At 57.9% G+C, this 69,259-nt stretch overlaps 1 protein-coding gene across 10 annotated transcripts; it reads right to left on the bottom strand.

Annotated features, from left to right (window-relative positions):
- Positions 1 to 31,889: 31,889 nt before the first annotated feature.
- On the bottom strand, positions 31,890 to 41,694 carry IRX4 (iroquois homeobox 4). Of its 10 annotated transcripts, none has more exons than XM_057496678.1 (6): positions 41,033 to 41,138; positions 36,846 to 36,990; positions 36,199 to 36,450; positions 35,512 to 35,621; positions 34,319 to 34,647; positions 32,633 to 34,017 (listed from the first exon to the last, which is right to left on the bottom strand). In XM_057496678.1, exons 2-6 carry the CDS (start codon positions 36,888 to 36,890, stop codon positions 33,218 to 33,220), a joined length of 1,536 nt encoding a protein of 511 aa, XP_057352661.1. In that variant the 5' UTR covers positions 36,891 to 36,990; positions 41,033 to 41,138; the 3' UTR covers positions 32,633 to 33,217. The 10 variants fall into 10 exon arrangements, 8 of the variants coding, with proteins under 8 accessions (XP_057352651.1, XP_057352661.1, XP_036775795.2 ...); XM_036919900.2 differs by lacking the exon at positions 41,033 to 41,138 and adding an exon at positions 40,835 to 40,993; XM_057496683.1 differs by lacking the exon at positions 41,033 to 41,138 and adding an exon at positions 37,199 to 37,825.
- Between the last annotated feature and the right edge of the window lie 27,565 nt (positions 41,695 to 69,259).

Below are 69,259 nucleotides of genomic sequence, written 5' to 3'. Positions count from 1 at the left end.
TAAGTGAAAAGGGAACATAGGTAATTGGTTCTGGAGCCCGTTAACGCCTCTGCAGGCCCTCCGAGGTGATCTGATGGACTGGAAACCTTTTTGCTCAGGTAATTAAAAGTGAGGCTTCATTATATCATTAAAAACACAGGCCAGAGAGCTGTTTCTTCACACATTGTATGTTATCAAAAGAGGAAAGCAGTCCAGCCAGGCATGGCCCTGGGTTTGTGAATAAAAGGAACACAGGCAAATGGGGGGTTCCCCAAAGCCTCCTGGCCCAGAGGGAGGCTGGTCAGAGCACCAGGTCTGGAGGCAGAGTCAGGCCCCACATGAGCTCTGGGAGAGACTGGCGACTGAACCCTAGAGCCGCAAGCTGCTGCTTTTCCAGCAAGAGACTGTCCCCAGGCCCGAAGACAAGCCGAACTGAAGGGAGGTAAGGAAGACGGCCCCCTGCTGCCTCATCCCTCCTTCCCCAGACCAAGGTGCCCAGGGCCACGGCATCCAGGATGAGCCCTGGCGGCTCTGGGAGGGGACGGGCTTGGCGCCTGGACAGGGCTTAAGGATGATGTCACAGGTGCTCTGTCTTCAGGACATGTCCCCCAGAAAATTAAGATGAAAACCTTGCATCATGAAATCTTACTTCTATATAAACCGGGGTGAAATGTCACATCTGAAATAAAATCCAGGCATTTGTATGACTTGTGTTTATTTGTGCAACTTTCTTTTCTATTTTCAATCCCAACGATGAAATATTTACAGGCACTTCTTCGGGCCCTCATGGGGCAGCTTTGTGGAAGACAGGCAGAATCTCTGTTGTGTGTGAGTTGGGGTCAGAGAGTAGTGCTGTGATAATACCCAGTCACCGCAGTAAGATCCGCATGCTGGTTGGCAGCCGCGAAGGACCACGGGCCCTGCCTGTGCGCGGCAGCCCCTTCCCCTTCAAGGGCCTCTGTCCCGTGTGAGCCTTGGTCACCGGGTCTCACCTGCGTCCTGAAGGCCAGGGTCAGGTCTCCTGCACAACCCCCTGCAAAGGATCAGGAGCCTGCACACCCAACTGTCATCTTGTGTGTGAAATAGTCTATTGTTACCAGGTTTTTTTGGCTTAAAAGAAAAAAAATCATGATGTTCCAGATCTTTAATTTTTAAGGCACATTTTCTTGGTAAACATACTTCTTTACAAGATCCATTTACCTTGTATATAGAACAATTGGTTTACACATGGGTTTTGGGATTAAAAAAAGAAATGCTGAAATAGGTGTTTTTTGTTTTTAACAAAAATTCTTATCAACCAAATCCCAATTTTATCTAAAAATAAAATACTGTGTCAGAGAAACTAGTGTATTTCCTATGTATTTCTCTTCGTAATTTGAATTTCCAGCATTTCACCTTATTTTTAACTGAAAAAAAAAATCTATTTAAAGTTTTCTCCTTTGTTTGCAAACTGTTGTCTCAACCTGTGGGTGAAACTAGTGGCCAAAGTGGAAGAAGACAGCAAGCTCTGCAAAGAGATGGGTTTTGTCATTAAGTAGCCCACACAAGTGAGTCATAGTTTTCCATTTATTTCCATCGCCTTTGCACGCGGGGACCGATTTCACTGACCCATGGCTTGACGCTAACAACACGAGCCTGCCCGGGGTGAAAGGCTGTCTCGTGAGCTTCCATAACTGTGCTGAATGTGGCAACTGACTGGCGGTGTGGCCTGATGCCCCACTTTTCCTACCCGACAGTCAGGCAAAGCCTCACCCCCTGCCCCTGCACCTCCTGTTTGAGGGTTTTGCATTCTTTCCTCGGGACAGCAGGCGACAGTGACGTCCTGCGATGCCCCATGAAAAGCTCTGCTGTCTGCGCAGGGCCTGCTGGGCTTCACTAGGGACAGCCTGCAGGAGCCGCACCTGGGCGCTCCTGCCACCTAGGCTTCTGCGTCCCAAATGCCAGGCCCACTGCCACCCTCTCCCGTCCTGGGCCTTGGTGTGCGTCTCCCATTGGGGCACGCTGTCCCTCCTCTGTCCCCTGCTGTTCTCCTCCAGGGTCCTCTGTCAACCCCACTGTGCCCCGGGCCTGTGGGGTCTCAGGGGAGCTGTGCATCTTCGTGGGGGTCCCTGGGTGTGGGGCCGGGTCTTCCTCCCCAGCTGGTCGCCATCCACTCTGGACCCCAGACGTATGGCATCAAGGATGTGCCAGGGGACCCGGAGGACAGCTGCTCTGTGCCATGACTTGGCCGGCTGCCACCCTGTCTGCAGCTGAAGGGCTTAGGGCTCAGCTGCCATGCCCTGTCCTGGAGAAGCCTGAGTGGAGCCCGCCACAGCGCGGCATGATCCCCAGGAGCCTGCTCCCTGCGACCGGTCCACCCTCAGCCCTAGACCTGGTTTCGTCACACCCGGCTTAATCATACATGGCTAATTTGCCCTACAATGATCCCCGCAAGGAAGGGAAAGCATAAAAGTCCTTAAACACCAAACTCCACGCGGCTAATGCCTAGGGACCCTCCTTCAGAGTCCAAACACTAGTTCCTCCCACACTTTAGTAAGAAATGGTAAGGGGTCTGTGCTTCTTACCAAGCTGGGAGTGGCCAGCCCTGTGCAAAAAGCTGGCCTGGGACATGGTCTGGCCACCAAGACTCCCTTCTCACTGTGCCTGGCAGCACAGCATTCCCACTGTTCAAACCCCACCCACGCGCCCTTCCCACCTCGACACCTGACCAAAGCCACAGCTCACAGAGGGCTCTTGCTGGGATGGGGCCACTCCGGCCATCCACACCCAGGCCTCAGGCTCTGAGCCCTAGAAGGGGTGCCTCCCAGATGCGCCCATGGGAGCCAAGTGGGTGGGCGGCTGCCATGGGCCAGCACAGAGGGCAGGAGGCCTGCTGCTCTTGACCCAGACATCCCAGGCAAGCCAGGAGTAGGAGGAGGGTGGGAGGGTGCCTGAGCCAGCTGGGGCCCTAGGGTCTTCAGCCTCTGTGTTCGGCTCCAGCCCGACCTTCTCCTCAGCCCCACTGCGCCCTCCCGTGGTCGGGGTTCTGGCCAGGACTGACCCAATGCCGAGCCCCCCACCCCCTGAATCCCCAGACTCCGCCGGAGGCTTTCCTGTGGCCCCAACAGCTGCAAATGGGCTGCACAGCCACTCAGGTTTCTGCAGCACCATGTGTGGCCTTGGGCTCGGCCAGTTGTAAGGGTCTCCACAGTGAACACACTCACCCATGTAGTAGGAAAATGGCCCTTTTAACCCAATCTCGAATCTTAAAGTGCAAATAAAAGAAAAGCAACTTCTATGAGTGGCTGCATCTGCTCAGCAAGTTATGGCCACATGCACCTGTTTTAACAAATCATTCAGGGTCCACCACCACTCCATCAGTTTTAGGAGAATGAAATGAGTAGAGTGTGACATAAAAAATTAATCTGCCTTCCTTAAAAATATTACATTGATCATTTCAGTGGGGAATAGTTGCTGTGTTAATAAGGCTCAGATTTTAATATATGAGAGTCAAGTTAATTTGCTGCTTATATGAGAATAATACTGAGTATTAACAGAAGGTCTTTAATGTTCCCAACACAGTCTCCCATGTGCATCATATTTCCCAGTCTCCAGCAGCCTGATGTGAAGCATGGGTCGTGCTAAGAACCCCCACTTCTGGGCGACCCCCAGCCTGTGCTGAGTTCCCTTCACCTGCTGTGCTGTGCTGGGGAACACAGGATTTCTGTGCTGCTTCCCGGTAAGCCAGTGGAGCTTGCCAGGGCCCCAAAAGCACACAGACCCCCATGCCTCTATCAGCGCCACCTGTGTGTGCTGTGGGGGTTCAAGTCGCCTCCTCTGAGACTGCACAGGAGCGCTCCCCGGAGGTGGTGGCTTTCCCCCAGAAGGCCACAGCAGGTTTTCCTCCCTGCATGGGCCCTTCCTCTCCAGCTCGTAAGAAATATTTTGGACAGTGACCTAGAAAATGACTCTGACAGGAAAGGCGTGATGGAATCAGTGGTGACAAATGCTGCGTGGGCTCCTGACCCCTGCCCACACAGACATCTGCCTTGCATGTGGTGTGTGGGTCTGGGTGGGGGCACTGGGCTCACGGAGCTACCCAGTCAGTTCGCAGGGGTACACACCACACCCCTGGGCCCACTGGCAATGACACCCGGGCCAGTTTTCAGATGGGCCATTTGTCTTGGAAGTGAGGATGTCCTCTGGTGTCTAATTAGCAGAGAAACTCATTCTTCCTGTTTTCAAACGAAATAGATAGTGCTGAAGATTTCAGCTCACCTGGGAGTTTGGGGCGGGAACTCCTGTGGCTTATAAAGTCATTTGTCACTTTGCTGTGATTGTGCAGGCCATGCAAGGGTTGGGGAAAGGCCAGTGATGACTCTGCTGCCGCATCTCAGCCTAGGAAAAGACGCGCTATCGATCGATAAGGAAATGGGAAAGCACAGCCGTTGGACCTCCCTGGGCTGTCGGAGACCTTTGCCCCGCCAGCTTGGGTCATTCTTAAATGCTATGTTTCCAATAAAGGGTTTGCCTGTTCAGCTGCCTATTTAATTAATACATGATCTGCTTCCTTCTCTCTAATGTTGCAGCAAGACGCTTCCTTGATATTTTTTTTTAACCACTTTCCTAACTCTGTATTTTCTCTGCTGTCAAAACTGGTTCCTACAGCAATGGGTTTGTTTGGAGCCACTGGAGAATCAGATAACGACACTTAGTGCCTCTGTCTTCTTGCAGGTTGTTGGAATAAATCTCTGCTTAAGGTGAGGAAGTCCTGTGCCGGCGAGGGTCCCATGGGAGGCTGGCCCGCATGCGCAGGGGATCGAGCTCACAGGAAAGCCAGGTGATCCTCTGAGGACACACAGGGGCACATCACCTGGTAGGGAGCTGGCGAGCAGGGCCTGTCCAGCAGGATGTGTGCTCCCCCGTGTTGGGACACCCCAGCTCATGGCCGCCAAGGGTGGTCCATGTGCCCCAGCGGCTTTCCAAACCCTGAGAGCACCCCTGGGCTCAGGCACCATCATGCGGAGCTTCTGGACTGTGTCCACTTGGACGCCTGAGGACGACTCGAGTCAAGCCCACTGCCCCACGTGTCAGTGTGCCCCCCAGCCTGCTGAAGCCACGGATGGGGGTGGGCACAGTGGGCAGTGGGGAACGGGGCCCTGAGACCTGAACGTGGCTGAGCTCAGGGTCCTGGGGCTTCTCAGGGCTTCATACACGTTGGTCGGGACTGGTGCTGGGTGAGTGTCCCCCAAAAGTCATGTCCGCCTGGAGCCTGCAGTGTGACCTTATTTGGAAATGGGGTTGGAGCAGCTGTGAGCAAATTAGGATGAGGTCATAACAGATTAGGGTCAGCTTCAAATCCAGTATGACTGGTGTCGAGGGAAATCTGGACACAGGGAGAAGGCTGTGTGGGTTCAGAGGCAGGCACTGGATGGATACGCCAGCAGTCCCAGGTTACGGGGAGCCCCCCACTGCTGCAGAGGTTCTGGGCCTGATCCTGCCCCGGGCCTCCAGAAGGGGCCTGCTGTGCTGACCCCTTGATCTTGGGGGTCTGGGCAGCTGGTGCCCAGAGCTGTGAGACAGCACATCCCTGTGTCAGGCTGGCTGTTTGTGGAAGCTGTGCTGGGCCCGGGGTGGCCAGGGCTACGTCTGTGGTGACTTGGGTGGGAAGGAAGCCCCTGTCCCCAGAGGCACAGTACTGTGAACTCTCTGAGAGGCTGTAGGTCACACACGGTAGCTGAGGCTCTGGCCGGCTACCAGGTGACCAGTCGCCTGGCTGGGCATGGGCCCCAGGCCCCTGGGTGTGAAGGTCGTGGAGAGTACCTGCTGCTGCTGGTGTTGCCCATGCAGACAGGCAAGTGGCACCCCGTGGGACCCCAGGTGGTATCAGGAGCCACACGGCCCTGGAGAGCCGTGTGTGTCCCCGCACCACTCAGACGATGCCAGCCTGCAGAGGCTGGGGCCCTTTAGCAGGTGGCTGGCCATTTGCAGGGAGATCATCGCTGTGTGCATGTCATCCTGTAAGATCGGGAACAGTGGGACATGTGAATCAGTGGAGCAAATTCCCTGTTTGGACAGGAGGAGGTCAGCCTCTGGGCCCCTCCACAGGGAGGAGGATCCCAGGGATCCTGGCCTGAGGCCCGCCCCACCCCGCTATCTTGCTCTGCTTTGGGGGCCTCTTCACATTCTGTCCCTTCTCAGGGGATGGTGGGGCAGGAAGCAGGAAGATAAGGCCTCTAGGCTGGGTTATCTGGCTGACCCTTGGAGAGGCTGAGAGGGGAGTGTTGTCATCCCGGGGCACCGAGGGGTCACACAGGGAGCAGCCATGGCCGTCCAGCCCGCTGTCAGCACGTCAGTGCCACCGGCTCCCAGACACCCAGACATGCCTGCAGGGCCACACGCCTGAGCGCTCTCATGAATTTGCCTCTGAAAAGAGCAGAGGGGCCTGCAGGTGGCCTGCAGACACAACCGGGAGCAGGCCTCACCTGCCCTGGGGGAGAAGAAAATAAGCTTTTCATTTGGATGTGGTGTTCAAAATAATGATGGAAACAGGAAGCCGAGACGCAGGGTGATCTGCAAAGAGTCTGCTCCCCTGGTCTGGTTAAAACATGTCCTTTCACCTTCCGACACCAGAGTATTGGGAGAACAAAGGAAGCTTCTTCGTTAAAAAAACAAAACAAAACAGGCCTTTAACCTTAAGGTTGGTTCTGCATTCATTTGTAAATAGACAGGCTCCTGCATATGAACCACTTGAAAATAATCTCCATTTATTCATACTGAACCAAGTCCCAGAAACACGGTGTGACAGCTTCATCTGACCGGTAGGGGAGAATCAGAAAAACATTTTTTCCAACCATCACTTTCTAATTCCCGTGATCGATTAAAAAGTAGAGAACGTGATTCGATACTATCGTATTTCATTAAAGCCATGCTTTGGAAAGTGACGTCAGTGCACGAGTTTGCACATAGTAATGCTTACACTAAATAAACGTTTTAGACGCTGGTGCGTGAGAAAGACTATTCCCATCTAGAATTCAAGGCAGTTTTGAAGCATTCTGCAGTGCTCATTTGATTAAGCAGCCAGCATCTATGTGGTCTAATTAATTCTTGGATGCCACTTAACAAGAAAAATGACTTAATGTTATTCATTGGAATTATAACTGGTTTTTATGTCATTACGAAGGTACCTTGACAATATTTTATAAGGTACATTTTATTATCCATATACTACACATGTGTTGCCAAAGTAAAAATCATTTTTCAGGGTAGAAGAAGTGCGATTTACAATCCTTTAAAGAGAAGCTTTCTAGATGATAAATTCCACTCTAGCTTAACAACTTAACAAAATAATAAAAAACCTGATATCCTGATATGGAACTGAGGGCAAATGTACTTTTAACTAATATAAATCTTTAAATTACATTCTGTAAACCCTGCCCTAAAAATGACTGAATTTCAGTGAACCAAGAAATGTGTTTGCTATTTGCACACGACAGTCAAGTCCACCAACCCCTGTAATGATGTGGAAACTGATGTGTAAATACTTTATTACAGAACTGAGAGGTTTTGAAAGTGAAAACTGTAGCTGCTGTTATGATGTGGGTGGGTGGGTGGGTGGGGACGCAGACACGTGACAGACGGGGCAGAAGGTGCGGCCACGTGCCGGCTGGGTGATGGCCGGCCTGGCACCACCTATGGACACAGATTCCCAAGTTTCAGCCTGAAATACTTGGGTTCTTTTCTCTGAAGGTGACATGTGACAATTCAGGGCTGCATGCTCTTAAAGTGGTGTTTTGGTTTGCCTCTTTCTCTGAGAAGCCTTGCTTTAAAAATTCTCAGTAGTAAAATAAAATGTCCAGGGAGCTGGGCGAGACTGTTAGCTCCTGGGGACTGTCCCTATCTTCCAGCGGACCCTTGTCGCCTGCTTCCGCTGCCCCAGAGTGACGCATGGGCTCTGTCTCGCAGAAGCTCTAAGGCTGCCATGCTTCCTGGGGCAGCCAGGGCACATGTGGGGTGGAATTTTGGATCTTACGGTATGAACGTGAAGGAACGACACGAGATGCACTGACTCCACTCCACAGTGGCTCGTACAGATGCAGACGCTCAGTGTCTTGTGCTGGATCGCACACGGACCCCTGGCAGGATCCCGGAAGCCTTCAGAACCCACGGCCTACGCTGCCCACCCAGTGCCACACAGGGAGCCTCAGTGCCCGGGAGATGGGCCGGTTCCCTCTGAACGAGCCCCGGGACAAGCTGCAGAGGCAGCTGCTCCCCCTACCTGGAGCTGCCTGCTTACCATCTGTGTTCCCTGAAAAGCCCCTGGAAGGTTTTCTCAGTTGAGAAAAGACCGCAACCACGGGAACTGGTTCCTCGGCGAGGCACAGCGTGACTCTTGCTTGTAAATACTTGCTGCATAAAATCAACTGGCCTGCACTTGCCACTGTCTGTAGGTGGGGAGCCTTGCCTTTCCAACCCAGCTTCCTGCAGTCCTCCAGTGGCACGGAGCTGCAGGTTCCTTAGCTGAGAGACCCATTTCCACTGAGATCTGAGGTGCTCTGAGACTCAGACCCCGGCTGCCCCAAACTGTGGCAATGCAGCCTCTCCATCAGTGTCCAGGGCGCTAATTCCAGCAGCTATTTTCTGATGAGGAGCCGGGTGTTGGCGTTAAGGCTGGGCATTTGAAGGCTGTGCCAGACTTAACATTCAGGAGTCGCTTGCTCTGGGGCACTGTCTGTGAAACACGTGGATGGTCAGGCCCTCCGGAGTTCCCTGGGCCTCTCAGGCCCCAGATGGGCACCAATCTGGCCCTTGGTGGCCCACACCTGACTGGTCAGTGCACCAGCATCCTCAGCAAGGCCTTTTCTGATAATTTGGCCGGAGGTGGGATGCTGTGTGTGACTCGGGGTCCCAGCTCTGGACGCCCTGAGTAAGGGGGCCTGGGAGATGTCCACAAGCGTGCGGTGTCACAGCAGGGGCCGCGGGCACTCGGGGCTGGGCAATCCCGCCTTCGGGCCAGTGGGTCAGACGCTGGGGCCCACGGGAGCGTTTTCTTCTCAGTGATTCCAGATGAGGAATAGCTCTGCCACGCAGTGCAGCCACGTGCCTGAGCGAGTCAGCTCCCTGAAGGAGACCGAGGAAAGGCCTCTGCCCTTGTCCCCCAAAGGCAGGTGCTTCTCATTTGCCAACATTTCTTTTTGAATAAACTCTATAGACTTAACTGAGTCTGTTCGAACCCGCATGATGAACTGGTGCTGTGGAGATGTGGAGAAGGCTTGGGTCACAGAGGGGCCTGTCTGCTTGAAATGCCCTGAGCGAGGGCCCAGGCATGGCAGCGAGGCGCCAATGATTTGGAGGGGCCACCACGGCAGGTGAGATGCAGACATACAAACATGTATTGCTGTGCCTATGAGCCAGGCAGCGACTCTGTGAGGCCGCCTTGGGGACACTGGGCAGCTGCCAGGGCTCCGTTAGGTGTGTACTGGGGAGAGGTGGCTGTTTCTCATTCCTGCCCTGGGTGTGCTGACTGGATGCTCACAGCAGGGTCTTGGCTGCCGTGCCCATGGCTGTGCCTTGTGTTACACCTTTGTGTGAATCCCCTCAGCGTGGGTGGGAGCTGGGACGTGGGTGTAACCCACAGATCATGGCTAAGGTACAGTGCATGCAAGTGATTCTGTGTGTGTTTGCACGTGTCAATGCTTGTGCGTTACATGTGCATGGCCGACAATTACACTGTGTGTTGTCTGCACGTAATGACATGCATGTGTACGGCCACATGTGCACACCTATACGTGATTACAAGGTACAGTTATGTGCACATGATTATATTGTGATTATTGGCACCTGGTCACACCCACAACATTACAGATGCATGATTGCACAGATGTAATCACACCTGCACGACCACACACATATGATTGCACGGTGTGATTATGCCTGTGGTGGCATGCAGCTGTGACAGCATCTTGAGCGGAGACTCCCCCTTGTCGGCTGGCTATGAGGAAGCACAGGGCTGTGCCTGGGAGTTCCAAGCACCAGGAGCCCAGGGCTGGTGTTCAGCTCTCATGGTACGAGCATACATGCGTGCACACCCCAGCCTGTCCAGCTCCAAGGACAGCCGCTGCCGACTGTTGCCTGCAGGAATCTGGGTGTCTGTTCTTCTGCTCCTGCGTCGGGTTGGGGGGTCGGCTCTGAGCCAGTTCCAGAAGGTGGTGCTTAGGAGCAAGGGGGATGGTCAGCCAAAAGCCAACGAAGCTCCTCGCTTATGATCAAACATGATCAACACAATTATTTTCCACAAATGGTTTTCTCAGGGTGGGCCTGGGGCGCGAGCTGTGATATGTGATCTGATGGGTGTTTGCTAGTACCAACCCTCCCATGGTGTCTGGACACAGACAGTCTGACACTTGAGCCACCGGCCCTCACTATTCAGCTGGACTGTCGGGTTAGTGTGAGAGCAGGTAGGCAGGTCATCTATGACCATGTGCATGCGGTGAGCACATGGGTGTGCACGTGTGTGCATGCATGAGTGTGAGTGGTTGTGTCAGCATGTGTACGTGCACATGGGGGTGCGCTGTGTTCTTGTGGACATGTATGTGTGTGCATGTACTCTGTATGTTGCTGGCTCATTAGACATTTCATTCTTGGGTTCATTGAGAGGCTAACACTTTGGGGCCTTGGGCCAAAGGTCAGAGAGAGTTTGAGATGTGGATGCAATGGATGACCTAGAATATTCTGCCGCTGGCCTCCGCACCAGCTTACAGGCCCACATCTGTGCTGGGAGGCTCTGGTCTGGAGCCAGCAGGCCTCTTTGTGTGAGAGGCTGGGGTTGGGGAGTGTGTGTGGGGGACGTGGAGCTGAGCTGGAAGGCCTGAGACCCTGTCCTGGACCTGAGGCTGATATGACTATCCTGACTAAGCTTCCTTTTAAGGGGAAGAAGGGTGTGGCTCCCCCAAACTGCTGTGCTGAGTGGTCCTCATCCTGCACAGAGCAAGGGCACTTTATGACTTATGCGCACCGGGCCATTGTCTGCGGAGGATCTGGACAGCCATGCTGTGAGCCAGGACATCACACCTGCTCTGTGGAGTGAGCGGGTAGGGTGGGGCTGCCCTCAGCACGGGAGTCTTCATGTTTTGGAGATGCGCCACACGGGTCCTTGGGCAGCTGCCTCCCACCATGCGCTCACACTATACACACATGCACACACCAGCATGCACACGGCACATGCCTGCCCACACACCACCCACATTTCCTGGGGTCTTGGGTTTTCAACACCTCGGTTCTCCTGGGACTTTCTGGGGCCCCCTGGAGGGTGTGACGCGACGGTCCCCGGAAACCCAGATCTGAGCAGGGACCGTCTGTCTGGACCTGCACCTCTTCCCTGTGGCTGATGTGCTGGCAGTGACAGCTGGGAGGCCGGGAAGTGTCGGTGAGGTAGCCTTTCCTCACCTCCCCCTGTCACGTCTGACCCTCTGCCACTGTGGTATGGGGAGGCCCTCCCCGCTGCCGCCGACCCTGCTGCGGATGGGAACCAGCGGCTGCCAGATGACATGCACCAGCCGGCCGGAGAGGCGCTTGACCTTGCTGGCATGTGCTGTGGAGAATCCACAAGTTGGGGGGCCTCAGCAGCCATCTGGCACATTGCAGAGGCTCTGGCGACCCGGGGTGACGGAGCCTCCCTCCCTCTGGGAGCGGGAGGAGCAGGCCCGACTTCAGCCAGCCCGGCGGGGCCGTGGCCAAGCCTCCACGTCCCCCCTGCCTCTCCCGGCTCCTGACACCAGGATGGGAATGTCAGTCTGCCCGCGGTGGATGGGGCCTGTCCGGGCCTGCTGGCCTCCCGCCTCCTGTGCACCTGGCTCAGCTGCCTCGGGGCCTCCTTAGGGTCCCTTGGGACACACTGCAGCCTGCCAGTGCCGAGGCCCCGAGACCTGCCTTGAGCCTTAACCCTTTTCAGCCTGGCCCGGCCAGGCCCTCCAGCCCTGCGGAGTGGCCGGCGACAGCTGGGGCCCATGTGGAAGAGCCCTGCCTGGAGGTCACCCACCGCCGGCAGCTCCCTGAACCAGCCGTCTAGAGCGCCCACTGCTTAAGCCCCACACCTCAGCTTCTCATGCCACAGACCTATTTCTTACTGATGTTAACTGAACACTAGAAAGTCTAAAAAACAATGAAAAATAATTTTAAAGTAGCTTCATTACAGGAAGACTGAAATGTGTTTCATTGGGTGACTTTATTACCTCTTTCCTGCTGTCTTTTTATTTTTAAAAATTAATAGATTTCATTTTTTGGAGCAGTTTTTGGTTTACAGAAGAACTGAGCTGAGGGCAGAGCTCCCAGCCTTCCTTCCTTGGTCCCCATGGGGACGCCTGGCTTCGGCGTGAGACCCCTGTTCCCACCTGTGAGCTGACACCGACGCATTGACTAGGGTGCGTGGCTCCATGAGGCTTGCCCTCCACACGGTGCGTTCTACGGGTATGGACTGATGTAATGGCTCGTACCCACCATTACAGGGCCACCTAGAATACTCCCACTGCCCGAAAATTCTCTCAGCTTGGCCCTTCCATCTCTCTCTCCTCCGAGCCCTTGATGACCCCTGGCCTTTCACTGTCTGCAGTTTTGCCTTTTCTAGAAGGTCATTTTCCAGCTGGCATCATGCAGTGTAGCCCTTCAGCCTGGTTTATTTCACTTAGAAACACGCACTGAAGTTTCTACCACACCTTTTATTTTTCTGTCCTGGCCCGGTGGGCTTCTCACGGGTGATGCGGGCCTGTCCACAGGGCTCTGGGCTTCTCTGCATGACAAGTGCCCACAGCGAGCCCCAGGAGTCCTCTGCCTGGTGGCCCAGGTGCCCTCTGCTGCTGTGTTCAGGTGCAGGTGTTCTTTGGACAGAAAATCTGTTCCCCTCATTTCCATCTAGAGCCCCCGGGGATTCATGGCATGGGATGCACACTTATTTTGTCTTTAACTCAGTTATGAATAAGCTATGACCGATAGCTTGACCAACCACACTGAGACCAGTGGACTCCAGCATGGCACATGTGCACACACACAAACACACACAGAGGCGACCATATGCCCACACATTCTTGAGCACACACACACACACCTGTATGTACGAGCACACACATGCATGAGTACATGCCCCCCACATGCACAAGCACATATGCACACATGCACATAAACATGCATGAGCACACGCACACACATGTGAGCACATGCCCACACACTGATGCCACTGATGTCCCCAGTGGAATTGGGTTCTTTGGGAGGTAAGGACTGGCCCGCTGCCTGGGCAGCCCGGACAGGGCACATCTAGGAAGGGCCAGCAGATCAGCTGAGGGTTATTCGTCCACTGCCCCCCCTCCCTGCCCCTCCACACAGGTGGGTGCCCCTTTCTCCTTCCTGAGATCCCTGTGCCTGGGGTCTCTGGGGAGCCATGTCAACGAGCCAGGCACTGAGGGACGGGCACGGGTGGGGGCCCAGCGCTGGCCGGGGCCTGCCCTCTGCACCCATTTCCACGTCTCCCTTTCCCTCCCTCCTGCCCCTGCCAGGCAGGAGAGGCAGGAGGCGCAGGAGCAGATCCTCGGCCACCACTGAGCCAGGTGCCTTCCAGAGTCAGTTGCTCCACTCAGCTGGCAGGTAAACGGGTATCCCCAGAGCCCAGCTGCCACACGCTGTGCTGAGGGGGTGCTGAGCCACAGGGTTCCCGCTCTGTCTTCTTAGCCTGGGTGCCCTGGTGCTCACGGGGTCATCTGTCCTCCACACCACGGTGGGCTGCAGGCCTGGCCCAGCCGGGAGGTGGGATCCAGCTTTGTCTCCCTGACTCCCCTGCTCTCCTCCCCTCGGTGCAGGGCCCTGATGGATGGGCACTCAGGGACCAGCGCCCTGAGGAGGAAAGCCAGCCTGGAGGGGCCACGCGGGCTGGTGGGGGTGTGCCACTGGAGTCACTAGGAAACCACCTCGCAGCTGGGCAGGCTGGCAGGTGAAGGGCCAAGGACTGGGGACGGTCTTCAGAGGGAGGGGTCTGCACGGGACTCTGGTGGGGAGAAGCTGCTCATCCCCAGCCCTGCCTGCAGAGGGGCTCCCCAGCCTCACTGTGGCCAGAGGAAGGGGAGGCTTCCACCCTCTCAGCACTGGCTATGATTTGCAGACCCCACCTCCGCACCCTCTGCCTCCGGGCCAGAGGCAGAGCAAGAGGCACCAGTGGCTGGGGAGGGCGGCCCGTCCAGTTGTGGGGACCCTGGGGAGGGTGCCTGTCCAGGACAGGCCAGCAGAGAAATGGAGCAGGTCTTACCAGGCTTTGCCCACCACACGCCTTGTCAGATACACCTTTGATTGTACTGGATGTGAGTGACCCCAAACTTCTCCTTTGAAAGCGAGCAGCTGCACAGACGGAGGCTCACGGGACTTCTTCCTCTGGAAAGTGAACCCCAGTGGTGACAGGTGGCATGTGGTTGTCCTCCCATGTGAGGCTGAGGCTTTCTAGACTGACAGGAAGCCTGGGCCTCTAGTTCCACTCAGTGGGATCTGGAGACATCTGCGGGGGCCCCGCTAGGCTTCCCTTCTAGAAGCTCCTAGTTGTCATCCTTTGTCCTTGTGGAAGGCGATACCAAGCCTTGGGAATGGGCAGACCAGACTGTCGAGCATCCTTCCAGGGGATTGCTGGGATCTGCCCTGCTGATGTGACCCCGCGGGGCACGCCTCTGCCCTTCAGGACTCTGCAGAGCAGGATGCCGGCCTGAGAGGAGCTGGCAGCCATGTGTGCACTTCTTGCCCATCCTCAGGAATGGCGCCAGGTGGGGCTGGCAGAATTCACCTGACTGTGGCCTGTGGACAGAATGCCTCTTTCACATTCGCTCCCGTTCCCAGGCTCCTACGAACCCATGGCCCTCTGATGTCCTGCCCCATGTGTCTTTTCCAGCAACTTCATCACTAATCAGTCAGCGTTGTGACTCGTGTGCATTCCATTATCTGTGAGGTTGTGCGTCCCGAGTGAGCCTTGCTGGGACGCTGTCCCTGAACGCTGCTGCCTCTCCCTTCTCCTGGCATTTTCCTGCCCTGTTTCCTTTGCCTCTTTTCATCCTCACAGGTACCACCCCTGTGGGGTCCCTCAGGGAGAGGAGGCTGCCTGTGAAGGGGCCATCGAGGCGTCCCAGGGGCATGAAGTAGAGGAACCTTCGCTAAGCCGAGGACACACACACCCTCTGCGCCCAGGAGGCAAAGAGGCTGGAGACGGGGTGCCCTTCAGCTGTGTGCACCCCCACTGCTCCAGGGCACCCTGGAGACCGTCCTCTGATGCGCTGTGAGTTGAGGTCACGGCCAGGGCTCTCATGCTGTTGGAGGGGCAGGGCGTTTCCCAGAAAGTGAAGCCAGCTGCTCAAATAGCCATTTGTTGGGGACCATGACTTAGGATCTCTCTGGAGTGAGGAAAGCACATGCCCAGCCCTGCAAAGCTCTCCCACCTGGGGGGCTCCATGGGGCAGCTTCTCAGGTCCCCAGCCAGTGTGGCCACATGCAGGGCATGCCCAGCCCCCAGGCTCCCAGGCAATGTGCTGCCAGCCTCCTTCCCTGGAGCCCACGAGCTGCCTTGCACAGCCTAGCTGCCAGCACTCCCTGCACGGTGCAGCCATGCAGCCGAGTGGCACCGCCTGTCATTGCAAAGCAAATAACGGGTTCCTTCCCTCTTTGCAGATGGCCTGTAATTGTGCTCGGACTGTGTCAACCACAGGTTTAATTGGTGTGGAGGCTGTGAGGCATGAATCATGGCACATGTAATTTATGCAATAAATTTCACCATTAACGGAGAGGAAAAATAAAGAGCAAACTAACATGTTTCATACTATGACCACATAATAAAGTCTGAACTGGAAGTACTGCATGGCCCACAGGCTTCCCCTGGACTGGGAACCACGTCAGCTTCTCCCCAGACGCTCGGGGCAGGGTTCTGGTGCTGAGCACCCGTGGGCAGGTAGGTTGGTTTTCAAATGGAACCATCTGGAAGGAGGGGACCACTGAGAACCGGACTGCACAAGTCAGGCAGGCGGGCGTGAGGTGGCAACTGGGATGAACGACAAGGATGAAGTTTACATTCTTGTGTGAGAAAGAATAGTGGCGACAGCCCCTTGGGGAGCCGCGTCCAGCTCCAGAAGTGAGGGAGGCGAGCCTCACCAGCTGCGCCCATACCCGCTCGCGTGCCAGAGCCAACAACCATCCTCAGGCTGGACTGTTGAGCAGCAGAGGCCTGGCTGCCATTGCCATTTCCAGCCAAGAGGAGCTGAGTTTGTGTGCAAACCTGCAGGGCTCCGCGGGGGCCTGGCGTCCTGGCTGTCATTGCAGGTGACCGCAGTCCGGCAGTGGAGGGCGACGTGGGGGTGTCTGGGCTCTGCCCAGGTCTGCTCCTTTGAGCAGAGGGGCAGGGCTCCCTGGACATTCCCTCTGCGGTCCAGTGAGTCCTCACTGATGGAGAAGGGGCATGTGGCAGGCAGGACACATGGGCTATAAAGCCAAAGGGACCTTCCAATGGGTGCCATCCAGGGTTGGCCATCAGGGAGGCTGCCACAGCCCCAGCTGGGACAGGGTGGGAGAGGTCTCTGGAGATGAGGTCCCAGCGGGGGCATGCCCAGCAGAGCGCCCAGGACTCCAGGGTCAGCCAGGGGTAGAGGAGGCTGCCAACAGGGTGGGCTTGCTGGCTCACAGCCCGTGTCAGGGCCTCCCAGCTGGCCTGATGCCCTCCTCCTCAGGGCTGTGGGTTGGGTGGCTCAGAAGAGCAGTGCCCAGGGCAGGGGGGTGGCCCCCCTTGGAGAGAGGCCTCTAGAGCCCTAGGAGGTAACCTGGAGGGAGGCCACCCCCACTGCAGTGGGCAGCCCAGCCCTGACCGGGGTTTGCCTCAGCGCCTGCAGGGAGGGTGATCTCACTCCTTCTGTGAAGCCACCTGGACCTGCTCAGAGCCCGCCTCCCTTCCCCCTGTGGCTTCGAGCTTCCTGGACCAGACCCACTTCCCTGAGGAGACATTCGCAGCCACTTGGCCTCTGTCCTTTGGGCCTGGCACCATCTGACGCGGCCTCCTCGGTCCTGTCCGGCCGTCTGAAAAGCGACTTCCAGCAGGCGGTATCTGGGGATCTCTCATCCTGACATTGGAGCAAGGCATGCAGGTGTCCGCCCATCTGGTGTCCCCCTGAGGTCAGCAGACCCTAGTCTCCGGCCGGGCAGGAAGGAAGCAGGCTCACCTTCCGGATGCGGATTTTGGCCTGTTTGGTTCAGCGGGAACAGGATGGGCCCTTGACCAGGATGGTATCCAGAGGAAGGAAGCCGACTTCTGCTTCCCCGTGCAAGTCCCCATCTCATGGGTGAGTAGGCAGAGCCAGTGCCTTCCTGGTGGGAGCGGGGCAGGCGTCCCGACAGCCAGGAGGGCCAGGGGCTGGTGGCACTGGCCATGTGTCGTCCCTGCTGTGTCTGTGGCCCACAGGGAGCTCAGCCCTGGCTTGGGCCCCACGGGATGTGGGCTGACACGGGCTTACTGTGCCTGTGGGGAGGCCGGGCCAGGTGGGGATCGGGTGTCGCCAGGCACCTCCCACACCCTCCTGGCCTCCCCTGGAGTCCTTGCCACTTGCCGCAGTGTGACAGTCTGTGTGGATGGCCCAGCCTCACCTGGGAGCAGCGGTGAGGCCTCCCTGATGGGAGCGGTCACTGAGGTCCGGCAGGGACACACTCAGGGACCAGCAGGTGGAGGGAGCCTGGGGCTCAAGCCCTCCTCCCAAGCAGGGGGTGCCACGGGCATGGGGACCCCAAAGTCCACAGGCTGCATGCAAGCCCTGCCGCCCCTCCCCCTCCCGTCCTCTCTGGGATCACCTCCCCCACTGAGTGCCCACAAAGACGGGGGTCAGACTCTGCTCCCCGGAGGCCCCAGACTCTACCATGGAGGAGGCAGCCCTGGAAAGACCCCAGAGGGCAATTCTGAGCAGGGATTCAGCCAGGACAGGGGGGCCTCCTGCCAGGGTGAGGGAGGGCCATTGGTATGTGAAGGCCGGTGGGGTAGGCAGGAGCCCCCTACTCTCCACGGACTCCTGGGCCCACAGCGTGCCTGGGGCTGCTGCAGCACTGTGACGCTCTACTCGGCCGAGCCAGCCTATACGGGAGCCCCACACCACCCCTGCGGGTCAAGGCAGTAAAGCACCGTCTTCTGCAGGAATGGAAGAGCCCAGTTATTGGACCCCATGTATGCCCACCTACCCGGGCCATTCGGCCTTTGGCTCCCTGGGTGGTGGCTGCAGCCGGGATGGAGCACCTGGCATTTCACGGGGTGAAGTGCAGTCACCTAGGATCCTGTGGGCCCTCCCAACAGCAGGCCAGTGGGAAGCGCTGACAGATGGGCCAGGAGGCTGACCATCACTGGGGCAGGGTTGCTGCCCATGACAGGGCGGTGAGGAGCCCAGGGGCCCACTGGGGCTCGCGGCTTCCACCAGGAGGGAGCGGAGAGAAACTGTGAGGTACGTGCAGCCAGCAGGGCAGGCAGCCAGGGAGCAGCCTGGGTTCATGCGGGGCATAGGCAGGCCGGGCTGGCCAGGGCAATGGGAGGGACACAGAGGAAGGAGCTGAGGTCTGGCCTGGCCCTGGGCATCGGCTCCCCTATCGCCACAGGCCCCCGGGCCCGAGCCTCCGGCTCATCTCTGAACCTAGTAAGGAGCCTGAGGGGGTCTCCTCCAGAGCCAGGACACCTGCCCATCGCTCAAGCCCACTCAGCTTCTCCCAGAGCCCAGCCATGCTGCTGGGGCCGATGCCCCGTCACCTGTGGGCTTCACCAGCTACAGCCATGGGTCCCCACCCATAGGGTCTGCTCAGGGTGGGAAGGGAGGGAGGGAGCTTGGCCTCAGGTCACTCATCCTGGAAGTGCAGGAGGGCAGTCCCTGGGGCCTGGCTCTGGGAAGGAGCTGCCCAGGTTAGGGATGGGAGCGTGTCTGCCCTGTCAGTGGGACGGGCTTCTTGGACTGGTGGGAAGGAGCTGGCGGACCACGTCGCCTTAACAAAGGTTTGGAATCCGCAGGGAGCTCTGGAGACTGGGGGGCCTTCACTGGGGTGGCGGGGGTTGCTGTCTGTGTAATTCCCTGCCTGGAATCCTGGGCCCCTATGCTGCCTCCAGGTAGAGGCCCAGCTTTCCTGGGTGAATGCAATTCCTGTGTGGGCCCAGCTGGGCCTCTACCCTGTGCAGCTCTTGCTCTGTCCAGATCCACTTGTTCATGTAAGTCTGGGAGGGGCCCCTGTGGGTTCTGGAGGACCTCTTTCTGGGAAACTTGTGAGGTCAAGGTTGGTGGGAGGACATGCCAGGCCTTGAGGACACCCCAATAATCAGCTTCTCCCCACTGCCTTGTCAGCCCTCACCTTCAGCTGGCAGCACCTCTGTGGCCCCAGGCGGCTGGCCTGCAGGTGTGACTGGACCTCGTCTGTGGGGTGGGAGCCTTTCTCAGCCTGTGGCTCTGTAGTCGCCCACATGTGGGGCAAGTGCAGGCCACGGCATTGCATGGTAGCCAAACTGCACCTTCACCCACCGGGAGGGCCTCCATTCCCCTGCAGGGGCGCTGCTCCCCTCCCACCTGCCTGGCTTGTCCGTCACTGCCTTGCTTGTGCCGTGCTCTGGCCTTCAGGCCCCATGTGCTGAGCAGCCGCCCCCACCTCTCGAGGCCCCAGCACTGAAGAGCGGCACAGGGCAGACCCCGAAGATGTCTGGGGGTCCCAAGAAGCGAGACCCTAGTGGTCCCGGATGAGGCAGCTGGAATGAGGCCAGCCGTGACCGTGGCCTCCACATCTCGGCCCTGACTCTGAAGATCTGTGGCGGCTCTAACCTCAAGCTTCCAAAGGCATCCTGAAGGCCGTGCCTCCGGAAAGCCACCATGGCCAGCTGCTCTCCTGGAGTCAATTTCCTGGGAAACACTCGGCGTCACGTGAGAGGTAATCGCAAAAATGTGCGTAAAGAAAGCAATTGGAAAAAATTCCTTGGGGCTGTGCTCCAAGTGAGGGTACCACACGTGGTTTTTTTTCTCCTTAAACTCCATTTCCCAAATTCTCTGCACGAGGTCTCTGGTGAACAATCCGAGAGAAGGAAAGGGTCTGTGGCTGCCCCAAGAACACCCCTTACCGTGGGACGGTTGTCCCGGCGCGTGCGAGTGGCTCGGCTCCCACAGCGAGAGACCCGGACAAACAGAAGCAGCGGGTGGGGGAGGAGGGTAGCTCATGCGCCATTTCTTTCCGACACAAAAGAGTAATGGGGAGGTCACATGGGCAAGGTCAAAGGGCAACAATGTTTGCAGGTGACCTGGGGCCTCTGTCCTTCCTGGAGCTGAGGGGCTGTCAGTGCAGTGATGTGAGGAGGGCCGCTTGCTGACCGGGGCCCAGACATGACCAGGGGAGACACGGGGGGCTCCACATGCCCTGGAGGGTGGGGAGCAGGGCCCTGAGCAGGTGGAGGTGGGGTGGCCCAAGGGGGGCTTGCCGGGGCCAGGACTAGCCCACTGCCCCACTCTCTGCTGCAGTCCAGCCCCAGTCTGTGGTATGCCCCTGCCTGCGGCGGGAGCTGCTGCTCCTCGGGGCTTCATCCCCAAGGCACTTACGTCATGTAGAAACTTCCGTGTCTCCCCCTCTGAGATTTAGTTGATCCTGGCAAAGCCACCCTGAGTCCTCTGGCATCTGACCTCTACTTTGCTCTAGGTGGGACAGAAATGTGCCCTGAAAGAGAGGCATCAGCGGCTGCTGACCTCGATGGGGCTCCGGGATGAGCTGTCCGCCTCCATTCCCGGGGCGCGCACCCGTGTCCTGCCCCTGCCCCTGCCCCTCTCAGAGCCTCCTCCTGCTGTCATACCTGGACAGCTGTGCCTGCTGCTTCCGTCCAGTGCTGCCTTCTAACGGCTCCTTCCCAGCATCTGCAGGAGAGGCCCCGAGCTTGGCCAGCCCGTCCGGGCTCGAGGCTGTGTGCCCAGTGGGGACGGCCTCGCCTGGGGCTGTGCCTAGTGAGGAGCAACACTTGCCAGGATACCCCTGGGCCAGAGGAGCAAAGGGTCAGGACGATGCCCGGCTTTCCCTTCTCCTCCCATGGCCTTGGCCACAGACACAGGCTCGGGAAATGGTTGCAGCCGAGCAGACGTCCTGGTAACAAGTGTCCGACACTGCTTGGATTGTTCTGTACCTGGAAGAATTAGAAAGAAGGTTCTCTGCCAGTCCAGCACCTGCTGCCCCCACCCCCCCACTTGTTTCCTTGATGCCACAGCTGTGCCGGGATGCTTGGGGAAGAAGTGATTAATGTGTCCCCAAACTTGATGCCTGCAGAATAGAGGTACTGCCGATTCTGATCTGTGCAGCCAGGTGGTTCCCAGCTGCACACACTGTCCTCTGAAGCACACCTACATGTCCTCGGTGCCATTCTGTTGGTGTTTCATTTGTAAGAATGTCCTGGAAAGTAGGAATCAGGAGGGTGAAGCTGACATTGGCGATGCTGCACCCTGCTCACCCTGCGGGTTGAGAACGGGGCGGGCCTGGGGTGCAGCAGTAAGGGCCGTGCACATGGAGGAGAGCAGGGCCTCCTTTCACAGCCACAAATGAGGCAGGTGCTGCCCACCTGCAGGGAGACCCTTTCCTACCAGATCCCACAGATGCAGAGAACTGTCCCCACACCTGTGCACAGAGCAGCCTTGGCCTGGGCACTGTGGGGAGAACGAGACGGTCTGGAGAGGGTTTTTGGGCATCTTCTGGATGTGGTAGGGGCAGTGCCACCATGGGTGTGGTGACAGGGAGCCACTGCTCACACCGCTGACCCAAAACCTCCCACCCACCCCAGATCCTCAGCCACACGTTGGTCCAAGGGACACGCTGTTGTGTCCCCACGTCTGGGTCAGCAGCTCTGCCCCTGTGGCCACCCTCCAGGGCTAAGTCACCACCACCCGGCAAGGCCCACTGCCATGGGCTCAGCCCTAAGGAGGGTGATGGGGTTTGTCCTGGCAGCGCCCTGGCATCTCTGGAGATTAGGATACTGGTGAGGCCGGCCTGTGACCCTGGGTCACCATGCGGCAGGAAGACGTGCTCCCCTGCAGACAACTGGGCACATGAGCACCCGGGACCAGGAAGGAACCACCGGACAGGTTCTGGGAAGCAAGGGCTGCCATGCAAAGACCCGCTGGAGCCCGGAGCCCACTCTGCCCCGTGGACATTGCACGCTGTGCAGCATTGTGGACTGTGTCCTGTGGGCTGTGGACTGCTGAGGCATTTGGGTTTCCAGGAATTTGTGTCAGTTCTGAGCCACAGACTAGGACTAGAAACTACCAGGAGGCCAGAGCGGGGCTCCCACATGCACAGCCTCCACTGATGCGCCGGGGGTCCTGTCTGGAAGGCTGGGCGGCACCCACTGCAGGCAGGTCCAGTGGGGGCACAGGCCCTTCACACGGGCCTGGGCCTGGGAGCTGCTGCAGCAGGGTGCTGGTTATTTACCCAGAAACTTTATCAGACTCAGATGTTATTTTACATTGTTTTATCTGATTGTGGTTCTCTTTCTGCTTCTGTCCCTTTTATTATACAAATCAAGCAAGATTTGAATTGGCTTGAGTCCTAGGAAGGTCCATTCACAGCTACCATCAAAGACCCCCGGCCAGGCGGGGAGGCCTGCTCCCCGCTGGGCCTCCACACCCACCTCCGCTCAGCGGCCAAGAGCTGCCCCTTCCCTGCCAGCCTTTCTCCAGTCCCCACCCTGCACCCCACCCAGGACGGGATGTGTGGAGGGCAGCATCGCGCATGGGGTGGGCTTTGAGAATGGGGCTTCGCTCCTCCTCCGTGCTGTCCTCAGCCTTGGCAAGGGGACCTTCTCCAGGCAGCGAGGGCCCGGGTGGGGGTGGGCAGGTCACGCCAACAAACCCCTGCACCACCTCGCCCTGCCTCCCCCACTCTGGTGTCCCAGCCGGCGTATTCTGATTTCATTTACCCCAGGCAGCCATCAAGGCCTCATTTCCATCAGTCAGGTAGAAACAGAGCCTCTCAGCTGCTAAAGCCCATGTCGTGAGGCTGCACACAGCTCCAGGGACGCCTCGCCCTTGAGTCTGCCTTGAGCCCACCCGGCACTGGCTCCTGCCTGGCCTGTTGTCCTAAAGGTCACGCCCTGCAACCTCCTCCCACCCATTTCTGTCAATAAAAACTGTAAATTCTTGCAGTTCTGTTTGAGTGCATGGTTCGCCCTCCTGCGTCACAGTTTGTCCGTGAACTGAGATGCCTGGGATTTGAACCCCTCAGTCCCAAAGCAGTGGGAGGTGCTGGGCCTGGGGGCTCCGTCACACGAGGAGGGGAACGGGGCGGGGGCTTGAGAAATGCTCAGGGTGCCTGGAGGATTCATGCTCAGCTGCCTGGACCGGCCTCCTGCCTCTCGCTCACCATACCGGCCACGTCGGGCCCTGTGCGGCTGGGGATGGAGTCACTGGGCCAGCAACAGGCTCAGCCTGAGAATCTGGTTTCCAGGAATTGTGGCCCTCCAGCTACTGGTGATAAGGGCTTCTTCAGGCCAGCACAGAGCTCGCCCGTCCTCACGAGGGCCCGGGTGGGAATTAGCAGCCAGGGGTCACCAGTGTCCAGGCCCTGCTCTGTGCAGTGTGACCACCTGGCAGATGCAGCAGCAGCTAGTCACCAGGGCCTGTCCACGAACAGGCGCCAGGCCCCAGAGGACCACAGGTGACGACTGAGTGATCATTTTGTTGCCGTGTGTTACATTCCGTGTGCTGCACACCACCTGTAACCATCACCGTGGGCGTTGGGGACCCCCCTGCCTTTCTGTCCAAGCAGATCAGGACGCTCATTCTGGACGTCCATGCTGGAGGTTCTGTCCCCTGGACCCACGTGCGGCACTCAGCACCCTGTTGTCAGGGACCCTGCGTGCTGAGATGATTATCATGGGTGCAGGGCGTGATGGAGGGGCCAGGGCTCCCCTGTGGGGACTGGGCCGAGGTGTCTCCTGGAAGGCTGTGATGAAAACGTGAGGATGTCTGCCTAGAGTCTGCAGTCAGTCTGGGTGTTTGAACACCCCAGGTCTTGATTTGTGGGGTGCCTGGCAATCTCCTCCATCTTCTGAAGCCCAAGGCTCCCTCAAATCTGCTCCCCCAACCTGTGGGAGGCCCTGTTGAGGATGCACTGACCTGGACTCCCTCAGGGCACGGTGGGCAGTGGGGGGTGAGGTGCAGACCGCCAGCCCTAAGAGGCAGGGACACACCCCGCTGCTGCAGCCGGAGGCCCCTCCTTTCTTCAGCCCCTTTGTCCTGGAGGCGCAGCAGACCCTCCCAACCTAACCACCCGCTGAGTGTGGTTTGGGGTGAGCAGTGTTCTGACCGGACATGTCCTGTTGGCTCTGACGTCCCAGCCAAGGCCTTGCATGGCACTGTGTGCTGGAGAAGGTGGTTACCGCTAGGTGTGCACACAGGGTGGGGCTCGGCGGGCCCCTTCCTGTACTAACGAATGTGTCTAGGTCAGCATGAAGGTCCTGGGAGGGTGCTGTAATCCGCTGGTGTCACTGTGGTGAGGACTTTAGCTACGGCCCTGTCCAGAGCACCCTTGGTGTGTGGAGGGCCCCAGGAGGAGGGCAGACAGGAAACACACAGGCCGGGCTGGTGTGCTGGGCTGGGCTGCCACCGCGGCATGGTGGCTCGGGGACACCACTGTGGCTCCTCGCCACACTTCAGTGACATGGTCACTTCTTATTTTCTAGGAGAAGTGAGAAGTGAGGTAAATGTATATAATAAAAACACACATATGATGTCCAATAGCAAAACCACGGTGATAAAGTCTAATCTTGATTCTCAAGTAACCATCTAGAAAATACTCGTAAAACTACTTCTCCCTTATCTATATGTACTCTCCTGTGTTTAGATGACGTGTCACTTTTACTTTTAAGCATCTCTGTATTTATTTGTATCTCACAGCTTCACAAAGGAATGTAGCCCCACAGTCTTGCCATTGTGTTGCCTGCTGAGATCCACCCTTGGTGTTTGACTCCAGGAACAAGCTGGGGTCTTGGCGGGGGTGCCCGGTATGAGTGCACCATACTCACAGACGGTGGATGACAATGTGGCAAACCCTACCGTCTGGACATTTCTGTGATTCAGATTTTGGCAAACCGAAATTTATTTAAATACAAGGACAGTATTTTTAATGAACTTAATGACAAGCAAGGATGCATTTGGAAATAAGAGAATTTGCCTCTTCTTCCACTGTCTCCCTATTTCATAGATTTGTATTTTCTTAAGCAGGTATGTCTGTATAAAAGGTACTCAAATAAGGGATGTTACACTAAATGAGAATAGGACATGTTAACTGTCAAGGATAATAATGTATTCTGTACTTGAAACCAGGAGAGTAAAATGAATGCTCTCTGATTTCCAGAAGCATGTGAGCAGAAACAAAATAACAGTGTGGTTTGTGTCATTAGGGAGAAGTTGGGGGGCCTTGGGATCCTTTGTAATGAGTCACCCGCACACCTCTGCAAGGCGGCCCAGCACTGAGAAACAGGTGAAAAGTCGTAAATGCTGCAAATGCTGATAATCAGCCCCTGAGCAGCTGCCTCTGCTGCAGGCAGGTGGGTGAAGAAGCAGCTGAGGAATGAAATCAAGATAAGAACTAACAGGGCTCCGGGGCTTAGCGGGTGGGTCTCTCCGGGCAGCGAGGAATGCCCGGGTGCTGGGGATGCTGGGGCTGCGGGCAAGTCCTCCCTGGGGCTGTGGGTGCCCCTCCCATGGGAATACGCCTGCTCCCGAGCTGAAGTTCAGGCCCTGCGCCCCGCCTGAGCAGTGCACAAATGGTTTTCAGGCTAATGCGCTGTTGAGAAAGCAGAGGACACATGAGAAGTCCCTGTGTTGTCCCCTCCCCTGCTGGCTGAGCTGCATGGAGCTGGGTCATGCGAGGACTTCCCCAGCCCCGGAGCCCCGGCCCCTCCCTGGTCTCAGCAATGTGCCCTGGCATGGCCACACCCTCCTTCTGCCTCTCCCAGCATCAGCCCCCTCCCACACCCCCTAGTCCTGAGGGCAACAAGGGAGGGAGGGGCTGGGTGACCACCCTGTCAGCTGAGAGTGTCTTCCTGAGCCCTGGGGACAGCTTCCCCTGGTGCCAATTATCCCCCACAACCTGCTGGGAATGCAGAGCCCTGCCTCTCACTCCAGGCCCTTGCTACCCCTGGCTGCTCCCTTTGCAAGGCCCCCACATGTGCCCCATAAGTTGCTGCCACACAGTGGGGCTTGGCTCGCATGCCTAGGAGTGCTACAACCTATTTTCACTATACAAGTGCCAGGTAGGAAGGGTCAGGTGTGACCCTGAAATTTGGAAGTTCTCACCTTGGAATCCCACCTCCCCCAAAGGGCTGTCTGTTCACAAGGACGGGGCTACCAGGGAAAGGCCCTGAAGCTTCATCTTGTCTTCCTGCATGGACAGGAGTATCTGCCGGAAACCCACAGGCTAAGGGAAGCAGAGGTGAGCCCCTGCCACCAACAGGTGCCTCTGACAGCACTCAGTGCTGGTGACAGCACGTGTGTTTGTGAGGACCTCCCACCATAGAAGGGTCTGTCACCAGGGCCGGGACTGCACCCTGCTGGAGGCGCCATGAGCTGCCCCGAGTCACACGTGCTCACCTGCTTGCCTGACGTGGACTCTGCCCTTGTTCTGGGCAAGTGCCGTGGCAAAGCTGGAGTTTGTGTTCAGGCTGATTATCTTGAACTTGGGCTAATGTTCCATGAAGAGAGTGTCTATCATCAAACTCACTGATTCAGGCCCCATTTGCAGTCTGACTGTGAACGGAGTCTCTTGTGTGGAAGCACAGGCCTGGCTCCCTGCTGGTGACACGTGAGCACATCGGCCAGCCTTCAGGGGCCCGACTGGACAGAGCAGGGAAGTCTGGCGGCCACGTGTTCCGATTCCTGGTGGGGTCTGAGGGTCTCACTTAGAGCTCTCAGGCTGGAGCTTCGGGGTGGGGGTCCTGGGCCAGGTGGGACCAGGCGGGTGCCGCCTCCATCCTGGGACTCGTGTCCAGTGCATCACTGTCCAGCCTCACCGGGGGTTCCCTGCCAGTGCCAAGGACCCTGCTGAGCCCTGCCCACTGCTCCACGGGGCTGGGTGGGCTGGCTGGGTCGGGCGGTGCGCACTGCCCCTCCACCTCTACCTCCACGCCACTCGGAGGCCGAGCTGGCCCCTCTGGCTGCCCATCTCCCCAGGGGGCCAGCAGCCTGACTCCACAAGCCCCCCTACTCCCTGCTGACAAAGTCTTCCAGACACAGGCCCACACACCTGCTTCCTTCCCGGCGTCTCCGAGCCCAGGGGTGCTCCGTGCACCCTGCTCCGCCTCTGCCTCTTGTCCTGTGGTCGGGAAGTAGGGCTGCTGCCCCTGACCCAGGGGCGTGTGTGAGCCTGTGTGTGCACCTGCATAAATGCACACCAAGCAGGGGTCGCCTCTTTGAGAGTCTGCCCCCCAGCCATTCACAGCAGCCCAAACCTTCCAGGAGGCCATTTTCCCAGAACGGTGCTGGGCCAAAGGTGCTGGGCCCTCTGTGATCCCCCCTCCCATCCTGCCATGGTGCTGGGGGTGATGGAGGCCATGGGCACCGCCTACCTGGCCCACCTCCTGCGAAGCCCCCAGCCACAGGCGCCCCTCAGAGCAGCTCTGGCCTGCGAGGCACTCAGGAGCGCTCCTGGCCAGGTCAGGATGCAGGGGGAGCCGCATGCACCCACGGGCTCCCTGCCTTACTGCTCCCAGACAGGCCCTTAGTGTTAGAAGCTTATCTCTGGGTCTTCCCGACCCATGATTCCTCCCTGCCGCATCTAGTGAGGCCACCAAGAGATGTTAAATCAGCCCACGGAAGCCACCCTTCCTCCTGTCCTGGGGTTTGTCCCTGCCACCTTCATTCCAGTGTGTTATTGGACATTGTCCTTGACTTTCTGGCCACCACACACCAGGTGAACCTTAGAAATTTGAGTGAACTGACCCCACCTGCCTGCACCCAGCCACCTTGCCCCCACCTACTGGGCAACCTGGGGCTTCCCATCCCAGGGGGCTGATCAGATGGCCTGGAGCGACTCCTGATCATTGTCCCCAGGCTCTGTCGTTGTCCTGGATGTCATGCCCCCCTTGTGGTCGCTGTCCTTGCGCCCCCCCGCCCCAGCCCCTGGTTGATACAAGCGCTGGCCTCTGCACTGGCCCCTCCCCCCACCCTTTGGACCCTCCCCGCACTCTCTCTCTGTCTGTCAGGACCTTTCTGGCTTCCTGAGTCCCAGGCCTGGCCAGCTGTGGGACCCCTGCTCCCCAAAGCCAGGGGCCATCATTCTAGAGGGACCCAGTGGAGCCGGGGAGGGGCGGACACAGAGCATGTGCCTAGCTTGCTGGGGAGGGTATGGCACCTTGCAGGGACCCTCTTGCTCTGCCCCAGCCTGGAGCTGTGCTTGTCTTACCTGGCCTGGTCCGCTGGGTCCCAGGTTGGCACATGCCTAGCCCAGGCACCTGCTAGCCCCAGACCATAGGAAATGGGGTTTCACGCAGATAGGGCACAGGACTCTACCAGCATCCTTGGCTGTTTGAGGTGACGAACACGATTGTGCATTGAACACTGCAGTGCTTGAGAAGCAGGGGTGGGGACACCCAGCTGACACCCTCCCCACCAGCCACTCCACCTGTCAGGGGCCCCTCCTCTGTCCCCCTTACTGCTGCTCTCAGCTGCTGTTCCTACCTCACCAGGAGGTTCCGGAGGCCCTAAACCACCCGCGTTTCTGCTCAGTCTGGGGTTGTCTACACCAGATGGGAGGGAGGCAGGCGATGGTGCAGCAACTCAGCTCCTTTTCTGGGAGGCCCCCAGGACCACGCGCTGGCGACAGCGGCCTTAGCCACCACGCTCAGGCAAGGGTTCAGGCGAGCTTCGGAAGAACGGCTCCTTCATCTGACTCAGGCTCCGCAGCATTTGGTGCTTTCTTACATTTGGCACCCGGTTCAAGACATCGAGGTTTCGGCCTTGCGGGGCTTCAGGCTCCTGAGCCCCCCACCCTGTGTTTAGACGTGTTGGGAGGAGGCCCTTGAGCTTTCCCAACCCTTGGCTGGGGAGGTGGGACGCCCACTTCTTAAAGTTCACAGTGGACTTGACTGAGGCCAGGGAACCTTGCAGACTGCACCCACCTTCCTCAACAGAAACGTGGGTGCCTCTGGCTCAGGGCTCACTCAGGGGGCCTGTCTTGTCCCAGGACTTCACCTCAAGTCCTCTAGGGAGGAGGCACTTTATTCACAAGTGCTTCTCCATAAAGCTGATGCCAGACACGTTGGAAGGTGGCCCCTTCATCCTCTCCTGCCGGCCTTCCCTCCCTTTCCCCTCCCCTTTCCCCTCCTTCTCCCCTTTCCCCTCCCTCTCCCCTCCCCATCCCCCCTTTCCCTCCCTCACCCCCTCCACCCTCGTGGCCCCTTTGTTCTGGTTCCTTTGCAACAGGGCCTGATACCCGGGTCAAATCGAAAGGTCATGGCGCCTCCTTCCCTGGGCTTTACTCCCTTCGAATCATGTGACCCTGGGTAAGGGGCTTCCCAGCCTCTTCAGCGGAGTGGCTGGGAACAATGCTCCTGCCAGCGTCACTGCGAGGGAGGCGACAGTGCAACCCCAGATGAAGGGCAGCCAGGGAGTGGCACTGTCACGGCAGCAGTGCTGGGCACAGGCGAGGAGGGGTGGGGACCCGCCTGCCTCAGTGGCACCAGCTCCAAGAGGGAAGAAGGAGAGGGTGGGAGGGTGGAGGGTCCCCCCAGTGGGGTGGGTAGGCGGGTAGGCGGGCAGGCGCAGGAAGGAGTGGGCGGCCTGAATCGCACACACTCTCAGGAGACAACAACTTTAAATCTTAATTGGTTGCCTTTTAAATATCATTTAAGGGCTGGCTTCCCCGCCTATCTCTAGTTAAGGAGTCGTGTTAAACTCTTCACCTTGCTGGGTGTCTCTCCCTTATGTAAAAAAAAGGAAAGGACAGAAAAAAAAAAAAGGGAAAAAAAATGGAACCATCAGTGCCTGTTGGAGGGTCGATAAAGCTTTTAGATTTGGAGGCCTGTCCGGGAGCCCGTTTCCCGCGGCTAAGGGTTGTTAATGGGGCTCCAGGAATGATCTCGGCATCTCCGCCGTATTTCTCCGCGCGGCTCCCCTGGCGGCGCGGAGATGCTTCTGTCAGACTCGCTTAATGAAAAGTAACGCGCCGCTGATTACGGTTTTATTCGGGCTGGATGCAAAGAGCGCCGCTAATTTAGCGTCCCTTCCTCGGCGTGTTTGAATTCGCCACGCCTGAGTGGCCGGGACCGTCGGCCCGCGCCCGTCGCGGCGCAGTTCCTGTCTTGGTAGCGCCCCCCGCACGGAGCGCGACAGCCCCCCGCCCCCAGCCAGGGTGCAGCTCGCCCACGCCCCCCACGCCCCCGGCCCGGGATGCCCTCCTCCGCGGCCCCCAACACGGGGTCCTCCTCGTCTGACCCCAGTCCGCGCAGGGCCGGAGGGCGGCGAAGGGGTCCGCGGCGAGCCTTCCAGCGTGGGGTCCCGCAGGGAAGGGACGTGGGTCCGCGAAGCGACAGCCCCGCCTCGCCATCCTTGAGGGCGAGGCGTCCCTGGCGTGTGGCTGATCCCCCCACCCAACTGGATGTCCATGTCGCACAGTTTTGTGTTTGATCCAGTAAACCACTTCCGGTCAGCCATTCCCTGGGAGACAGAGGGCTGGGGGTGGGGGCGGGGGAGGGGCTCTTGCCGCGCGAGGGTCTGCGGGGAGCTCGAGGTCGGCTGGGCGGCATCAGGGGCCCTGGGCCCTGGGCTCGCTCCGGGGAAGGAGTCCGGCGTCCACACCGGCCGGGCGTGTCGCCCAGGAGCGCCGCAGCACCCCCCTGCCCAGCCTCCTTCTGCGGCCCAGGCCCGGCTCTGTGCAGGGCGGGCTGGGGCGCGCGGGGCCGCCCTCCGCAGCATTAAGATTCCCGGCGCCCCAGCCGCGGCCGCCGGCCTCCCCCGAGACTCCACTCTCGCTATTACTGTCAAGTACCCTTGACTCTTTATTTTTGCCCTTTTATCTATTACAACTAATGCGAGTTCCTTTGCCCTTTTCAGTCTAAGACGTGGGCTTTCTGCAAAGCCTCCCCCTGCCAGCGAGCTCTCAGAGCGCGGAGCCTTTAGAAATTGAGGGGTTTACTGTCAAAATGAAAATTTCACTTCAAATTATCTTGGCTGATGCTCGCTCGCCAGGCCGGGTGCTCCCGCCGCAGCCTTTTGACAGGCACATCAGCGGCGAGCTTCCGACTCTCGATAATATCATCCCGGAGAGCGAAAGTCAATACGGTGACAGCGCGCGGGCGGATACAATCCAATTACCGCGGCGCGGGGCAGGCCTCGGCTCGCGGCGGGCCCGCTGCCCAGGGTCCGGGGATGGAGGTGCCACCACCGAGTCGGGGGTCGGTGCACCTCCGGCCGTCAGGGTCCTACCGCGGGGAGCGCCCACCGCAGCTTCCGAGGCCGGTTCCCTCTCTCGCCTCCGCGCCCCCTCTCCAGCGTTCCCCGCCTGCCCGCGGCCTTTCCCAGGGTGCGGGGCACCCTAGGGCCCCCCCCAGTGAGGTCCCATCCAGCCCCGGCCTCGCGTGTCGCTCCAAGCTGCCCGCGGCCATCAGCGTCCCCAGCGAGGCGTATGAGCGGCTGCCCCTCTGTCCTTGTCCCGGTCAGGGCCACCTTCGCCTGGTCGCTGCACGCCCTCGGCCGCTCCACGCGTTCAGGTTCGCTGGCTCTGCTACCCAGACTCTTCAGACGCCTGGCACACGAACGGACCCAGCAAAGCCTCAGGTTGAGGGCTTGCAGGCAAGGGGCGACCCCGAAGCCACAGCACACTGAGCTCCCCACGGCCTGGAGGAGCCAGGCACCTGCGGGGACGGAAGCAAGGGGCAGAGGCGACTGTAGGGAGGGAGCCAGCGATTTTTCCCGCAGTTCAGAGCTGCTGGAGGCCAGCGAGCTCGGCTCTGGGGTCGGGGTGGGGTAACCGGGCTTGTGAGCAGATCCCAGGGTCTGCACGGCGCGGGGACCTAGGTGAGGCGGGCGGGCCCGCGTCCCTCCAGCCCGATCCCTGGTCCCTCCAAGCCCCACCAGCGGCCCTTCCTTCCAGCCCCGATTCTGGAGTGCGGCCCACTGAGTACATCCCCTCTTGGAGCCATAGCCCGACAACTTTCCAAGGAGACTGGCAGCCGGTGGTCGGCCTGGAGGGAGAGGAGGCGGCGTTAGGAGGTGGGTAGTGGGGAAGGCCGCCCTAGTCCGGCGACGGAGGGTGTCAGCAGTCAACAGCAGAAGGGCCTCAGGGCAGTTATGGCCCCTCTCCCCCTCCTCCAGTAGGGCACAGTCCAAGGGAATTTAGGAAGTGTAAAAGTCATTCTAATCTAGCCAAAGGACTTGTATTTTCTCAAAATCCTGGATTCTGGCAATGGGGACAAATTTTAAAGTTTTGGGTCTCTCATCCACTTCTGTTAGAGTTCAACAGAATCTTGAACACTTACTGTGATTTCCTCTAAAAAAAGTCTTCACATACATCTTAGGCTCTGCAAGCAGCTCCACCTGGGGTTCAGCGACCCCTCCCGCACCCCGTCCCACCCTTCCCTTGAGATGTGCACCTTCTTGCAAGTTCTCAGACCTGTAAGGCTGACATGTTCATTTGGCAATGCAAACACCATCACTCTGTTTTATTGGTTTTGTTATACTAGCCTCTGAAGCAGGCAATTACTGGTGTGAACATACATGTAAAAAAACATAACTTTATCGCCTTAATAGTGTGCAATAGTGTAAACTCGGTGGAAGTGCTGTTGGTGAAAATCATGTGCTGAGGATGGCATCAGAAGGCCGGCAGGTGGAGGAGTCTTCACAGGGACACCAGCACGCCTCAAACCCAGAGGACGCAGCAGAAGCAGCTCAGAACGGAAGTGTCTTCTCCATGTAAACTTTTGGACGTAAACTTTATGCTTATGGTGGCTCCCTCCTGCTCTGAGAGCAGCCCTAACCACCGAGTCCCCCAGTTTGAGAATGACCCCAGATGGGATCCTGTCCAGGTGCGGCCCACAGGCCTGGTGGGACGGCCCCAGGGACTTGTCCACGGCCAGGAGACTGAGTTTCGATCCTCCCTCTATGGTGGGCTGGCTGCCTGAGCTTCGCCGAGCTCTTCCCTTGCTTTGGAAACTCGGTAGAAAGCGAGTCTGTGATGGGATAGCCTGCAGCCTGAGTGACAGCTCCCTCCTCGGCTCAGGGGCCCGCCCAACTTAGGCGCAGAAGGGCTTACCGCTGGCAGTGCCATCAATGGCTGGGGTGTCATGGGGCGCGGGCGGGAAGGTGCTGGCCAGTGGTGTCGTCAGCACGTTGGAGCCCGCCCCCAGTGAGCGCCCCAGCGGCCCTGGGTCCAGGACGGCGCCCTTGGCGGTGGCCCAGGCCTGGTTCAAAGTGCTATGTCTGAGGATGGGGTCGTGAAAGACTCCGTCCACCCAGTTTCTGAGACTGGTTACCGGGGAGTCCTGGTGCCTGTCAGGGACACCGCCGGTGGCTGGGGCCGCAGGCGAGGACAAGGCGGGCGCCAAGGAGGCGGCTGCAGTTGCGGAGGGGCCTTGGCGCCTGAGCATGCACGATGGAAACTCAGTCTGGTTTAGGGCGGAGGCGGCGGCTGCGGTAGCCGTCTGTGCCAGGGACCAGATGCGAGGCTTGGCCTCAGGACCTGATGTTGCCCCAGCCGGCGCAAACCCCAGCTTGGCCTCACAGGCCTGCGGGCCACCCCCAGCGCCAGGCGGCTGCTCTGGCCTGGCCGCTGAGTTCCGGAGGCAGCTCCGGGCCCTCTCCAGGTCCTGGTCCAAGGCAGCTCCACCCCCAGCAGCCAGGGGCATCCGGAGAGCGACCGAGGCCTCCTTTCCCGGGATGCTGGGGCCTTCAGGTGTGGCACGGACCTGTTCCCGGCCGCTGTTTGGGGGCTGGAAGGGCGGCTTCAGCTCACACTCTGGGGGCTCCCCCTCAAGCGGGTCGAAGTCCTCCAAGTCGCTGAGCTCCAGATCCTTCTCCTCTTTGCCCACTGGCTCTGCCCAGGAGGGAGGGAGAGAGGCCAGGGGAAGGAGAGAGGACTCAGAACCCCATCGCCTCCTTCCCAACAGCCCATGGGTGTGGGGCCCCTGGAACTCGGGAGAACACCCACCACCTTCTGCCCCACCTTTCTCCTCTGGGTGCTCCCCGTCCCCATGCTGGTTACACGGGCCAAGCAGTTTCCACGTCCATCAGTGGGGGTGGGGTACTACCCCGGTTCAACGTCTCGGGGGGGCACAGAACCGGCCCGGGAGGCCCCGCCCCTGCCCCAGCCCCAGCCGAGCAGTCTCGGTGCCCACCTTCGTTCCTGGTGCTCTCGAGAGCCTCCCCCCGGCCTTCCTCCTCAGCCCCCTCTTCCTCCTCGCCCTCCCCGTAGGGCCGCTTCTCATCAGGGCACTTGTTCCGCGGCGGCCACGTCATCTTGTTCTCCTTCTTGAGGCGCCGGCGCGCGTTGGCGAACCAGGTGGAGACCTGCGTGAGGGTCATCTTGGTGATGATGGCCAGCATGATCTTCTCGCCCTTGGTGGGGTACGGGTTCTTGCGGTGCTCCTGCAGCCAGGCCTTGAGTGTGCTGGTGGTCTCGCGCGTGGCGTTCTTCCGCCGCGTGCCGCTGTCCATGGTCCCGTACCTGGAGACAGGCTGGGCAATGGGGTGCCGCCGCGGGCCGCTGCGGTGGGCCCCTGCTGTGGGCGGGGCCCACGAGGGCTTCCAGGCCAGGTGGCTGGGTTGTGCTCATGGTGGTGAGACCCCGGGCCCGGCCCAGCCCCGCTGCTCCCAGGCACTGCCTTTTGCGGCCCAAGGGCAAAGATGTTTATGTTTGGTTAAACTTACACAGAGCCCGGTCACCTTCCTGAGCCAGAGGTCACAGGGCAGCCAGGCGCAAGGCCAAACCAGGGCCCTGTCACTCTACCTACACAAATATTCCTTCCAGTGCCTTACCGGACTCTCCCACCATTCTGATCCGCAAACCAAGAAAGCGCATCACCGAGATTGGAACCCACTACTTAACATGGGGGCAAATATAGTCATTGGTGCCTATGGGGAGCAGGTGCCCAGAGGGCTCATGTGGACTTTCTGCAGTAAGTTTGTCATTAGTGCCCCGCTGAAGCTGGGGCATGCTGTCTGCGCGTGGGCAAGGACTCCCCTCTCCGGTTCCCAGTGTAGGAGGTGCCGAGCTGGGCGACAACACATCGTGGGGCTGCACTTCCATCTGCCAGGGAGGCGCCCCGAAAACCACAGCACAGCGAGGCTTGGGAGCCTGCACAGCGTGCTGGGGGAGGGAAAGGAGGCTGGGAATGCATTTCAGCCCGGGCAGCAGGTGGTCGCCCCCGGATAGGGCTGGGACTAACCCAAGGTCAGCTGGAGCCCTACAGAGAAATGTCCTGGCTCCTGCTGCCCAGCCTCTCAGAGGGGCATCGGGCTGGGTGGTGGGTGGTGTTGGCTGCGAGGGGCTCAGGGCCTGGGCCCGGCACGGGGAGGGCCTATCCCTCACCTGTCATAGGGATACTGGCCCAGCGCAGGCTCATAGGGGTAGTAGGCAGCGGCGGCAGGTGCGAGGCCCGCGTGTGCAGATCCTGGGCCTTCCTTGGAGTCGAAGCCGCTCTGTGGGAGGCCAAGAGCCTGGGATCGCAGCTTCGGGGACCCTCCCCTCCCCTGTGTCCTGCAACTCCGCACAGAACGCTGGGCAGCCCCACAGCCGGCCAGTCCTCAGGCTGTCTCCCGGCCCAGGCTGTGAAGGGGGGACTAGCGAGGTTGGGGGCGGTCCAGGAGTATGGGAGAGAGGATGAGATTGGAGTGGGGAGGAGCGAGGGTCAGGGACAGTGGAGGAGGGAGGTGAGTGGCCCTGTTGGGTGAGGACCAGGAGGAGAAGGGAGGAGGGGGCAAAGAGGAGCTGGAGGTCGGTGAGGGAGCGCGGGCAGGAGGAGGGCTGGGAAGAGTGGGCAGGGGCGTGTGGGGGCAGCAAGGCACGAGCGGCGGGGTGGACAGCAGCCACCAGGCTGGGTCAGATGGCCGGGGCCCAGCCAGAGGACTGGCGGTGTTCCGAGGGGCCAGGCCAGGAGGTCGGCCGAGGCGTCCGTCCCCCACCGCTGCGGGCCACGGTCGGGAAGGGCGAGTCTGAGAAACCGAGGGGCAGGGCCCGGCGCGTGGGGCAGGCTTGGCACGCGCCCCCGACCCTTACCAGCGAGTAGAAGGCGGACGCCTCGGAGCCGTAGGTCACATAGTTGCCATAGCCCTGCGAGCCGCCGTAGGGGCCCCCATAGACGCCTAGCGCCGCGGCCGAGTTGAGTTCGTGGCGCGCGGTGGCCAGCAGCCGGCTCTCGTAGACCGGGCAGTAGACGGGCGCCTGGGCCGAGGCAGCGGGCCCGGAGTCGGCCAGCGTGCGGCCCCCCGACTCGCAGCACGTGCTCAGGGCGTTGGTGGTCATCAGGAACTGAAGAGGAGACCGCGGAGAAGGAGGGCAGCCGCGCGGGGGGCCGGGGCCTAGGGCCGCCTCCCCACCAAGCGCCTCGCGGGAGGGCGCGCCGGTCCGGGCCCGGAGGGTCCACGCCCCGCCCAGAGGCCGCTCAGGAGCCACGGTCCTCCCGGGCCCTGGACCCTCCCGCGGCGCGGCCTCGGAGCCCCGGGCGGGGGCGGGAAGCAGGCAAAGCGGGGAACGGGGGCCCCGCCCTGCCCCGGTGGCCTTCCCAGGCTCCTGCCCTCTCCGGGCTGCGTGCGAGGGGCTCGTGGCGCGGGCCCTGACCTCCGGGAAGCCACCCCGGGTCGCCGGCAGCCCGCGCGCCGGTGAGTCCGGCGGCGTCCCCCGCGGCCCCGAGGGGGGCCCCTCACCTGGGGTGCCGACGAATACGGGTATCCAAACTGCGGGTAGGACATGGCGGGCGCGGCCCGGGGCCGGCGGGCGGGGCCGGCTGGGTGCTGCGCGCGGGGCCCGGAGCGGCGCCGCCACTGCTCGGGGGCCGCCGGCTCCTAGGCGCTGGGAGGGCGAAACCAGAGAGTCGATCAGCCCGTCCGCGCGCCACGCGAACTTTCCAGAGCGCGAAGTAAAGTGGGCCGCGGCGGCCGCGAACGTCCTTGCAGCCCCACGGCGCCGAGGGGGGCTCTGGGACCGACCGGCCTCACAGAGGCGACACAAATACATATTTTGCAAAAAAGAGAAAAAAAAAAAAACGAGTCGCGCGAACCCGTCAAGTCAGCTGCGCGGCTGTAAGCAGCGGGGCTCTGACGTCAGCCGCGCGCAACCGGCCTGGCCGCGGAGCGCGGGTCACTCGGCCGGGCCGCGGGGCGGGGACAGCCGGGCGCCTCGGGCGCCAACGAACCGCTCCCGTCCGAGCCCCGACGCGCGGGGTTCTCCTTACGCACCGCGGACGGGAGCCACTTTTAATTAGCAATTAATTAATGAGCAGCTGCTCCGTCCCACTCCGCTGTAATCATTAGTCTCAATTACAAATGAGACATTGGAAGGGCCACCCGAGTGAGGGTTCACTGAATTGTAATCAACAGTTAAAATTAGCCCCGCGCCGGCGCGGGCGGCGGGCCGGGCCTCCGCTCCAGGTCGCACCGAGGCGGCGCGGCAGGCCGGCGCGCGGGCCCTGCTATTGTTTCCCGGAGAGTCAGCCCTGCTCCAGGGCCCGAGGCGGCGCCAAGAGCGTCCGCGTCTGGAGGCCAGAACGTCCCCGCACTGTGCGTCCCGGGCTTCCCCGGTGCCGGCCACCCCAGGCCTCTGTGGCCCAAGAATTGCGGGGCTCAGCCACCTCAGGCGTCCCCGTGGTCGGGATCGCCCCCCACCCTCGGCCCCGCCCGTTCCTCTAAGTTCTTGCTCAGCGGGGCCGTCCTCTCAGCCTCCCCTGCCCCTCGCGGCTGAACCCGGGACTGCCAGGTGGGTCTGCGCGCTCCGAAGCGCAGGTTTCCCGAAGCAGCCCCGGGAGCCCTTCCCGCCGCGCTGGCTCCTCCCGGCGACCTTCGGGGTAGGTACGGGGGAGGGGGCGCCGGGCGCGGGGCCGAGGCCCCCTTCCCCGCCCGTTCTGCGTAGCTTCCTGCCCCGGGCGCACGGAGAGGTCTTGGGAGAGGGCCGAGTGCCTGCTTCCGGACTCTCCTAACCAGTCCCTGTCCCTTGGACCTTGCCCGAGTCCGAGGAGGAGGCCAGCGCGCGGGCGGCAAGAGAGCGCCCGGGCACCCCGAATTCGCTTCCCGCCTTTTGCGCCGCCGCCCTCCAGGGGCCTGGGCTCGTCCTTGCCGCCCGCTCCGCTCGGCCGCCCGCGGTCTGCCGGGAGGGAAGCCGTGCGCCGCGGCGCTGTGCAGACTTGCTCGGAAAGATTCCTGGGTTCAGACCTGCGGATCGCCCCAGGGTCACCCTCTAATTAATGATGACGTTCTCGCCCTCTCCCCAGCTGCAAACCTGCCTCCCAGAAACGAAATCTGCCCGCTCTGACAGCCCGGTTGAAGGTGATTGATGACTATCTGGAGACCACAGTGCGCATCATATAATATCTGCTGCGTAATTGCTGTAATTTACAGATGAAAATACGCGTTCTCCGATCGAGTTGGCCCGCAGCCGGCCACGTCCGAGCCGCTCGCAAAAGAGAATCATCGGAAATAATGAATAGCCGCTCCATGCAAATTATTCAGACAGTTTAAGCGTCTGTAGCCGGGAAAGATATATAAAGAACACGAGTCAAATGACATTAATAATTGTGTTTGAATTCTGTATTGATTTCGCGGAGGCCCTGTTTCTTTCTTTCTCACCTGAATTGCTAATATCACCTTCCCGTAAATAATAAGAAACTAGCCAACGGGGCTTCTGGCAGAAATACGTCTTCCCGTCTCCCTCCTTCTTACCCCTCTGCTCCTTCCCTCCCCTCCTCCCTCCTCCCAACTGCTCCCAGTTTTCCGTGCCTGCCCAGGCTTTGCAGAACCCCTCCTGCCTTCCATTATTTATTGTTTACAAACAACGCGCTCTCTGCTGGTAATTAGGCCGGGCCGAGGGTGGGGCGTGAGCGAGGGAGGCCAAGGGCGCAGGGAGCCGGAGTCGCGGTAGAAGGATGCATTTGGCAGCCATTCCTCACCCATTCCCGTGGCCCCAGCCAGGGCGATTGTGAGCGCTCAGCCAGCTGGGGACGTAAGCCGCCGCCCCGCGTCCCAGCGGCCAGCGCCTCGGGGCCCCGGCTTGCAGCGCGCGGCACCCCAGGCCTGCTTAGCACATGCCCTTCCCCGGAGACCTAGGCCACAGCGTGGAGACCTGTGCCCCTGAACACGCGACTGCCCATCTGTGCAGACTCGATCGACCTCAGAGACCTGGAGGGTGCATTCTCCACTTCCCTTGGGGAGGGTTTTCAGGGGCTTCCTTTGGCCCCCCACTGCAATGTTCTACTGTTTTCCTCTCTGGCCTGCGTGGGTGAACAGACACTCCACTCCCAGTCCTCACCCGCTGGCTCGGTTCTCGCAGGCGCCCAGCCAGGCTCTCTTTTCCGATGATCCAGAAATCTAGCTCACCGACTACAGTATCCCAGGCCGCTGCACACTGACCCTCCGCTTCCTGCCCTAGGCCCAGGCCGGCCACCCTGTGTGGGGAAGCTCAGGGCAGCCAGAGTAGCCTGGCGACCTTGTGGGCCTCTCACCCCAAAGGCCCCCCTACCCAATCCTGGATGAAGGGTCAGCCCAGCCTGTCTCCAGCCCGGGCAGGCCCGGCGTCCCGCTGACAAACTGCACACGGGAGGAGGCTGGCCTGCCTGACCCGGGGTACTTTCTGGGCCGTCTTTGTCCCATAGATCCTGCGGGAATAATGATCCAAGTGCTCTTTCCTAAAAGGCCAGGCCTTGAGCGGAGGCTCCCGGTTTCCCTTACAGGAACAGGAGTGTCAACATGTTAGATGCCGGCTACGTGGGCCTTCAGCGCCCACCTCCCAGCAGGGGCCTCCGGTTCTGAATACATACGTGAGCGGGGCCCGCCGGAAGCCGTGCGGTTCCCGGCGGTCCGGGCAGCAGCTGGGCTTGACGAGGTGCCCCCACTGGCCCGCTCAGTTCGGCAGGCGCTGGGAACAAGGGGGCCTGGGACGTTTAGCCTCAAATGTTAGAGGTCCGGAAGTCGCCCTTCTTGCCAGGGATGGTGTTGGCCGGTGGAACAGTGGAAGGCCTCTGGGGCAACAGGCCTCACCCTGACCTCCTCCCGCTACCTGTGGGGCTTCCCCTGCGCCCAGCCGAGGTGTCCCCGCCCTCCAGGCGGCTTCCGGAATCCTCCCCCGGGGCCACCCCAGTTGCTCGCACCGTGAGTGAGCCGCGGGGAGCTCTCTACACCCCCGCTAGGCTGCAGGCAGGCGGAGGGCGGGGGCGCAGCGCGCGGCACCCTGCAGGGCCTTCTCTACCGAGGCGCGGGGACCAACCCTCGGGGCGCCTGTGCTCGCCCACTGCTCGCGGCCCCTGGGCAGGGCGTGGGCCCCATAGCGTTCGAGATGTCGGTGGCGCCGCGCTCGCGAACCCGGAGGTTGGCAGGCCGCTCCTTGCCGCCGGTCCTCTAGGATAGCGGGGTGAGCCGCAGGCGCGCGCGTTCATCCTCCCCCCCTACGCCTCCATTCCAGCCGGCTTCCTCGGCCCTCCCGCCGCGCCCCGCCGCTCGCAGCAGGCTCCGCCCGAGCCGGGAAGGCGCGCAGCAGGGGCGCCACGCAGCCCCCACGTTGTTCCCCGCGCCACCGCCCGCACCCCCTTTTCCGCAACTTGCAGCAAGCGCAGCGGCCCGCAGAGACCCCACGGGCGGACCGCAAACTTTGTGCCCTCCAGGGTAGGAGCGATTCCAGCAAAGTTTGCGCGGCCGAGCCCACTCCCTACCTGAGCTGGGGACGCGCCGCCCGCGCCGCTCGGGCGCCGGGGCCGCGGGGAGCAGCGCGCAGCCCGGGACGCTCCCAGGAGTCGCCGCAGCCGCCGTCGCCCGCGCCCCTCGGCGGCCGCGCGGAGCCTCCGCCTCCCCGGCAGGGGGGAGGGGTCTCGGAGCCCCGGGGCGGGGGCGGGCGCGCGGACCTCGCCTACCTGCGGCGGTGCCGGGACGCTACCGGCAGCCCGCGAGGGCTCTGCGCCGCCGCTGGGCGCGCGCGCTCCAGCGGAGAGCAGGCGACAACTAATGGAGACATTTCCAGGCGGAGCACCTGGCGAGCGGAGCGCGCCGGCGTCCCCAGGCGCCGCGGCCGTCAGCCGAGCCCGCACCGGCGTGACGTGGGCCAGCCAGCGCGCTGCTCCCACCCGGCCGCCCATTAACGCTTTCCCCCGCGGGCGCTGCGCACTTGCCAACTTTCCCTTCCATCCGGCCAGCGCGCGGGGCGCATGGGGCGTAGGGTCTGGATGAGGGAAGCGTGGGGGCGGGGGCAAGCGCGCCGGGCTCTGCGAGGACACCCAGTCGTAAGAGGGAGGCAGGAAGGCGCGCCGCCGTGGTCGGGCCGAATGCTCCGACCGCAGTGTGGCTGCAGGAGGCCTTGGGCTCCTCAGGGGCTGCCGGGGGCCGGAGGAGCTGAGCCCCGAAACAGCTTCCCTCGTTACTGACTGCAGTTCCCCCAAGTGCCCCTTAGCCATGTTATCTCCACCTCAGAGACCTCCTTGATGACATGGTTGTGTGCAGCCCCCCAGTTGGGGGCCTGCTTCTTGAAACAGGCTGGGTGCCCAGGCTCTGGGACCTTACTTTTCTTCCCTGCCCCCCACACCATTTACGGGAGCCCAGCTTCTCCTGTTGCTGTCCACGCTGGTCCGCACCCACTCAGGCTGCAGGTAGCAGCAGATCTCCTTGTTGGGGGCACCAGGGCTTATGCAAGTAGAGGTAGGTACACCAAGGTGACAGAAACTAGTTGGTGGCCAGCAAGCCTGTGCCCTGCCCAGGACTAGTGGGCCTGGAAGGGGAGATTTTACAAGAAGTTCCAGTGCCCTGCTGGGCTGGGCCTCTGGCCTGGGAACACACCTCCACAAGGTCAGCCTGTGGCTTCTGCAGCCTGAAGCCAGAAAGGAAGGTGTGCATGTGGGTGCCAGGTCCTGGGCCTCCCTGACCCTCATTCAGCCAGCCTGGAACCCCTTGTCCCGGTCTCCCTCATCATTTTCACTTCAAAGAACCACAAACTTGTTTCCCCTCATGAAATGTGGCTGTGCAATGACATTCGAAGTTTGTTGACTTGGATAATGTCTGAGAGTTATTTGCTGTTTACCCCTTTCTTCCAAGCACCATGCAGCGGCTGCAAAGGCAATGTGCTCTCCTGGCTGACAGTCCACAGGGACAGTGTCCCTCCCCTCCCCCACAGGGCCTGGGAGCGGCACTTCTGGAAGGCCAGAGCAGCAATTCCCAATGCCAGCCAGGTGCTGAGGCCAGGGCTTCCAGAGGCTTCTCCAGGCAGGACACAGCTTTGGTCTCTGGGCCTGCTCTGGAGCCAGGAAGGTGGGCCTCGTCTGGGCTACAGACCCATACACCTCCACCCAGACGCACATGTCAGCATAGCCCAAGCTGGATCCCCAGGCTGGCGGAGAGGGGTTCTGGGAGGGGTGCCCTCTGCACAGGGGCTCCCAGGCTGGTGGGGGGTTTGCAGCCTGAAGGCAGTGGAGGAGGTGCATTAGCACCTGGACTGAGGGCTTGCTTGCATCCCTGCCTGACTGGGCAGCTGCCTTCACCCTCTGCTCCAGGTCCTGCAGGGTCTCCTGAGGGCTCCAGGGCCAACAGGAACACGCGTGTCAGTCTCTCCCTGCAAAGCTTTCCTGGGACTTAGATTCCTCTCATAGCTAGAGATAAGTGAGGCACGTTCGTGTTTACAGCCTTGATTTGGAGATGAACTCATTTGCATTTTCTAGCAACGAAAACAGGAATAGACATCTGAGAAACATCAAGACCCCGCTGGCTGCGTGGGGGCTCCCTGTGCCTGGGGTTTCCGGAGCTGAGCGCCACTGGGTGCCAAGAGTCAGCATGAGCCTGGAGGAGCTTGAGCAGCGGGGCTGCTGCGGGGCTGCATTCCCTGGGAGGGGTCTCCTCGCACTCAGCTCCCCCAAAGCCTGTTTGCAGTGTCCTGCCATTTGATGCTGCCAGGCCTGACCTTGGCCTGGATCCTTGACTGAGGACTGGACGCATCAGCAGCCATCCTCTGACCCTAGCCCTTGACCTCTTGTGCAGGGTGGGGGGCTGCTCCAGGTTGGCTACAGTGTTGGGAGGGCCTCCTGGGTTGGTGCTCTGAGGAAAGGATGGAAATACCCCAGATCTTGTCTAAGGGCCTGGCAGGAAAGTCCCTCTTTGGCATCCCAGTGAGTGATCAGCCCAGAAGGTGAGGGCCATTTCTGAGGGACAGATGTCCTCCCAGGGCTGGTCGGTCCGAGGGTGGGCGCTGGCACGTGCCTGGGCAGCACCCCTGCCCCCACTTGCTTCCTGATGCATTCGTGGTCTCTCAACGCCTCCTTTGTTTTTCTTGCTGGCAGAGTGGTCCAGTGCAACCTGAAACAAAAGACTCTGTGTCCCCAGGGCTTGGCCCTGCTACCACCTCCTCCTCCTCACCTGGAGCTGCTGCAACATGCAGAGGCATCTAGCGGGTGAAATCGCTGTGCTGGGGCTGACTGGGCCAGCTCTGACGCTGCCCGGTGCCTGTCACCACCGTGGGGTCCAGTCTCCTCCTGCCCCGCCTCTCCAGAGACCCAGGAGGAGCAAGAGCCTCCTCCCCAGGTCAACAAGGAGGCTGCAGGAACTGGTCCTGAGAGAGGATGGCCTCCCTGGGATCGTGGAGCACCAACACCCCAGACATGCCCTTTTCCTGGGACGGGTCCTGCCTTTGGTGCTGACCTAGTAGCAGGGCAGCGTTCCAGGGCCCAGATCCTTGGGGTGCAGAGTGGGGAGCAGCATCTTTAATTTTCAAAAAGTTGCCTTTGAAAAACGCACCTCCTAGGGTGGCAGGGGTAGTTCTTCTCACTTCCCTTCCCTCTTTGGCAGCCAGAGGTGGAATGTCTGAAAGCATAAAGCCCAAGAGGTTGCTTTTTAAAACAGAATCGTGTTTGGGGCAGGGCCCGCCAGCTGTGGCCTGGCCGCAGCTCTGCGGTGCCTACAGTCCCTGCATAGTGACCTCCAGGGGTGAGCTCCACGCCTACACTGCCCCATCTTCCTCTCCTGCTTTTCTGTCTTCCTGAGACTGGAAGGAGGCCGAGGGAGCCGAAGCCAGAAAGCGTTTTCTTTCTCCTCACTTATGGAATAAGAGGTCACATCCGTGATGCTCAAATGCATCAGCAGATGGTAGGTATGTTAAAAAATGTAAACGTGAATCCTAAATGTATGGGCTAGTGTTTGTGCAAAGGACCTCAAAAATATTTAACCTCAGATGAGGAGCCTCACTGGGTGGCCTGCCTGGGATTTGCACCAAGAAAGAACATACCCTGCAGTGGAGAGAGGGAAGGCATGGCTGCTCCCTGCTCTCACTTACATGTTCTGTTCTTAGCAATTGCAAAAAATACTTCCACAAATAGAAGGCGACAAGATACCAAATGGCGTTTGCACAGGCCAATAAGTAATAGGAGAAAGAGGTGACTGAGTGGGGGTGCGATGGCATCTACCTCCATCGGCCTCTCAGAAGCAAGGCAGCGTGACCCTCTCCCCTGGCTCCCGGGCACTCGAGCAGCCCTCTGTGATTTGGCATTCTACCTCTGCTCCAGCCCTCCCAGTCGGAGCCCCTGGAGGCCGTGCGTGTCCACTCAGCGTGCACCCAGTGTGCCCAACAGCACATGAGTCGGGGGACGACAGCCCGTGTTGGCCGCTGACTGCGTCATGCTTGCAGTGGTGCTGTGGACTGCCCTTGGGTTTATGCCCTGTGAAGCCTGGGTGTCCCTTCTGGGGAGCTTCAGGAGCATGTGCAGCCACCCAAAGCAGTCCTGACGGGGAGCTTCCTCCCTGATCCTGGCCTCCATTGAATGGTGCAGGTGCCGCGGCAAATCTCAGTGTGGCTGGGGGCCACGGTGCTCCAGCAGTGACCAGCGAAGGTGCGGGCTTTCAATTACGGCAGCAGGAAATTACACGAACGCCCTCTAGAAGTCAGCTTGAGAAGTCAGCTCGTTTTTATAGAAAAAGCTGTTTCAGAGTATTTTTGAAATTCAGTTAATTGAAGGTCCCAGATAAAAGGAACACCTTCTCAATGGCTATAAAATAACCCTGAGGCGGGAGAGGGAGCCACAGAGCCTGACTTCTAAGAGACTGAAATACATACTGTTTCCCTTTAAAAGCACCTCAGTGACTCAGTCAAAATTACTTATGCGTTTGGCAATCTTTTCATTTCTAATGGAAATGACAGACAGACGCCAGTGGCCGGCGCTTCTGAACAGGGGCCTCAGTCAGGACGGTGGTCAGAAGCGTGCCTGCTCCCCGGTGGGAACCCGAGGTGAGTGTGAGCCTCCCGGAAGCCAACTTGCTCTTCTTCCATGGGCTGTGCCAGGTGCCCTGGGGCTGAGGCCGAGCCCCACAAACCGCTGCTGAGGCCGCAGCATTTACTCCCTCGGGTCTGCCGTCTGGGAGTGGTGTCAGCAGGGCAGATCGTGGCAAGGTCAGGAGAGAGGCCATTCGGGCTGCCCCAGCCCCTGTGACTCCCTGCCTGCCATGGGGGTCCTTGTGGAGACCTCCCCTGTGTACTGGCTTTGCTCGTACATGACCCTCTCCCTGCATGTCTGTCTCTGTGTCCAGGGTTCCCTGCTAAGGACACCGGTCCTGTTGGATGAGGCCGGCTTACTCCAATACCATGTCATCCTCACTAAGTACATCTCCAGCAACTCTATTTCCAAACCAGGAAGTCTTGGGGATTAGACCTTCAGCAAGGCATTTAGGGGCACACATTCAGCCTATGATAGAGGGGGCAGGAAGTGCCATGCCTGGGCCTCAGTTTATTTCATTACATTGACCCCCCACTGCCTCACCACCAGGTCAGGTGGGCCATTTCTCCCCCAGCAGTCACTGAGCCCTTCACCCCTGCCTCGTCCAGGGCTCTCTGCTACCCCTCAGCCCTGGAGGGGCTCTGTGGGAAGCAGTACTCAGCTCTCTCTTCCCCTTAGACAGAGGGCTGCGTGGGTGCTGTGTGTCTGTGTCCTCCTCCACGGGGATCATGAGGGTTGGGATTTAAAAAGAACTGTCCTGACTAGCAGGCTGAGCAGCATCTGGCCCAGGGCTGGCACCTGCCAAACAAGGCATGAAGGGGCCCCTGCATCCGAGGGGCAGAAGCCGAGACGCATGGACACTTCCTAAAGGAAGGCCAGCAGGCGGATGGGAGCGGCACCTGTTCACTCCACATGAGCACCTTCCAGGTCCCAGAGCCTCGCGAAGCTCCCTGGGGCACGCAGCGGGCAGAAGGGAGGTGCCTGTCCCATGCGGCCAGAGAGGCAGCATGGGCAGTGAGTAAACTCAGGAGCTGACTAAGCGAGTGGGCACCGGGTCAGGTATCTGGGGCTGCATGGCCGAAATACTGTGGCTTAGCTTGTCCGGGAGGCCCTCTTCCCCCTGAGCACTGTGGGGCCAGCCACTGTTTGTTTTATTCTCTTCTTGTTCCTTCCAGTCTGAGCTGGCACATTTTTTGATGGAAGCACTTTCTCTAGAACTGGGGTGGGTGGTGGCTTCTGTGGATCTCACCGGGGTTCACTCCATTAGACCAGGCTTTTCCAGATGACCCCTCTCTTTCTGGGTGTCCTGCAGAGACGCCTGAGAAATAGCAGCTGCTTTGTGACTGAGTTCTCTTACCCTTGTCTTCCTGAGGTTTTGACAAAAGGCTGCGTGGTCATGGGGGTGTCACTGGACCCTCCTAGTTATGCTCTCACTAGACCTTTTCTGTCTGAGGTTGCTCCATCTTGGCGGTGCCTGACCAGGGCATTGTGTAGGCATGGACACCCACGCTGCCAGCCGGCGCAGGAAGCCTCTCCTAGCCACAGCCGGTAGATCCCACTTTGCTGCCACCCTGGAGTGACCCTGTGACTACCCGGCCAGTGAGATGTGACCTGCACTGCTCTCTTCCACCTGCGGTGGCACGCAGCAGCACGCCCCTGGGCAGAGGCTCCCGCAGCCTGGCTTCATCCACAGCACAGCACAGTCGGGGCCCCGGCCGGCTGGGGGGACAGCAGCGGGAATCAGCTTTTGTTTGAGCCGCTGAGATGTTGGGACTCTGACAGAATGTCTCCTCACTGACGAAGCTATTTTTTTTGCAAGTCAGATTGATGATGTTGTAATATAATTGTATATTATTGTGGGATTATGCTATAATTATGAACTATATGATTATAATTTTATGTTATTATGTAGGTATATCTATAATTTTCAATACAGAGAAAGCAGCTGAACAGAAACATTATCTTAAAGGGCAAATATAATGTTAAGGAAAAATACACAATACCAGTAAAGGCTGAAGGGAAAATTAGGCATCCTTTTGTTACTGCCATAGTCATGAAAAAACGTTTCCAGGAAAGTTAACTTACACATGAATCTCTTACATCTATGAATGTTCCTTGCACCCTCTGGCCTCAAAGCTTTGCCCTGTGAAGCCCCCTGAAGTGCAGCTTGGACCTGGCTGTCTACTGGGGCAGAGCTCTGGGCTCCAGGTACTGGGCTGACCACAAAGAGTGAGGGAGGGTAGCAAATGGACTGTTCAGACGGCTCTCAAGCTTACAGAAAAGTGATGAAATAGCATTTGAAGCCAGCAGCCCAAATGCACAAAGAACCAGAGAAATTCTAAGATAAGAGTATTTAATATTAATAATAATATGTTAAAATTACTGGTAGCAATATTAATATCAAATATCAGCATTAAGTAACACATTGTGTATTTACCTAACATTTAATAATTCAATATTTATTAATATTAAATAATGACATTTAATATCATCTATTGTGTCTTTTGTGTAACAGAAATATTTTGACAGTCAAATCTATCATTTTTTCCTTTACCTATTTAGTTTTGTTTTAGAGTTGAGTTGCCCAATCTTCTTCCATTTTTATAATTCCAATCTTCACCTTCAGGCTTTTGATTCACCTGAGGTTTATGTTTTTTATCATACGGTGTGAGTCAGGGATCAATATTTCTCTGCAGTGGCAGCCACTTTCCATATGATCACTCACTGAAAATGTGTTCTTTACTACACAGATTGTAGCCTATCTTTCTGTTCCTTGGATGTAACTGTAACCAAAGTCTGTTGTCATAAAACAACTGCTTAACCCTCACAGGTGTCGATCCTGTAAGAGGAGCGCATACCCACACTGATCTTGATGACGGGCATGATGGGGTGCAGAGGGGCTGGTGGCACCGGTGGCTGGCTGCCTGCAGATCTCTGCGGGGCAGAGCTGCTCACTGGTCAGGACCTCACCCACGCTGCTGCTGAGAGGTGGCTGCCCAGCTGGTGTCACCCCTGCAGCCGAGAGTGGGCTGTGAACAGGTTTCTGTCACTGGCGTGAGGGAGGGTGATGCACTGGCCTCCACACACCTGATTTGAAGGGAACCTCTGATCCTCTACTTCCTGCCTTCTGGTCCCCCATTGCTGGGAAGTGGTAACAGTTAGTCACGCTGGATCCAGAGATAGAAGTGGCATCTGGAGTCTGGCAGAGCCACCCTACTGCATGCCCACCCCTTCAGTCTCTGATAGAAGAGAGGACAGCTGCTGTTGGCCTGTTCTCTGCATGACGGCAGCTTAGTCTTCCCCAGACTGGGGTCTCGGCCTGACCTAGGGCAGTGCGGTCTGGACGGTCAAGGTGGGGAGGAACTGTGAGTGGCTCTCTGCTGGCTAGGTGGGTGGGAGATGGAGAAGGAAGCATCAGAGAGAATTCGGGGCTTGCTTGTATGTGGGGTGCATGGTGGCACCACGTGTAAACTGGGGTTCAAGGGAGGAGGCGCTGGTCTGCACAGCTGAAGGCCGTGGCTGGGGGCCTGCAGGTGCACTTCACCCAAGCCTCTCCACTCTTCTGCATATTGATTTTCTATACACTAGATTTCCATAGAAAGGTGGTGGGGACTCTGGGGAAGAACAAGGCATTTGCAAAGGTGGCCTGATGTGGTGAGTTAGTAGGTGGTTCCAAGCAGATTTCCTTTGCATTTAACATCTGATAAAATGGGACTAAACAGTTCATGTCAGACCTTCTGGAAAGAGGGCTTCCATCCACCTTCTCTGTTAGCATTTGCCTTAACCCTGGTGGTCCTCGTGCCCATGGATGTTCCCTGGCTGCTAACTAAGACAGTCGTGGGCTGGGGCCTGAGTGTCCCGGACACACAGTGTGCCCATCCAGAGCCCCACATGGTGGGTGCACCGTGAGTCTGGGCATTGCTTGCCAGTGGGGTCCCCTTGGGGATGCTCACCTGCTTCTCTGGGGTCTGGGGACAGGTCTGCACAGGCCTCTTGAGGCCAGCTGCTTCCTTAGAGATGTCAGAAGATCCCTATTACCTGGACACCAAACATCACTCCAAAGTTTGCAGACTCAATTCCAACTTCCAAAAAGGCCACCATATTTAAAAACCCTGTGTCTGAGGATTTGTTCTAGTTTCATCATACACGAAATGGGCTTCTGTGTATTAAAAAGCATTGTCCTGGGAGTTGATTCCTGGAGCTTGCATGGGCCTGAGGACTGGGACAAATTGCTCTGCTCCACAATAAAAAACAACTCAGCTTTAGGCTGGCCTTTCTCTGGGAGTGGCCCTCAGGGCTGGCACAGTGCCCAGTGGCCTGGGACACCTGCTCTCAGCCTGCAGGCTCAGGCCCATCCCCTTTCCACTGCTGTCCTGCTGCAGGGAAAGAAGCTCTCAGGTCCTCTCTGGGGCACATTCGGTCACCAGGAGAGCGTAGGAGATGGGGCATCAGAGGCTTTGCTCTCCGGGCTGCCTGATTAATGCTGTGACAGACTGCAGGTTCTCTGACTTTGGAATCCTGGTCAAAGTCCTGGGCCTCTAGGGCAGGCTCAGGGCCTGCTGGGGCTCCAGCTCTCACCCTTGGGCCGTGTCTTGTGGGGTAAGACTTCTGGGTGGGAGGGCATGCTCCCTGGCAGGCCCCGGTGGACTGCCGTCCTGATCTTGGACTCCCAGAGCCCCCACCCTCCTGCACCTCCTCATGGTAACACTGATTCTTGGGGACCTTGTTATACCTTTTTTTAAGGGGAGGGGGAGGGGCTGTCATTTTGGTCAGAGTGGAAGCCCTTCGAGCACCAGGAGTCTGGCCATCACCTTGGCCACCAGTTGGCAGAAGAGGGACCTCATTTGGGACTTCTGCTGTCTACAATTTAGGTTCCACAACATTGGGAAAAGGTTGCTGGTTTTCTCTTTAATGCTTAACAATTTTTTCAGGACTGGCAGGGTAGCCTGTGCTCAGTGGTCTGAAGGGTCATGGGCTCTGAGAAGTTGTCTATGGACTAAAAAAATTCAAAACACTTTGACCAGGTAATTTGAAAACTTGCATTTTGTCCAAATCTCTCCCTGCAGCTTCCAGGAGATGGAGAAGTTCAGAGAAACAGAAAAGTCTACTGTTATCCACAGCCAAACACTCCATGGTAAACAACAGGGTGAATTACAGAGACAGAGATATTTTCATAAGAAACTCAGAAATGGAATGTTTGCAATTGATTTGAAATGGGTTAGTGTTTTCCTGTGAATCCTAGTAAGTTGGTTCAATATCGAGAGTCCCCGCTGGCAGGGCAGGCAGGCGTTGCTATCAGGTGGCCGAGTGAGATTGCTCTGCTGGCCGCGGGTCCTGGAAGCAGGTGCTCAGCAGAAAATCAATAGGCATCTTCCTAGCCTCGCTGCCTCCGGGATCTTGTTTTCAGTTCTGTGTGTTTACCTTTGATTTGCTTTTTCTGATGTCGCCATTTTACAGCTTGCTTCCCACCCTGGTATGGCCTTGGCTAGACCCCCCCACCTCACCTTTTGGAGCACTGTGGCACTGACCACATGCCATGATGCTGTGTACTTGGCTGTTCTTGGACGGCTGCTGCAGAGTTAAATTCCACTTCATTGCGTGGAATTTCCAGCAGACTTCAAGAATCTTGGTGCTCAACCATGGTTCCATTTTTGTCCAGCCCCCCCCTCATGGGAAGTGTCCTGTCAGCAGCCAGGGAAGCCTCGGTGGGCTCAGAGGCAGGAAATGTGGTGGGCAGGCTTGCAGGGCCCGGGGGTCTGGGGCCACACCCTCGCTCAGCACATGCTGCGCCTGGCTCCCAGAGGTGTGAGGAGGCTGAGCCGCACCTGCTGCTCCGTGGGCTCCAGGACCCAGTCACCGAGATGCAGGGCCCTCCAGCCACTGGCTGCAGGGGCACCTTGAGGATGGACGGTAGGCAGGGCTCAAGTCTCCACCCATCACTCTGATGCTCAGTCTAGAAAATGGAAGCACAGGGTGTGAAGGCCTGAGCTTCGTCTCATCCCAAATCCGCATTTTAAAGCCATTTCTCATGGGAAATTCCAGACATCTACAAAAACAGACTAGAATGGAGAGGACACGCAGGGGCCTGCCAAGTAGGGTCAGCCCTTGTCTAATTCAGGGCAGATGCCACTGCGCCCCTCAGCCCGTTTGCTGCAAAGCAAGTGCACAGCCTCATGGCTGGAGACGCTCAGATGTGTCTCTGGGGGATGGAGGCGTATAAAACGTCCCCAGGACAAACACCAGACCCAGACAGATGAATGACCCCTCCAGAGCCTCAGACACACAGTCAGTGCCCCCCTTTTCTTGTTTGTGCCCTGTGTGTGTGACCTTGGGACTCAGGCCACGTGCTGTGTGTGGCTGGCGTGTCTCCAATCTCCACGTATTTAGGTGCCCAACCTTATCTTTCTGTCTGATGTGCTGTCGTCGTGGAAGAGGAACTGGGTGTTTGTCATGTGGCTTCTCCCATGTCCCCGTGTTTGGAACCCTGTCTTCATGTAATCAGCCAGCACGCTTCTCAGTCCCCTGTACTTTATGTAAATTGGCAGTTGGTCCAGAAGTCTGGTCAGATGTGGGCTCAGTGTTCAGTGGGTGAGGCTACTTCAGGGGTGGTGTGCGCCTGTGAGAACCCAAGGGGCGTCTTTCTCTCTGCGGGGTTGTGAGCGTGCGGATCCCTGCTGGGGTCTGCAGAACGGTGCTGCTCACATCCTGCCAGCATTTCCTCATCTGCTGGCTGGAGTCCTCTGCAAGGAGCCACTTGCCCTGTTCAACCATAGCTCCTGGGTACATGGCAGGGGACATGGGTGAACACTGGATCGATGTCTTAGAATCCCCCAAAGGTGAGAACTAGGGGTTTTTTTGAGAGTCAGTGTCACCGCCTGGATTTGAACAAGGTTTGCATGTTGTCCTGTCGGGGACCACGGCCAGCCACCAGGCTCTCCCCACGGGCTGCAGCCTAGCTCAGGAGACTGTCACCATGCAGAGGGTACACTTCCGTTTTTCATCCACATTTCCTATTTTCTACATTGTATTTGTTGTTGAGTAATATTTCTATCCATACAAGGAAATAGTACTTTATATGAGGGCTAATATTGTATGGTAGCTATCAAGCAAACACATTTTCCTTTCTCAAAATGACTGTTGCCACTCTCTTGGGGTCTCTAGTGGACCTCTGTTCTCATGAGCCCTTTGCAAGGATGGCTCAGAGTTCATGGCAATGAGCCAACCCAGCCCCAGGTCCTGTGGGAGCGCGTGGGGTGAGTGCTGCCGGTGAATTGCGGCCTGGTGCCTGGCTGAGTGGAGACTGGAGCAGACGGTAGGTGTGGTAGGGGGCCTGTGGGCTCTTGTTGTGCCTGACGCACCAGGAAGTGGGATGGTTTTGAGAAACATGGATATGAAATCCTGTGTGGGTCAGAACACAGATTCCCCCAACTGAAAACCAGTCAGGGGGGCTGCCTTGTTGGGGGGAGCTATAGCCTGGAGGTCAGGGTAGGGAGTCGGCTGCCTCACTAGCTCCCCCTCCTGCGGCCCCTGGGCCATCCAGTCAGGGCTCACTGGGACCATGCTCCCTGGGTGGTTCCCCAGGCTGCCCCGGATGGCGGTGCATGTGCAGCGCCACCTCCATATGGAGGTTGATGGCAGAGCAGCCGCAGGCCGAGGAGGGCAAAGGGGGGTCTTCCCCGTAACTCCCCCTTTCTGAGAGCCTGGTACGTGCCTTGATCCTCTCATTTAGTATTTCAACAGAAATAGCCATTTGGTTAAAGAGGGAAGCTTGCTTGAGTTCCTAGTGGGCACGTTGGCCGCGTGGCAGGCCCCCCAGGCCCTGGCTGGGGGACGAGCTGGTGGCGAGGGCGCCCTTGTCCCCCTGCGGGTCCTGCTTATCCCCTGAGCCTCTTTACTCCGAACCTGTAGCAAAGCTTCCTGGAACAACAGCTCTCTCGTACAAACTCGATTGATTTTTATGGTGCTCAGAAATGTTTTTCATAAGCACCTCATTGGAAAAATATTCTTCAGTAGGGCCTGCCAGCAAGTTGACTTAGAAAGGAATTGAACTCACTCAACCACTTCTCCATGGCTCAGTCAACTGTCCTGTTTCTGAGACTCCAGGAAGGTCCAGTTGGTACCTGGCATCATTGTGCACCACTGGAAAGGCTGATACAGTGCCAGCCCACGTTGGGGCACAGTCAGCCCACTGCCGGGCTGGAGACAAACCCTAGGGCACCACCACCATCCCTTTCCCAGGCCCCAGGCCACAAGCCCCATGAGGGCTTACGGCCTAGCTCAGGCCCCGGAGAGAAGCAGGCTCTGGATAAATGCATCTGCAGGAAGGAATGAATGACTTCATTCATTTGCAGTCATGCCCACTCCCAGCCAACATGGCTCTGGGGCAACTCTGAGTGGCTTACCTTCCCCCTCGCTGGCCAGTTCCAGTCTGCTCTGATGCCAGCCCTTCCCCCATGTGCCTCTGTGAGCTCAGTGCCAAGGACCGGGCCCCCCAGCTCAGCCGGTCACCACACACCCCTTTCCCACCCCAGGGACTGCTCCAGGACTGCGTTAGTTAGCTGCTACCCTGACAGACTGCTCCAAGACCTAGCAGCTGAGGACAACAACACCCCATTATAAGCTCCGAGTTTCAGGGGTTGTACCTGGGCACAGCCTAGTGGGGCCTCTCCTTCAGGGCCTCTCATGAGGCTGCGAGCCAGTGGCCAAGGCTGTGGTGTTGTCTGAAGGCTGGTGGGGAGAGAGCTTGGTCCAAGGCCACTTACCCGGTGTGGGCAGGGTTCAGCTCCTGGGGTTTGGACCGAGAGCCACAGTCCCTCTTGTGCAAAGGCCACCCTCAGGTCCTGAGCAGGTGGTCCTGCCAGATGGCACTGTCAGTCAGGGTGACACATGGAGAGAGAAAATGTGAGCGGGCTGGAAGTCACGGTCGTGCATAGCCTAATCTTAGAAGTGACAGGCTGTCACTGCCACATTCTCTTTGCTGTGGGTAAGTCACTGGGTCCAACTCATGCTCTGGGGTAGGGCGTGAGACCAGGAGCCTGGGCCACTGGGAGCCACTTGAGAGGCTGCTGGTCACAAGCCTGAGCATGTGATACGGTGCTGGCCACTGGGAGGTAAGGGGATGTCAGCTCAGGGCTCTGGAAAACGTTTCTTTGTGATAAAAAGTGCCACAAAGGGTGGGCCTTTCTTTCTGCTGGAAGGCTCTATCTGGAGGTGACCTCTGGAACGGCCTGGGGAGGTGGCGCCAGGCAGGCAGAGAAATGGCACCATGCCCTGCCCCTGCCTCCCCTGCCAGCTCGCCCCCTCTGTGGCACCTTCCCAGACTTCCTCTGCACACAGATGTGGTGGGTCAGGCATCCCCCCAGCCAGCCAGACCCCTAACCCCATGTGGAGGGGGTGCCTGACAGCCCTGGGGGAAGGTTCCATTGCCACCATTAAACCCAGTTCGTCAAGAGTGGGTTAAGATAATTGCAATTACAATTAAACAGTTAAGTTCAGTTCTTAGACTCAGTTTTGTCCCTAGGTTTCGTTGGTCGCTGCTTACACCTGGCTACCCGGGTTGGTAGGTTGAGTGCATAGTGAATAGTTCTGTGCTCGAGGAGAGGGCAGGGGAGATGATGACTGTCTGCTGCCCCCTGGAACTGGCTGTGGCATCAGACCCCACCTTGGATGAACTACACGTCAAGGGCCTCGAAGCCTTCGGGAGCAAGCCAGGAAGGGAGGGCCGCCCCCAGCAACAGAGAAGGCTCGAGCGTCCGCCATGCAGTCCCAGCTACTTGCGGGGCAGCTGCTGCGCGGGCGGCTCAGCAAGGTGTGGAGCTTTGGTGCCCGTCTCTGCTCCTCACGTGAGTCCTGTGTGCACACGCGTGGGCATGCACCTACAGACAGGCGTCACAGGAGGCACATGAGGGCAGCACCGGTTTTCCTCCGGAGGGCACACTTTCCCGAGGTCTGGCTCTGGGAGCACGTGGTGCCACCCTAGTGAGCTCCCAGCGGGGGCAGAGACGAGTGTGACGGGGAGGCCGCCTGAGACAGGTAGTCAGAGAGCCTGGCAGAGCTGAGGGACAGAGGATTGGGTGGACAGAGCTGCCAGGCCAAAGGCCCAGTTCAGGCTGCATGCTGGAGGGCTGTGAGCGAGGGGGGCAGAGGGAGAGGGAGGCCAGGCGCAGGCCTGGGTCATGGTAAGGGGCTGCGTTCTGGGCCAGGGTTGCGGGGAGCGCAGAAAGATTCAAAACCAGTGATGACATTTGTGGTTTACGGGAAAGGCGGTTCGCGGCCTCGGGGTGTGGAGGTGGGGCCCCGGGGCAGAGGCAGGGGTAGCTCTCAGGCAGGTGGTGCTGGCTGGCGCCTGGGGGATATCCCGAGTGCCCGGTGTTGCTTACACCTAACAGCCAATGTCTGCATGACTGCTCGGAGACAAGGTTCTAGAAAGACAACCCCGGAAGTCTGTGCGTCTTAGCTCACGAGGCGGGCCCAGTGCCAAGGCAGCTGACGCCGAGAGGACCCCTGGGCCGGGCCTCGCAGTGCTGCTGGGGATCTGGAGCCCACGGAGGCAGCTCTCCATCCTGGTGGGGCATCGCAGGCATGCAACAGGCAACTACTTCTGTTTGGGGTCAGGGCTCCAATAAGGTCAGTACGAGTTGCTGATGTCCTCTGGAGTCTTTCGGGGGCTCAGCAGAAATATGTTGGCCACATGTGGTTGATTTGGTCAGTGTTTGCTGAATCCAGGCGTCCTCTCCTGCCAGAGCCACATTACTGCCTGCCTTGGGTTGGCAAGGCCAGGAGGCTGGCTCTGGGGGCACTCGGTGCCACTCCTGGGCAGGCCTGGGCGCTCTGCCCTTGTAACCTCTCACTGCTGGCCCAGCTCACAATGGACTTCACTTGAATGACAAATTGCAAACTTGCTGACAAATCTCAAATTAGATTGGGGGGTGGATGACTGCAGAAGCTACTCTACCTCATCTTGACAATTATACAGTAGATGCGGCCTCACCTGGGCACTGCATTATCACACAGAGATACAAGATGTCATGGGCAAGTGTGCACGTGTGCCCCACGGACACCACAGGCCCAGCTCCATCTGGGCTCTACCAACCTAAATGGGGGCCCATTTTCTGTTATGTCTACTTTACCATCCCCCCTCCTCAAATTTATTTAAGTCTATTTATTCTGAAATTACAATGCTTGAAATCTAAATTACAGATGGTTGGTGTACTAATTCAGAAATGAAAATTGTGGGTTTGTAAGTAAGACCCATGTTCATTTGAGACCATCTTACAAAAATCACTAGTAATTTAACATGTGCCAGAACAAAACTCAGCTCTCTTTAGAGGAAGATAGTGGAATCCAGAGTCTACACAACATATTGCATCGCCCAGTATACAAGCACGAATCATCGGACATTGTCTACAGGTGAAAACAGGGCGACTAGATTTGCACCCCTGGTGATTCAGATGTTGAAATGGCAGACAAAACCACATCAAGTTAGCATCACCATCATATGCAGATAATGAGCGGGCCCCCAGGGGCTGTCCTGAGGCCAGTGCCCACCCCCACAGGAAGCCAAGGCCAGGTGAACTCGTTGCTGTGCCTGCTGTGTGGTGCATCCTGTGGCCATCATACACAGAAGTCTCCTGGGACGGCCACCACATAGCGGGGCCCCTCCGCTGCTCTGATGTGCCTGTCCTCATGATGGAGGCACCTCCTGGGCCTGCCCACTCCTCTCATCTTTTGCAGCCAGCACCTCCCCATCTGATGGCGGTTTCTTTCCCAGGAGCTTGGCATCTGTCTTCTTGTCTGTGCTTGGCCCCGCCAATACCCCTTTATCCCGTCTCTGGCTGGTTAGTGCTTTGGAAGCATTTTGCTCTGAGGTTTTATATTCTCTGATAATGGTGGTTTGAACTTTTTTGGGGGAGATCAGGGGCCTGCTTGGGAATCTAGTGAAAATGCAGAGCCATTGTGAAAAACATACAACTTCACGAATTTGCACATGGTTTTTGCAGGTCACTTTGGAGAGCAGAGGGTCAACCTCTGAGTGCCGCTTAGCAGCACCCTCTAACCCAGTGCCCACTGCCCACACAGGCTGGCTGTTGGGTCTGACTACGGCTGCAGACCCTTAGTTCCATGGTGCTGTGGGTGACAAAGAAAAGATCTGGGGACACAAACCTTGGCTGAGTAGTTGCTGGCCTGCAGGGGCAGCTCTGCATCCCGTGTGAGGAACTGGCCCTCACCTTGGGCTTTTCTCGACTCCAGCAAGGACAGGTTTGCTCCTTAAGGCTGCCGTCCCCCATCTCTGGTGTCTTGATTACTCGGGTTACCATCTGGCTATCAGGGTGTCTTCCTCCTGGAGGCAGGCACACTTTCCTGCTATGTGGTTCTGCACCGCTCACTTTTTGAGAAGAACTAGACACCCTGCCCAGCACGATGGCTGCAGTCAGGAGAGCTAGTCCTGAGCTCAGCTGGCCCTCCTGCTCACAATCTCTGGTCTGTCTCAGGGAGTGGGGCCACCCCCACCTGCAGAAGCCCTGCTGTCTTCGGCCACACCCAGAGCCTCGGATGTGGCCAAATGCTCCCTCCCTCACGCAACTGCAGAGGGTTGGCTGAGGCAGCAGGCAGAGCCCCCTGCTGTTCGAATACCCTGTCCTTGTCCTCTGTCCCTGAGAGCCGATCTCTCTGATTTGTGATCATTTTCCCCAAGCTTGAACAGAGTAGTGAGCATTTGATTTATGGGAATCAATGCATGTGGTGGCATTGAGGACCCTATCACTGACCCTCTTCTCCAGAAGTTGGGGGTGGAGGGGTTCTGGCAGCCTCTGCAGCTCTGGCAAAATGGGGCACATGGCCAGCACAACCCCAGCCAGGCCATGCCCAGTGATGGCCCTCGGCGCTTGCTGGGATGATGGAAACTCCCAGGCCCTTACTCTGTCCTGGCTGCAACCCTCCACAGGGCTGTGAGGTCCATGGGTGAGGCCTGAGAGCTGGGCATGACATGCTGGAGCCTCATCTCTGGTGGGGGTGCCCTCAGCCCTGTGGGCACTGTTGGCATGCCTGCCCCTCAGGGCTTCCCCCACCGCGTGCTGGCTTGGGGGGAACCAGGAGGCAGGAGCAGGAAGCTCTGAGCAGGAGCCAGGTTGGTTCTGGAGACCCTGGGGGACTCTGACCCCAGCCTTGCCCCTCACCTGCTGTGGGATCTACCCTCCTTCCTAGACCCTCCACTTCCGTGTCCTGCACAATGGGATTCCTTCTGTTGAGATGCAAGCACAACCTAGACCGAGCGTGCCCCAAAGCTGCGGGTGAGGCCCCTCCTGGGGTCTTCCGGACTCAGACTGCTGGGGAGCAGGGACCCACCGCCAGCCGCTCTGCTCGTAGAAGCTGCCTTCAGGGCCTGTGAGGTGCAAGCCTCCCTGGGGGTCCAGGCGACCCTCTGCACCCAGATGCACACCCTGGGGGCCGGGACTGGGGGCCGCAGCTTCCCCTGGAGCCACCCCTCACCAGGCTCGGGGTGGTAGAGCCCTGGTCCTGCGGGCCCCGGGAGCCGTGCGGCATGGTCTGCAGCCCCCCATGGGCAGCAATGCCCGGGCCTCTCCGCCCCCGGGAGGAGCTCTTCCTCTGTCTGCTCTAGTTTCCATTTTCAGAATTCTCCTACTCCAGGCAGTCCGTTTGAGTGGAGCCTGGAGACGTGTTATTACATTGTTAGTTTCCTTCAAGAAAAGGGATTTATAGTAAACAGAGGATCTACGATCTCAAAAGTGCATCTGCTTTAATCCCAAGTATTTCAATTATGCAACAATATTAAATTAGGACTTGTTTGGTCAGGACATGCCTATGATCCCTGGATTCCGGGGCACTGTGGGGAACAGATAGGTCAGTGCTAAGCCTGGCATGCAGGAGGGTCTCCGTGAGGGAGCCGTGCTGGGCCCAGGAATGTTTTAAAACTGCACGATCTCCCCACATTCACCCCAGAACATAAAGATGATGTACACACAGCATAAACCCTTCTCACTAAGTACGCGCTTATTTTATAAAAAAGAATATCAGACAAATTAAGTTTTCTTTTCTTCAAGTCCCTTTCCTGAGCATGATTATTTACAGCAGATTTTTTTATTCCTCTGCCTTCTATTCCTCCATGGGAATGGAAAGCAATTCTGAGCTCGGCAAAAAATCCGTTTTTAATCAAGAAAAACAATGTTTGGGAAATAGAGATGTACTGCTGCACCTCAGACATCTCAGCAGGTGTGGGACCAAGGGCTGCAGCCTGCAGATGGGGCAGGCTGCTGGGACACTCTCACTGCAGAGCTTCTGGGGCCACTAAAGCCTGCTCCCATCGGCCAGGACGTGCCGTGTGGGGCCAGGGGGCCAGCTGGCCCCTCAGGAGGCAAGGGCCGGGTCTGCCTGTCCGCATCAAGTGTGTCTGCATGAGCAGTTGGAAGCTCGTGTCTCAGGCCAGGACCGGGCCCGGTGGCCAGTGAGGGAGAGGACACAAGTCTGGAGCCATGGACACCCCTGTGCTGTGAGGAAGCCCAGCCCTCCACTGAGGGGTACTACATTTGGGGTGTTGTGTCATCCTGCAGTAGGCCCCAGCGAGTCCACCGCTCCCAAACCTTGGGAGGCTGGTGGTGGGTGGTGATGGCAATCTCTGTTGGAGTGCCCCTGTGCCCTGGGGAGTACACCTCCTGTCTCTGTTCTGCACATTTCCAGGGCCAAGGGGCCAACTCCCTGCCGACACCCAAAGCCTTGGTGCTTTGGGAGACCCTATATGCCTGCCATCTCCTCTGTTCAGTCCAGAGCGGGAGGAGCACCCGGCCAGTGCTGGGGGCCCAGAGGTAGGCAGGGGGCGTGTGGCTCAGCCGCGGAATGGGAAGTGGGGCTGCTGTGCCCCGCCTGTCCTTGGGAATCCCAGGTTCCACTTTCCCCTGGCAATACTGCAAAAGGCCCCCTTCCCTCCCCCAGCGAGAACTCCCCTCACTGTCCTGGGGACTCTGCCCTGGATCTGAACTCCCTGCACCCCGGGTGCTGCCTGGGAGGCCCGTGTGCCTGCTGTGTGATGCGTGAGCTGGCCTCAGGTCTGCCGGCACAGACCATCTCGGTAGGTCTGAAAACCCACTGCTGGGCTGTAGCAGATGCTGGCATTTGGGTGCCGTGGTGTCTTCTGTCATCACAGGAGACCCGCTGGATGGGACAGGAGGGGCAGGATGGGCCCTGGGGGCTGGACTGGGGAGCCACCAGCTGTTCTGTCTGAGCGCTCAGGCCAGCCCTGGTGTTGGGGCCAAGGGACCGGGGCTCCGGAGAGGGGACCGGGGCTCCGGAGAGGGGACACTTCATGCAGCCACTGTGTTTAATAGTCGGCTGCATCGAATCACACATGCTCTCCTGAAAGTTTTGGAAATAAATGTCAATATTTTCATTTCATCCCAAAGGAAACTTAGTGATGGTGAGGAAACTCATTTCCCCAGAAGGGGAGCCTGGAAGCCCACCCTGCCTCCCATGCTGTCCCCTGCCCTGCTCCATCCTGGCCCAGCAGACCCACTCTGCTCCCGCTCACTGCAGCTCCAGGCCCCGCTGCCACCACCTGGGCCCAAACCCGGCCGCCTGGAGCCAGGGAGGGCCGGACCCAGCTCGGTGTGCAGAGAGCGACAGGGGCATTTCTGGGCCAAGCACGGGTCAGGCCCTCAAGACCCAGCTCTGCCTGGAGGCACCTCAGGGGCCGGGGATGCTGTCGCCAGTCCCCTGACTGCCACTCTGGGGTGTTGGCTCTCCCCTGAATGTGGGCATTCAGATCACCTTCACCTCAGGATGAGGTGGGTCACCTCCTTCTCTGACTTGCTCACAGAAGTCTCCTGCCATCTAGGGAGAATATGGCAGCCCGTGTTTGTTCCACGTGGTGACAGCTTCTGTAAAACATTTTTTTTGGTGAAAGTTACAGTGGTCATTGTAGAAGTTTGGAAAACACAGAGAAGATGAAAGAAAATCAAAAGTCACACGTAACCACGATGCTGAGCGGTGAGCGTCGACACGGTCTCCAGTTTTTTTGTCCTTTCCCGACTCGCTATGACAGCAGTGACAGCACAGGCATCGTCTGGGGTGCGCCTACTGCCGATGCTCGCGGGCAGCGCGATGCTCTCCCTGGCCTGCGGCAGGCACAGGACGCGCTTTCCACCAAGGGGGCAGGCCGTGGCGTGTCGGTGCCGGAGAGCCGCAGGGCTGAGCCACTACTTGGTCCCAGGAGACGCCACGTGGGGCATGGCTGTGTGCTAATAAAACTTTATCCACAAAACCGATGGCCAGCCAGTTTCCTCAACAGGTCCTTGGAAAGGTGACACCGTCTCTAAAATCATGGAGATCTCAGCTGTTCAATTAGAAAAACACGTTTTAAGGTTTTTTTTCTATCCCTCCCAATTCTTATCAGTGTGTGTGCTTCATGAAGATACCGGAATGCGGTTTTCCTCCCTCACCACCTATCCCAGTTAGGGATATATGACCTTTTCAAAGGTCCATGCAGTGCGGGCACTGGGTCAGGCAGAGTTATCTGCTAGCCAGATCTTCACCTCTGTTTTAAAACCCCTTATTTTCTAAGAAAAAGAATGAAGCCTGGAACCTAAGCCTAGTGGACATCTGTGTTGAGGGAAGGGCACCAGACAGTCCCCTGGGGGAACCGGCTCAGAGTGGGCTGCTCCACGGATGCTTGGGCAGCGGGCTCCCAGGAGGTGAGCCACAGAAGGAGCCCCAGTACTTTGCTAGGAGTGGGGGCACCCAGCCTGCAGCCCCTGCTCCCCAGCAGAGGTGGACCCCTGGCTGGGGCTGCCCAGAGCACCCCTACCTCGGGGGTGCAGACACAGGGGCAGGTTGGGAGCAAGGAGACGACTTTGGGCAGCGTGTGGGGGCCCTGGGCTTGCTGGGGAGTGGGGCGCAGTGTGCAGGGGGCTGAGGAGGGGCATCTCAGGGTCCTATGACTATAACACAGATCAAGGGGGGGCAGGGCCAAGCTCTCCCTGAGGCTCTGGGGCAAGGCTCCTGCCTCTTCCAGCCGTTGGGGCTCCGGGTGTCCCTGGGCTCCTGGCCGCGTCCCTCTGTCCTCCGCCTCGGGCGTCATGCGGCCCCTCCTCTGGGTGTCTCTCCCCTGTCATAGGGCATTTGTGGTTGGATTTAGGGCCCACCCACTTAGGCCCAATTCTGAATAAGCTCTTCATCTCAAAACCCTTCACTTATTTACATCTGAAGAATCTCTTTTTCCAGGTAAGCCCCATTCACAGTCTGGGGATGAAGATGTGGGTGTGATTTTAGTTTCGGCCAACTGTTCAGGGCGGCCCTAGGGAGCTGCCATTCCAGCAGGGTGCCGACCTGCCTGGGCAAAGCTGCAGCCAGAGGATCCCTAGGGGGGCTTTGCCTTCTGAGAGCCTTTCAGAAAATTCCCCCTGACTCTTGCGTCTTCTCGGTCTAAGTGGAAGCCTCTCTAAGGATTGTTCACCTTGGCAGGCAGCATTATTCTGGGAAAGAGGAATTAGATTGGGTCCTCAGGACAGATCCTTTGGGGTGGTGGAGGCGAGTTGCCAGAAGGATATTTGCTGATCAATATTCAGGAAAAACTTAAAGGAGGTGGTTGGAAATAGGCGCAAGCTACCATTGAAAGTGGTGGATTCTAGCTTTTTCTCCTAAACTGGTTCTGTGGACACAATCTCTGTAGAAGAAAGAGTGTTCAGAGGGAGAGGTTAGATGGCCTCTAAGCAAGAATAGAAAGAGGATGTCGACAGAGCTTTATGTACAAGGGATTGAGCTTGGTTGTTAACAAGAGGCCCTGGGAATACAGTGCCTTAAGTCAAGCCGAACAGCTTTCTCCCCTGCCATGGCTGCCCCTGGGGCTCCCATGTCCTCTGGCATCAGACTGCCCCTGTGCCCCCACTTGACCTCATTTGGCTTCCATCCTAAGTTTGCTTCATAGACCTAATGTGACTGCTGATGCTTCAGCCATCACATCTGTATTCCAGGCAGGAGGCAAGAAAAGAGGGTGAAAGGTAGATGGGCCTTTCCTGAAAGTCCTACCCAGCAATGTCCTCTCCCTGCTAATTGGCCACTTTGTTTGGTGACGGCACTGATCCAGACAGCCACCAGCCAGGAGGAATTCTCTCTCATCTGCAGCAAAGTGGTGCGAAGAAGAAAAAAAAGATTGAGTCTTTGTTTGAACTAATTTAATTTTTGTTCTTCCAAATTTTTTGGCATTAAAATATACTTTTGAGAGGGTGGATGAAGTAGATTGTATTTTCTTGTTTTGTTCAATGTCCTTGCTTTTCAAAATAGTTTTATTATTTCAAAAAATAGTGTGAGCAGAGTTCAAAAATTGAATAGCACTAAAAGGTTTATAAGAAAACACAGTCCAGCCCTGGGGCCCTGCCTTCATTCTCTGGTTTTGCTTCCCAGAGTCACCTCTCTTTTCTTTGCCTTTTCTTCAACTATTTGTTTTAATATTCATAAACAATACAGTTTTCCTGCTGTTTATTGGTTCCTCATTTTCAGACCGTATTTATGGCTTCCTCCTGTAGCTGAAATTTAATTCCTCGTGCCCTGCATGTATCTCATTTTCTGGGAGACTTCCCATTTTCCTAACACACTTTTATCACAAGTTTTGGTGAAGTCATTTTTATTTACTGCTAAGTCAAGCTATGCACTGATTCTTTTCCCTTTGTTATGTAACTTTTAATTTTTTCTGGACTTAATATTTGCATGATTGTTTCTATAAACAATTTTTAATTTTCTATAAAACTCATGCTATGTTTTCCACACACTCTCATCCATCTCTGACATGTCTGGGAAGGACATTTCTAAACGTCCAGACACATCACATGAAGTAATAGCTCCTGATTCCCACTCCTACCCCCAGTGCCAGAGAGCTGTTGATCTGCTTCCAGAGTTCTCTGCCTATATAATTTTTCCTGTTCTAGAAATGTTATACAAATGTAATAATTCAGTATAAGCTCTTATGGGTCTGGCTTGTTTTAACATAGTGTTTTTGTTTTAATTTTTTTAGTGCAACGTTTTTGAGGTTCGTTCATATGGAGTGTGACTTAGTGCTTGGTTCTTTCTTGTTGCCAGTAGGATCGCACATGTGGGCACTTGGCCTGCACACTCACTAGCAGATGGACTTCTGCTTTGCCTCCAGTTGATTGTCATGCTAACGCCGCATGGGCACTGCGTGCAAGTCTGCACACACACTCTCATGGGCTTATGTATCCTCACTGAGCTCAAAGCGTGTGTTGTCAGTATAAGGAACCTCAGAACTTAAAAAGAAAAGATAAAGAAAAACCCGCACAGAGGACCTTCAGAGCCTCTTTGATTGTCTCCTGGTGTTTTTGAGTATTTATTTCATGGGAGTTGGGTGGGTGGCTATCACGGGGCTAAGCCATCTGGAGGGAGCCTGAGGTGGTGCCGACACAGGAACTCAAGTGAGATTGGGTGGAAAAGAGGCTTAGATTTACAGTTGTAATTTCAAAGAAGGCTTTTGTTTGTTTGTTTTTAAGGAAATACCAAAGTGGTATCCAAAGAAAGAAGTTTTTCCTGAGAAAGTGGAGGGATAAGAGCACCGGGGAGGTTTCCCACCCAGGGCTGGGCTCACGGGATCTTCCATTAGAGCACCTGGACTGGTAAGTCAGGGTGATAAAATCCACGTTACTTCTGCCTGAGCAGGTGCCGGGCCGCGGCCCTCTTGAGGACCTGCGGCTGCTACTCGGGGTCGTCCTCCTCTTTCTGGAAGCAGCCAACAGGATCTCAGCAGACCACGGTGCAATCACTGAGGTCTGCAGTTTCCAGCCATTGCACCTCCGGAGCCAGGGGGATTCCAGCAAACAGCCTGGAGGCGGCTGGCCATCCAGGCGTCAGAATGACCCTTCTTCCACTCGGCAGGATGGGCTCCCATGTGGCGCCTGCCGCGTTCCTGCACTCTCTCCCTCAGGTCCAGTACCAGGCTGGCTGCCAGGGCCTTGAAGGAATGCCTGCCTCTCTTTCCTCTCTGACTTCCTGTCTTCTGCCTGCAGAGTCTGGAGCAGGAGGCCTGTGCAGAGATGTGGCACAAATTAATCTTAATTGTAATAAACAAAAGTGAGTGGGAAGGTTTTCCTTTGCCTGGTAATTCATGCGAGGACTTCTGGCGCACTTCCCTCCTGAGCACACGTCTTACCTGGGTGTTCGCTGGCATGAGGACATTGCCCAGCAGGGCTGAGGGAACCCCCCTGAGCCATGTGTGTGCTGAACCCTACTTCTGCCTTTTCTCCATTTCTCCCAGTTGGTAGATGGCTTTGTTCTCATACTAAGAACCGAGGGAGCCGAATCACATGGTGCCTCCTCCGTGGCACTGTGCGTCACCCAGCAGACTAGGGTCCTTCTGACTGAGGTCACATGGGGCAGGACCCTGTCCATCCCAGGGGCCCTCTGTGCATGGCCTTGCTCGGTGCCTGGTGCATGGCAGGTGGACCATGAATATTTTCTGACTGATTGATTGGTTGGGTGAATTCCTGAATAATATTAGTTTTATTCAAGGATATTTGACTTTGGTTGACGTGAGTGTGGCCATGTTCCGACATATTTGCCACCACTTCTTTGGTGAGAATGCTAGAAACTTGCCCAGGTGTTTTGTGTGATTTTGAACCTGGAGAGCAATCATGGCCTCCCTCTGCCAGCTGGCTATGCCCCTCATAGGCCAGAGCAAACCCAAACAAGTCGTTGAAAACTGAGATTGTGCACAGCTGGCATGATTCTGTCTCTGAGATTCTGGAAAGTGGAGGGACGGCTCACCCTCCACACTGGTGCCCAGCAGGTGATCCCGATTCAACCAGAAGTGAGCAGAACGACAGCGTGAGAGGCAGATCACTAAAACCAATAATCTCAACTATGTTTTTCAAAAACAGAAGTAGATTTCAAGGGACCAGGAAGCTAGAACGTCAGGGTTAATGTTGTCAGCGTGCAAAATGGCACTTGTGGGGACCTTGGCAGAGCTGTGCCAGGAATGCACACCATGCGTCAGGGGCACCTCCTGGACCACATGTAAGTTGGCCTTCTCTGGGCCTGGCTGGGCCGCTCGTTGCGCCCTGCCCTGGACACTGAGCGCAGCTGTAGCACAGCGCTGCCATGCTGGCTGCTGAGGTGCCTCCACGCTTGGCATCCAGCTGGGCTCCCTGTCCTCCTTGATGCCCAGGAAGCTCCTCTGGCGACTGCAGCCCTGCCTCCGCCCCATTGGTCTGGGCTTGGGATCCCCCAGTGTCTCCCTGGTCACAATAGTCTTGAACAGAGTCTTGTTTTAAACAAGCGTCTGGTATAATTGTCCTCTTACACCTGGGACCACCGAGGATTGGCAGGACAGGTGGGGTGGGGTGCACACCAGGAGCTGGGTGTCCCATCTCTGGAAAACCTCCTGGTGGGACAGGCCAGAGCTGACCCTGGTCCATGGCAGCCCTGGCCCATCAGGCCGTCAAATGAGCCAGTTGGTTCGGGAAACAAGTGGGTTTGGGGATGTCCCCTCCCTCACCCACATACTACAGATGAGACGGAAGGCAGATTTCCAAGACTTTGTCATTAAAAACTGAAGGATTGTATCTTCTAAAGCACCAGTCATAAAAAGAGCAGGTTTGAGTCAACTTCCACATGGAAGTGATAGCAGAAGACTTGTCCAAAAAGTACACTTACTGGCCCTTTAATCTTTGCAGAAGAGATAGCAGAGGTACAGAGAAGCAGGTGCTGGTAATGGAGTTCACTTGCATCCGTGTACCCAGATGCCACTGGTGCTTCATGCCCAGTGCCCTCCATCATCACAACCAGATTACTTGAGCAAAAACACGTTCACACTGAGATGATGTTTTAGCTCTAAGCATATTTCTATGACCTTAAATACACTTGCAAGGAGGAAAAGTCCTCCTCTCTCTTGAGCACGTCGGGGTGCACCCTCCACCCTCCCCCTCCCCCGCCCACCTCTGTCGTCCTGGCTTGCACAGCCTTCAGGGCCTGCCATTAATGAAGAAAAGCCTCGTGGAAGTTGCTTCTCTCTGAACCTTCGATTTTTATTAAGGTTTGTAGGATGTGAGCGTGGGAGCCTACTTTTTTCTGCCTTCTCTCCCCACCCTTCCCCTACCTCCTTCCTCTCCAAGATTTCACCGCCAAGTATCGGGCCCTTGGAAGAGGCATTTGCTACTCTTACAGAACGTGTCTTTCTTCGCTTTGAGCGCAGAGGGCAGGCCCCGTAGGAAAGAAGCCTCACGGGGCAGCCAGCAGTCCCACCCGGGTCCCACGGCCGGCCCACACGTCAGAGCAGGGGCTGTTCTCCGTGCACCGCCACTCCTGGGTGTTTCCAGAAGCAGGGACGAGGCACTGGGCAGCCCTAGCAGAGCCCTGGGTTGCAAGCTGAGTGGGTCATGCACACCAGCCACCCCTTCGTTTTCCACAGGGTTGGCCTCCTGTTTCTCACACACTCTTGGAGCCTCAGGCACTGGCCTGCAGCTGGGGACACCTGGTGTCCCTGGAACCCCGACTCAGGGAGGCCAGGCATGGTGAGACCCTACAGGCTTGAGGGTTTGATGGTGTAATCAACAGATTTAGCAAAAAAACTTGGCTGCTTGCAGGGTCCTCTTGGCGTGGAAGGAGGGATTGCACAGCAGGCGTGCGGTTTCCCGTCCTGCATCTGGTCACTTACTGGGATGACAGTGGTGCGTGAGCCACGGTGTGTAAGGGGCAAGTCTGGCGCCCTCTTGGCGGCCATGGCTCATCACTGATGGAATCACAGTGGAGGAAAGTCAGTGGGGACGCGAGGCTGCAGTGTCAGCACCTACGGAAGGTTTGAACTTCACCTTTATAAGCAAGTGATACCAGGTCCTCCCTTACATTTTGTTTTATGGCTAATCAAACATTTTGAAATTTGTGCTTAAGAAGCTCAGAATAATCAGAAAAATCATGATTTAATTGAAATGCAGTGTTTAAAATCTTTTAACATTACCCAGTGAATTAAATTGTAACGCTACTTTTTAATTTTTTAATGTGAGTGTGAAATGCTCTGTGTTTGCCAGGAGGCGGCTAGGCTGTAGTTACGCGAGCCTGCTGCTTAGAATGAACATTTGGAGAAATACGTACCTTTCTTAGAAGTGAGCTCCAGTGTTTTCACTTTTCCCCTGAGAGTGATAAATAATTGAAGGGCCAGCTTTGTGGCATCGGGTTCCTGCACTGGGGAGAGCGGTCCAGGGCCAAGTTATTGGTTAAAATTATTCAACAAAGAATGTCCCCACTAGGGAAAGCCTCCTGTGGTCGGAGATGCTGGATGTTTATATTCACAGCAGGAAGGGGAGGGGCGGGTGCTCTCTGTGACCTGGGGACACCCACTGGGCACGGTGGCCCGTGCCCACTTTCCCCACTGAGCGCGTCCCCGGAGCGAGCCCGCCGCCACGCTCCATCGGCCGCTCCCTCACAGGAGACGGGGCTCTGGGCTGGGGGCTGGCCCCACGGCTGTGCCTTGGGCCTGTTTGTCAGCTTCCTGGGCAGACCCGCCCCCAAGTCCCGCTGGACCTGCCCTTCAGGGGCTTCTCGGGTGCGGTACCATCAAGTGCATCAACATGGAGTCATTCTGGGGTCAGCGGACACAGATTACCTGCTGGGTGGCAGAAGCTTCCAGAAGGCTGAGAGCCGCATTCCTTCACAGAGAGCCCCAAGCGTTGCCCTTTTTGGGAAACAGCAAGCATCCCTGGGTTCAGCCTGCTGTTGGGCTGGATGAGCGTCAGGGAGGCTGGCCTGGGGTCGCGTCTGTGGAATACCGCAGCCAGGGGGCCCTCTTCCCCTGTCATCCCTGAATCCTTGGTCCTGAGACCTGGAGGTGGCTTCCCAAACCAGGTGTCCCCAGATTTCTGCAGGCAGAGGCCCACAGAATCAGGTATCTCTGTA

The sequence above is a fragment of the Manis pentadactyla genome, chromosome 2 (assembly GCF_030020395.1).
Source record: "Manis pentadactyla isolate mManPen7 chromosome 2, mManPen7.hap1, whole genome shotgun sequence".
Lineage (NCBI taxonomy): Eukaryota > Metazoa > Chordata > Mammalia > Pholidota > Manidae > Manis > Manis pentadactyla.
The sequence above is the reverse complement of the archived record's forward strand: the minus strand, read 5'-3'. Positions and strand labels throughout refer to the sequence as shown.

What these genes read in the sequence shown, in the direction of transcription:
- IRX4 (XM_036919874.2), bottom strand. Translation starts at nt 41,569, where the DNA reads ATGGCTAAGGGGCACTTGGGGGAACTGCAGTCAGTAACGAGGGAAGCT. An exon ending in CGTCCGCCTTCTACTCGCTG is followed by an intron (nt 35,622 to 36,198) that starts GTAAGGGTCGGG and finishes GGCCTCCCACAG; the next exon opens with AGCGGCTTCGACTCCAAGGA. An exon ending in CGAGAGCACCAGGAACGAAG is followed by an intron (nt 34,018 to 34,318) that starts GTGGGCACCGAG and finishes CCTCCTGGGCAG; the next exon opens with AGCCAGTGGGCAAAGAGGAG.